Source organism: Ixodes scapularis, unplaced genomic scaffold (genome assembly GCF_016920785.2).
Source record: "Ixodes scapularis isolate PalLabHiFi unplaced genomic scaffold, ASM1692078v2 PGA_scaffold12__126_contigs__length_90152505, whole genome shotgun sequence".
Taxonomy (NCBI): Eukaryota; Metazoa; Arthropoda; class Arachnida; order Ixodida; family Ixodidae; genus Ixodes; species Ixodes scapularis.
The window spans coordinates 16,646,328-16,707,256 of record NW_024609838.1 but is presented as its reverse complement, the minus strand read 5'-3'; the positions used below and the strand labels follow the sequence as shown (position 1 = coordinate 16,707,256).

General features: G+C 45.5%; 3 protein-coding genes and 1 long non-coding RNA gene across 6 annotated transcripts; 2 read left to right on the top strand and 2 right to left on the bottom strand.

The window, feature by feature from the left end:
* Positions 1-554: 554 nt before the first annotated feature.
* Positions 555-17,509, bottom strand: LOC120845802 (probable ATP-dependent RNA helicase DDX52). Of its 2 annotated transcripts, XM_040217352.3 has the most exons (12): positions 17,143-17,509; positions 16,976-17,057; positions 16,829-16,890; positions 16,492-16,698; positions 15,593-15,673; positions 14,797-15,004; positions 11,559-11,625; positions 10,693-10,905; positions 7,821-7,911; positions 6,686-6,962; positions 2,654-2,801; positions 555-912 (listed from the first exon to the last, which is right to left on the bottom strand). In XM_040217352.3, exons 1-12 carry the CDS (start codon positions 17,227-17,229, stop codon positions 786-788), a joined length of 1,650 nt encoding a protein of 549 aa, XP_040073286.2. In that variant the 5' UTR covers positions 17,230-17,509; the 3' UTR covers positions 555-785. The 2 variants fall into 2 exon arrangements, with proteins under 2 accessions (XP_040073286.2, XP_042145376.1); XM_042289442.1 differs by having other exon boundaries at positions 16,829-17,057; positions 17,143-17,369.
* Positions 17,510-17,529: 20 nt separating this feature from the next.
* On the top strand, positions 17,530-21,906 carry LOC115323225. The gene is made up of 3 exons (XR_003919124.4): positions 17,530-17,618; positions 18,693-18,856; positions 19,099-21,906. It is a non-coding gene; the product is annotated as an uncharacterized LOC115323225 (long non-coding RNA).
* A 341-nt stretch (positions 21,907-22,247) lies between these two features.
* Positions 22,248-30,389, bottom strand: LOC120845803 (NSFL1 cofactor p47). The gene is made up of 9 exons (XM_040217354.2): positions 30,253-30,389; positions 29,854-29,996; positions 28,457-28,543; positions 28,274-28,348; positions 25,461-25,730; positions 24,261-24,398; positions 23,909-24,040; positions 23,164-23,223; positions 22,248-22,606 (listed from the first exon to the last, which is right to left on the bottom strand). The coding sequence occupies exons 1-9, from the start codon at positions 30,361-30,363 to the stop codon at positions 22,474-22,476; spliced, it is 1,149 nt and encodes a 382-aa protein (XP_040073288.2). The 5' UTR covers positions 30,364-30,389; the 3' UTR covers positions 22,248-22,473.
* A 286-nt stretch (positions 30,390-30,675) lies between these two features.
* Positions 30,676-47,686, top strand: LOC8051630 (serine palmitoyltransferase 1). Of its 2 annotated transcripts, XM_042289441.1 has the most exons (12): positions 30,676-30,827; positions 31,101-31,157; positions 31,416-31,526; positions 31,647-31,741; positions 34,216-34,382; positions 35,440-35,572; positions 35,973-36,300; positions 41,433-41,528; positions 41,611-41,707; positions 42,427-42,481; positions 44,098-44,212; positions 46,568-47,686. In XM_042289441.1, the coding sequence occupies exons 2-12, from the start codon at positions 31,101-31,103 to the stop codon at positions 46,730-46,732; spliced, it is 1,419 nt and encodes a 472-aa protein (XP_042145375.1). In that variant the 5' UTR covers positions 30,676-30,827; the 3' UTR covers positions 46,733-47,686. The 2 variants fall into 2 exon arrangements, with proteins under 2 accessions (XP_042145375.1, XP_029839458.2); XM_029983598.4 differs by having other exon boundaries at positions 30,677-31,157.
* Positions 47,687-60,929: the final 13,243 nt, after the last annotated feature.

Below are 60,929 nucleotides of genomic sequence, written 5' to 3'. Positions count from 1 at the left end.
ATATCAAACGTGAAAATCGTCCACATAAAAGAAAGGTAGATGAGTGGCAACAAAACAAGACTTCAAACTAAACATTAAGTTACCGTAAAATATTGAGAGATGCCCCACCCCCGAAAAATAGCCCACCCCTATTTTTGGCTAGATTTGCTATAGCTTTTTAAACACCAACAGATAGCCCACTCCTAGTAATAGTAGTGTTGGGATCAATGATAGCCTCGGCATAAATGCGGCTAGTTATCTATGGTGGGATATAAGCGAACGTTGCTGGCTGCAAGGTACAATCACCTTTGCTTCGTTGCCCCTCGCCACCATAACAAGCTTGGAAGGAACAAAACCTAAAACTAGCAGTTTTTTAAAACTTTTCTTGATTGCACACCAAAAGTTAGCCCACTCCACATTATCACTTGATTTTCTCTTGATGTTAGGCGGGCTGTTTAGGGATTTTATGGTAATTCGAAATGCAGGTTAGGTGCTCATACGAAAATATCCTCCGTCATGCCACAAAAAAGAGTACCTTATCTCGACCTTCCAGACTGCAACGACATCACAAAGGCTCCAGCCACTTGTTTTTCTTTTTTTTTATAAAGTGCAACAAACATAACAGTGGAGACACAGTCACCAAAGCATCACCACTTGTTTTAGTTCCATAGCACTTCCACGTTGACCAAGATGGACGAGAGGATCAAGTCTTTAGAACACAAATGGCAGTGAGGTCAACTCAGAACTTGTCTTGCGAGGCACTGCTGCCATGATTGAAGCAGGCGTGGTACATCACGGGAGCGGGCTCATTGAGATGCAGTCTGTTTGCCCGGCGCTCGTTTTGCACGTTTTCTCTTCTTCTGTTTTTCCAGACTGGCATCCGAGATGGGGTCCCTCTGAGCTACGCTCTGCTGACTCTGCCTCTGCCGCCGCCTGCAAGCAACAAACCGAGGGCGAGGTTTTACAAAATGCCAGGCGAAAGTGGTGCAAATTAAACACCCCATGCCGGAGGGCAAAAGTGTCTTGCCGCGCACAGCGGCAAGACACTTTTGCGCGTAACCCTGCCCAAATCAATCAAACAGCAAGCCGGGGTCTCCCCGAATTGAAATTACGGGGGGTGTCTAAATTTTTAGGGGGGGGGGGGGGGGGGGGGGCATTGAGAATTGAGGAGTCGTTGAGAATAAAGGGGGTGCGTTCAGAAATACAAGGGGGGGGGGGGGGGGGGGTGTAGGGAAATTACTCCAACAAACTGCTTAACCAAGTCAGAATAAGTCTGTCGTACTCATTTGCGTCTGGTTGACTACAAATTTGGTTTACATTGTGTCAGATACGCAAGATGTGACTACGTATACGTGTTTATGACAGTTATCAACTTATCATATGTATTTCAATATGTAGGAAACCTTACTAACAGAGTAAGGGAACAAAAAGAAAAGACAAACCAAGTACATGTTTTGTGTGACAGGGCAGAAGCATAGAAGAGGGATGCAATGTTACTGACTGATGCCGGACCAGTACTACATAGATATCGGTCTGGACTCCACGGCGTTTGTTTTCAGTGGAACACCAGTAAACCCAGTTCCATTACATGCCAATGCAGTCAGTGTGTACGTTGGGCTGACATCTGCCTGAGGTGTAAGTTATATATATCGGGCCAGCTTATAACGTTGCTCGGCGCAAGACCAACTAGACCGGTTACTCAAACTAATAAAAACTGAGCACATTGCAGTGGAATCCTACTGCTAACACCTTTCTACTGGCAGTTCAGATCTGTGTGCATGTTAGTACAATATCAACCCTTTTACCATAAAACACAGAGCAAGCCCCCATCCAAAAGTTGAAGATAATCACAAGAAAAAAAAAAGGGTGATGGGGGCTTGTTAGGTTTGAGAACAGAAAAGCAGGAGGGGCACATGGTAGAAGGGGCCCTTGTCCGGTCCGATAGACCGCAATAGCGGTAGAGCGGTCTGGTGGAACCCCCAATTTTCAAAGCAGTCGCAGCAATATACTCTTGTCAAGCCTGCTTCGTGCTGGTGCTTTCACGTAAAGCTTCACCACTTTGCACTAGCTTCTCAGAGAAGCAGCTGATGTGGAGGAACACATCAGTCAGCTGAGTAGACTGAGAAGTTTGCTGAGGTGGGCACTTGATATGTCCTTAGCTGATATTGTCATGGAAGGAAAAGATTCGACCAGCGTAAAACTGAAAATAAAGGTTCAGTCGGCGAACTTGTGCTGAAAACAAAAGAAAGAATGAGCGTCGAGAAAGCAGCAGCAAGTGTCAAAAGCGGCAGCAGCGATCATCGAGGCGTCGGCGTGTGTTGGTTGGCCAACACCAGAGAGCGAAAGTGGGTTTGCGAGGCCACGCTGGGTTCTTTATCTACTATGTACACTCGGTATCTCAAACATTCCCAGAATGGTCTAGCATCAAAACTTTTGGGCTAAGAGTAAATGCGAATCTTTTAGAAATACAAAGAAGGAATTAATAAAGTGATGTCCGGCGCACCTCGGCTTCGCACGCGGCAATATTTAGAATGCTTCAAAAGTAGAAGTGGGCACCTGCTCGGTGTTTTACAGTATATACGTTGCGTGCATCAGGCTGGCTTGCAATACTTTACTCGGTAAGAGACGAAGTGGCTTAGTTAGTCTAACTAACAACGGAGAAAGCGCCGCTTACTTTGGCTTGCTTCCAAGTAAGTAGTCAGGCAGCGGCTGGCCAGATTCCCTCAGCAGCTGCACAATGCTTCGGAGGCGTCCTTCCAAGACGTCGTCTTCGGTGAAGAAGGTGATGGCGCGGCCCCTGTGGCCGGCCCGTCCCGTGCGCCCTGTCGGAGAAATCGGGGTCTCTCAGCGCACTGGGTCTCTATTGGATACATAAATAAGAATAAATACTCGAATAAATTAAAAATAAATATTTCAACTGAGGGGCCAGATGAAAGAATGCAATATCTATGTTTACTACACTACGCCTTGGCATTTCAGGGGGTGGCTTAGACCCCCCTAATGAGCCCCCTGCCTTCGCCACTGTCCAGACCGTTCCAACAAAGACCTTTAGGAAGGCGCCATCTTGAAAGTTTGTGCGTATGGCACGTGTTTTCCTCACTTTCAAAAGACACAAGCCCATGCATGTCTGTGGATTTGTGTACATCAGAATGGTGTATACAAGCCAAAGTTTTATTCAGAAATCGTGCCACCTACCGCTCCGGGCGAGCGCTTTTCCCTTAGCACGTGGATGCACTGCAGCAAAGCACGACAAGCGAAATCGCGATGCCTATTTTATGGTTGCCACTTCTCAGCAGTACACCAGTGCGCGCTGAGAAGTGCACTCAACAAAGCTAACTAACCCGCCTGAATAGACCACAAACATGAGAATTATTGCAAAACTTCTGAGTACTATAAATCTTTGACAAGAAATGCAATCGAATAGTGCATTATTTGAGGCGATATAGAAAAGTTCTGAAAATTCAAATAACCCTATCATAACGATTCGGCCGGGTAGCGAGGCCTGAGCTATTATATCTTCAGTATTAATTAAAGTGAAATTAAGTTTAAGTGCAATGTTGGCACAAATTCCTCACATTATGATAGGATGTAGCAGGGTAACCACTTTGGTGCAGTTTGGTGCAAATGGCGCAGCAATCGTATCACTGCACGTGTGCCGTCTGCTTTCGAAGATATGTTGCACCACCCTTCGATAGCAATATCAAACCCGACTATCGGGCCGATTCGGTCATCTGCATCAGCATCCATCATTCAAATATTTAACCACGCATTCTTAACTTTTTACAAAAATAGAGCTACGCCTTGAAGCTTCACTAAGAAAAACCCAGCACCAAACCTCATTTTTGAAGAAAATTAAATTTCTAATAACACTATAATTATTTCAAACTGAAAGCAACCTCCAAGAAAACAGAAATTTGCCACTATACTTCACCTCAAGTGTTTTATGCGGCATGGCAGTGAGCGACAGGTACAGACATGTATCCTTGGAAAGGATTTTAGCTGTAGAAAGCTCATGTAGACAAAGTATTCAGCAGCACCACACAAAGCTTATGGCATGGCGTCTTATATTTCTGTTGCACAGGAACCACACGGTCAGTACAATGCAATCACTAAGCTGAAACTGCAGGGTAGCAAGCCTGTTAAACCACGCTAGTACATAGTGCATTAATCAACTGAGTTGAAACTGGCATGCGTCAGAATCAATCTCGCAACCTTGGGATCTCAAGCTGAACGTTTACACTGACATCCCAAAACTTATTTTTTATTTTTTGCCAGGCGATTCATTATGGTGTCAGACGACTACCCAGTCAATATTTTGCTACAGCGTCACATATATTTTTAATAAAGCATAAAAATGCAACTGCTCGAAACCCTGGGGAGGAAGAAGAAATATAGAGGAGAAGGGGGTTGGCGGAAGTCACGTAACTGTGCAGCTTTTTTGTCTTCTACCAACATATTTGCAGCTTTTTAGAAGCCACAAAAAATGGGTATCATGTTTCGTTTCTATTCTTAACCCTTTGCAGTCATGTGTCGGGCCAGGCCCAACATCGGAGAAACCCCTTCCGGTCAGGTGTCAGGCGTCGCCCGACAAGTGTTTCCGCGTCCTTTTTGAACATGCTCCTTCGCTCCTTTTGCTGGATTGGTGGCGCCATCTCTTGGAAAACACTTCAATCACATCACTCTTGAAAGGGTTCGAGTTTCTTCTCATAGAGGGCAGGACTAGTCATAAAGAAAAAAACAAAAGACATGTTTTATGTTGTATTTTTTTTTGTGCAACGGAGGAGCGCGCAAATTTCAACTTCGCTGGCACGATGGTTATAGCCACGTTCCAGTCACGCTCGTTTTATGTAACTCTCTGCGTGATGCAATTGAAAGAGACGACGATTTCAGTGAAGAGGACGACTATATCCCTCCATTAGATGATGGAGAGGCGACCTCTGTGATTTGAGTGAAAGTAGTGATGAATATGAAAAGACTGCGCAAGACAGCGGCCGCAAAGCCACTCCGCCACAAATTTCGTTCCGGAGTTTGTACACAAACAATCTCCCGGACTTTCCTGTCCTTACATTCAGTGTGAGACGTTGCCTTTGTACGCTGAAATAATTTTACTTTTCTGGGGCCCATGCATCCAAAATAGTTCCTGACCGGAATGACCATTAAGTTGGTCAGAGTATCTGACCGCAAAGGGTTAATATTGTGTGCGTGCCTTCGATGACCAACGACTTTGATTACATTTGGTAGTTGTGTCTAAACTACAGAAAATGGCTCGTGACCACGGAGAAGAGAGTGAGCGTGACTCAAACTGGCCAATTCTCAATCGGCGGTTTTCGGGCGGAAGGAAAATGAATTTCGAGCCGCGAATAGTTTTCTGGGTAGTTGGGCTCATATATGTCATGTACAAATAAAAACCTTGGCGAGTATAAACACCCTGTCAGTGTCCCTTTAAAAAGATACTACAACGAAATTTCAGTGCTTATTTTTGGTCTATCTGTGTTCAAAGGAGCAGTATCACATTGGACACACCAATTACCTGTTAAAAAAGACACAAAAAAGAAATTTAAAATGAATTAAACGATTAGCGAAGAGCACCTGGTGGATGTTGTTAACGCCTTGTTTGTAATGCCCGTCTGGGAACCTTGACAGGTAGTGACGATAACTGTTTCACCTCCGGCCACCATGAGAGAAGGGGGGAACGAGGAACTCCCCTCTCTCCAGGAATCTCTTTTACGTGTCCCAGAAGTCGTTATTGTCCCTCTACAAGATTATAGAAGATTAACCTACCACTCAAAATTCGCCCAAAAGCAGCCGCTTCGGTGGCTGGAATGACTACGACATCAGCTCGACGTCAGCCTCGCCACGGCTTTGCTCGTCCCGAGACTAACTACGTCATGACTGTGGCAGATGTCACGTGATCTCCGCTGACTGCTTTCCGAGCGCTTGCCAGAGTGGGCCGTTTATAACGAAAAATACAGCCACCAGGTTCAAAATACAAATGTGTGATTGTCATTTACGAATATTGTGGACCATATTCAACCTATTTTTAAACACAACAGTATATTTCAAATTTCGTTGAAGTATCCCTTTAAATGAACTCAAACCACGGAGAGAGCTTGCACTTCAATGGCAGACACTTTCTGCAAAAATTGGATGCATGTGTGCATGCATGCACTGTCAGGATGTATGTTTTATATGAAAATCGCAAAAAAAAGAAAAGAAAAGGGGACAAAAATGAAAACATGCCCAACAGACAAGCACTTAGTTGAAACTGATGGTTTATTAAAACTTCGTACACAACGAAAAAAGAAAAAAATACCACCCCCACTTTGCCTCATACATATTACAATCCCTAGTCCCTAATCCCAGATACGAGCTACTACTTCCCACACTTTGAAAACTTTACCGAATAAACTGTTGTCAAGATCGCTTAACTATGAGCCCCAGTGGCTGTTGACAGACACCCTTTCTTGTGCGTTTTCACGTGGCAAGAAGAATATCGGGCAGACCAGCAGTGAAAAGCTTGGAGACGCTGAACGCTTTTGTCTCCTCCATGCATGTTGTATTGCAAACATGGCCCCTAAACCACGCAAGTCCAACTGAGTAGTTTGAAACCACCTAAACCTAGGTATGCTAGAACACAATAAATCACTTCCGACACCACCTGTGGGAGATGTGAGCAAGCTTGCTCTGGAGAAGGTGGCTCACTCACCGACGCGATGCACGTAGGACACGACGGAGGGCGGCAGGTCGTAGTTGAGCACCAGGCCGACCCCTTGGAAGTCGAGGCCCCTGGCCAGGAGTTCGGTGCAGATGAGCACCCAGATGTGGCCTGCCCGGAACCCCTGGACCACCCGGTCCCGCTGCAGCTGCGGCCGCTCCGAGTGGATGGCGTCGACGTTGATGCCGTCATACACCAGCTCCGCAAAGAGCTCCTTGGCCCGCTGCTTGCTTTGGACAAAGACTAGGACTGGGGGCTGCAACTGGCCCTGCAAGGGTGAGGAGGACATCGAGCTCAAACTCTTGAACCCGAGCTCAACCTCGGTCAAACTTGTAGAAACTCGCCCATTGAAACTTTAGTACTCAAACTCATAGAAACTTACCCATTCAAACTTTTGTACTCAAACTCGCTCAACTTTACACATAGAAACCCTCTCACTGAAAGTTATGGATTTAAACTCCCTCAAAGTCATGAACTCAAACTTATGTACTCAAGCTTGCTCGAATTCACTCTCACCCAGACTCATAAAAACTCGCTCCCTCAAACTCTCTCACTCACTCAGACTTGTAGAAACTCTCACCCACTCATACTTATGTACTCAAACTCGCTCTAACTTATGGACTCGCAAAAATTCATAGAAATGTAACTTAAACTTATAGACATAATAAAATTGAATTTCTGCACGGTCACTAGTGAAAAACAAACTATTAAAGGAAAGTAGGGTAGTCTATTTTTATTCAATAATCAAACATAATCATAAGTAGGTCAAATTTAGTGTGCAACGTCTATGCAGTAGACGCGGGATTCAGCCAGGACAGCACGATTCCTGATCTGGGATTCTGAGTGTGTATCATACACTCAAGTGTGCTAAACAAGTACGATCTCCGTCTATATCAAAGTGGCAATTGAACTCATGATGCATAGTGTCCGCAGCGCGAGTCTCTGCTCCATGTGTTGCCAAGCTGCGATGAGCTAACACGCTTGGTCACCAAAGCATCCCCATTAAACACGGGGGAGCAATGAAAGCCCGAGAGTACTTTAATATGGTTAAAACAAAAAAGGCAAGCTTGTTTTGCAGTATTTCGTTTCGACTAAAATTGAAAGCAGTGTTGGCAATGAAGGTTACCTGCTTGACCAGTGCTCGCAACGCCGGCAGCTTCCCAGACTCGCTGCCCACGAATTGGAGTTCCTGGTCGACCAGATCTGCGGCGGCATTCCTGTAGAAGCAACAAACTGCGGCTTGTACGAAAGCACGAAAACTAGAAGCTTAAAGGGGTCATGAAACGCTTTTCCAACTTTTTCTTGTTTAGCTTTCCTCTTGAACTCATGAATCGCGCATTTCACCAAACAGTTCAAAAAGACGAAAAGAAGGGAAGCCCCTCTCGCTCGGAATCTGGATTGTGTACCCGGACAGAGCCATTGTCCCCCTAGAAGATTAGCCCGTCGCTGAAAATTCAGACGAAAGTTGCTTTCCCCAGCCCGTTCACCCCGATGCTGACACTGCTGTGGAAGCTACGTGCTCGTTGGGCCAGCCACACTTGCCACGTGAGCGTGGCAAATGTGGCTGCAGAGAATGAGGTCAGGTGATGAAAGGGAGGCGGCTGATTGGTCCGGCAAGCGCGTAGCTTCGACCACAATGTCAGCTTAGCGGTGAAGGGAATCAGTGAGGTCCGGTCTCGTGTGACGTCAGTTTGGACCCAATGACGCGCCTGTGGGACTGCGGATGTATCACAGTGAAAAGGCAGAGAGCTTACGAAGGGGAGGAGGTACAAAATAGTCCGCTGTGTTTTAAAATTTTTGCACTGAAAGTCAGGCTTTTGACTCTCTACCTTTTTTCTTTTGGCCCATGGAACGATGTGCTATTAGCAAAATCCCAATCTGAAATTATTTATCCCAACCGAAAAATCGTTTCATGGGCCCTTTAAAAGGGACAGTGACTCAGTGATGATTAAAACGGCCTAAGGAACAAAAGAAGAAAAAAAAAAGAGTCCGCAGGCAGTTTACCACCAATGTGTAAAGATGGTCTCTTATGAGATAAAGCAGGCTATATCCCTCCGAGCAACTTTTGTCCGAACCCTCCTTGACAGTGAGTTCCATCTTCAAGATCCAACACACTATGTTATGAAATTTAAGCCGAGTATGATGTAGCCATGAAATTACTCAAGCAGTCGCTGCGGGTCCTGCGCAAATGATTTTCTACCTTGCATTAATTTCCCCCCTCTCTCTCTCTTTGCCTTTTAACATCTTTCCTGCACAAGTGCTACGAGACCTCTGGGTTAGCCCTCCCTAAATCTTTTAAGTTACGGTGTAGTCAAAGTCGCACCTGAGCAACGAAGCTATTAATTGTTGCTGTCAAGACCGGTTATAACAAAGTCATTGGGAACCGGAAATCACTTCGTTATATCTGAACTCCATAAAATTAACACGGAAAAAAAAAAAAAGACACGGGTTGTCATGGGCACATGTTTACCGTGCCTGCAGAAAGCGGTCAACACTTCCCTTCACGCACTCTCTGCCAAATCGGAGCCTTTTTCTCGCCAACTGCGAGAAGCTCCAATCGAGAAAGATCTTGCGAGCTAAGTACGGACTTATGCGCACTTCATTGAGGTGGCGCGCTTTTGTTTTAAGAAGATTGTCTTCGTCTTCCTTGTCAAGGTGCCGGCAGTGCTGGGACTCTCCATCGTTGAGTGGCGATGATTCGCCGAATCGGTGCTTTAGCGAAGTTAGTCTTTTGCGCAAGAGCGAACACACCGACCAGCGACGCTGACATGGAACACGAAGCAAACAAAATAGCGCACACGAAACCAAGTTCGCGCTCAAGTTTGTGCGTAGTTTCATGTTTCGTCGGTATAGAGAGCCTAGATTTAAGAGAGGGAGCAAGTGCTCAATCAGGGTTACATAGTTTCTGGGCTGCGTTTGCAATACGAGCTGCAGCCTGCAAGGAGTCAAAACTCAAAAGCGTTCACCTTCTGCAAAAAGTGTTCGCCTCACCGCCCAGTTTCCTCACCACACTGGTGACGCAAAAACCAAATGCAGGTGCGCTTGCGCTAATCTGTCCAGGAGGCATCTGCCATTAAATTGCAAATGCTACCTCTTTTAAATCTCGGTTCTTTTTGTTGTCTTCATCAGCATGTTGTCGCTAGCACTCCTAGTGCCCGTATCGGCATGCCACGACGGATCCTAGGCGTGCAACGCGGAAAAGTTGCTTCCCAGATAAGGAGCGGGGAGCAGACGAAGATGCAGAGGCTGCCGCCGGCGGCTTTCGCAACATCGTCTGCGGCCTGTTCTAGGTGGCTGGTCGAACGCGGCGGAAGAGTGCGGCAAACTAAAACTTTAAAAAATTTAAATTTTTTTTAGATCTTACGAATATTCTTTTGCTACATCCACGGGAGCTGCTCAATTTTCTTTGCTAAAAACAGACACAAATGCATTGAAAAAGTGCAAATGGGAATGGGAAATAGTGATCCCTTCGCTGTAGCTGCTATTTCATTATAACCAACTTTGTTATAACTGGTCTCAACAGTACTTCAAACGGGAAGGCATTGTATGAGCTCGAAAATGGCAAGCAGGAAAGAATTGCAGGCCTCTGCCTCCTCTTGCAGGAGGAACGGTGAAAAATAAATAAAGGAGATGGGGCTTTACCTTTCTGCTTGCCGATCGGCTTCAAAAGTGATAACATCCCACCAGTTATCAGTGTTCTACATTAATTACTTACAACACCTACATCACCTCAAGAGGCATTAAAGTGTGTGTGTGGGGGGGGGCACATACATACACAAAAAGGTACACTGTACATAACAATCAGGTGCTGTTTGTGCTCCATGCATAACAACCAACTTATTGGTGTACTACACTATGCAACAACGGCACAAAACGAATGGGGCATCGGCACTCTGCCAGCAAGGACCGCGAGGCCGCGTGCAGAAAGATGGCAGCACCCCACAGCCACTGGCAGGTGAATGAAGATTGGGGGTGCCTCTAGTACAACTCCAACTCACCGTATGCCGACAGTGAGCGTAAGCAGAGCGTCGAGGTGAAGCCGACACCAGTCCTCCACCTGGCGGGTCGCCGTGGCACTGAAGAGGGCTCTGCGCAGCCGGGGACTCCCGCTGCATGCTTGGCACACGCGTGCCAACTGCTCCCGGAAACCGCGAGCACCGCCGGCCGCCTCGAACAGCTTGTCCGATTCGTCCAGTACCAGCCACTCCACCCTGCGTCGCGGGACGACAAACGCGGCGACTGAGTCGGCGAAAGCGTCAATGAGGCCACCGTGCCCAAAACGTGTCTTCTGCCGGTGCGTTTACCTTCCCCTCCCGCCCGTGCGGAATGGGATGATGAAACGATTCAGAGATTTCGTGCAGCCGGTATTAGTTGGTCTCATCGCTGCTGGCATGAAGCCCGTGATTGGTTCCAAGTTCGCACCGAGCACTTACACAGCACTCGTGCGGAATGCGTTTCTATTCGAGTACACTTCGAATGACGACGAAGCGCTCGCGTCTAATGCGCTCGAGACCAGCCTGCTAGAAGTCACCAGCCCATGGCGGCCCCGCGAGAGCCACCGTCCCGAAGACCGCTGCTATGCCTAAAACTCTTCACCCTCTTTACCATCCCATCATCATCATCTCGCCACCCTCGCCCACAAGCTCCATTTAAACATATTCAGCACCATAAGATACCACTGCATCATCATTAGACGCGGTGCCCCAGGCCTTTCTTTGGCACCGCGGCCCTCCTGAGCTAGAATAAATATAGTATCACCATCAATATCAATACCGAATCTGAACGTGAGAATCGAGCGCCTAGCTTCAGTTAGGCAACAACCCTGTCGAGTCAAATCACGGATGCATTATTCCCAGCTACCGACCTGTTTAGCTCCAAGATGCCACCGCGGATAAGACACAGCAAGCGATTGGGTGTGCACACCAGGATGTCTGTAAAAAGAAAGAGGATGTGGTGTCAAGAACAAAATTTTCCAACAATTTCCATGAAGCTTTCGCTAGTTTAAACGGGAGCTACAGCAAGTTTTGGCGGTCGCCTATTTGCCTCGAAATTGGTCCGACGCATGAATAGAAATGCCTCGAAATTGGTCCAACGCATGAATAGAAATGTCTGAACTAGTAACTCAAAATACAAGCCACAATTACGTTTTTTTGTTTTTTTTTTTAAGGTTACTGAAGATTGAAATTTGTTCTAAAAGACCAAGAGGCTCCAATGGTAACACAATAAATGTGATGTCAAATGTGTAATACGGGGGCAGTAAAGCTTGTTCACGACGGTTTACGAGAAGTCTGGTGGTGCAAAATGAATGTTAAAAAAGCTCATGCCAGCTAAACAAAAAAGAAAGAGAAAAAAGTGGCATGCATATACTATATTTTAGACTGTCTGCTTGACTTGCAAGTTATACAGCGTGTCCCATCACCCCACTGGAAAGAGCAGGAAAATTTTAACGCTGGTTTTGGCATCACTTTTAAAGTCAAACGTCATTATATAGAACACGGATATATAGAATTATTGCTTATATTGAATCGTTGTCGAACTATCATAAGAATTACATGCATTTTAAATTTTTTTATAACAAACTCGGTCGGTTAAAAAATGAATACATCGAACTTTGCAGCGCCGGAAAGCCGCGCTCCGGAGACAGGCGGCAGGCTCTCCCGCAGCACATCGGAGGGTACGGCGGGCTTTTCCGCAACACATCGTAGGATAGCGGTGGCACAGCAGGCGTTTGCGACTTTTATTCAAGAGCATGCCCGCATAAAGCTTTATGCCTATGGTGCCGGGAACGCCATCCAGATTCGGCGGCATACGGGCTCAGTCAGTTCAATTGTATAGCCAGCATCGCTCTTTTCATGCCCTGCGCGTGGCCTCCGCAGTATCGTTCCTCCGAGTTCCTTCTTCTGATGTTCCGTCAAACGCATGTGGAGTGCTGATGGCAACAAACGTAAAGAAACATACGTCGCTGACGTTTGTGACGAAGCTTGAAATCATCCGCCGCGTTGAAAAAGGAGCAAAGAAGTCCAGCATTGCCGAAGCGTACAACATACCGCGAAGCACTTTGAGCACGCTGCTGAAGACGAAAAGCGACATCAAATCGAAGGCTGAACGAAGCAAGCACTCGGGCGCACGCTGTGTTCTGACACCAGCCTTCAAAATGGTGAAAAGATCACTTCACATAGGGGACGCAAGGGCTCGGAATGTTACGGCGTCGGGTCTGACGCCTCAACAGAAAGCAAAGAACTTCGCATTCATCCACCAAGCACAAAACGTCGCCGCAAGTAGCGGGTGGCTACAACGTTTCACAGCCTGTTACGACATTGTCGGGAAGACGGTCTCGCTTTTACGCCGCTACTGCAGTGCAATCGACGGTAGTGGTCTGGTGCTGGTGGACTGCTTGAAGACAGTGGAGTGGGCCGTAATTAGGCTAGCGGTCAACTCCATGAAGCAATCTACGCCGCGGTAGTTTTTTTCGCCGGTATGAAGAGTTCACCTTAACACTTCACACGAGTAGTCATTTTTGCCGCTAGCCTTTTTGGGGATGAAATCGCGCTGTACTTTAACGCTTTTTTTTGTGTGATTTTGTACATCGAATTTGGAATATATCGAACTATTTCACGGCCCTCGCACTGTTCAATATAATGAGGTTAGACTGTATTTGCCGTTTTCTCAATGGCTGTTTCGAATGTAGAGATAACAAAAAGCACACCTCCAAATTCCAAAAATATGCTTAGTTTAAGTAGCTAAAAAAAAAAAAAAAAAATCTTTGCCGGTTTTGATACAACCTAACACCTTATAATTTGCTAGACAGCCATGTGCAAAACGAGGTTCCAACTGCCAGTTCAAAGACGCAGAACGTCGCCGACGCTCAATGCCGCCACGAAACTGCCGGTACCTCAACAAGTGCTTCGTTGCCCAACAGTGTGACCTAGATCAGCCTTCGAGGTACACTGGTTAATGCTTCGGATGAGAAATTGAACCAGTGCAGTATGAACAGTGGGGTGTCCCACATGCATTTGCCTAGTGTTAGATAAAGCACATTTAACAAATACTTGAAGTAAAGTATAAGGGAAATGAGAGGTTACATACTTCAAATAAAGCAGTAAGTACACTGGGTGCAATGTACCTGAATTAAAACCTGCCATAAATACAATGAACTTTCCAAGAAAAGTACAAGTACAACACAATCTTTGATGATGCCCTTTCATTCCTGCGGTGTTTCCTAACTGGTATGCATTGCCCCAGGTGTAATCAAGGGTGCATCAGTTATGTTTGGAAATGGCGGCGAATACTGAATAAAGTCAAGTGGCCGGAAATGTTTTACTCTCGTCGACAAACTACATTTAATGCACTCATAAGGCACTTATATGTATTGGTCTCATAGCCGCTATTACTTCACTTGGAGCGATGACCAAATGACGTCTCAAAAGAAGATAGTACGCTTTCACATGATGATACACCGTTTTTTGTAATTGGTTGGTCAACTCTTAGACTAGCCCTTCCAGTATTTCTTCAGAGCTGACGAAGCATCATTTTGCGAAACAAACTCAACGAGACCAAATCTGGGGAACATACTTTGACATCAAGAGTTGTACATTCCTGGGAAGGTACCAGAACTGATACTTCAGGCAAAGAGGAAGTACATACTCGGTCAGTGTATTTCAAGTAAAGTTATTCTAAATCTACTTGAAGCAGTCCTTTAAGTACAATGTACTTAAAGCACTTCTCAACGCTGCATTTTTCGGTAATGATAACATGAGCGTGCACGCCGGTACGACGCCCGTCCGGAAATAATACCGGCAGCAACTCCTTGGGAGCATGTGGAGCAGTGCAAGCTCTTGCTCCCTGTGCCCTGAGCCGCGCTAATGCGCTTGGCTACCGATACCTCTGCGCAAGCCATGCTTACAGGCATCGCCACTCCGTTCAACAATCTTCTTCTGGACGTCGCCATTTTGATGCCTAGTGCACAGCGGGTGCAATTGGCAATAGTAGTTACGATACAGCTCCAGATAACTGGCAACAAGGACTTTAACCATTAAGATGGCTGAACTGTCGTTACACAGAAGCGAAGCCGACTTTGTGGCTCTACGCGTGAGTGTATGTACCGAGCTTGTGCTGAGCCGACGCCAAGCGTGTGCGCGCGGAGGCCAGCTTGCTGAGCAGGTAGACTTTCAGCCCCGTGTCCCGCACCAGCTGCAGGCACTCGCGGTACGTCTGGCGTGCCAGCTCCCGCGTCGGGGACAGCACCAGGGCACGGAAGCCGCCGCCGCCCGCGCTCTGGCCGTCGCCTTTGGTCTTGCCAGACTGTTGTCGCTGCAGTCGAAAAGGAAAGTGCCAAATGTCGCAACAGAACCAACGCTAAACGGACAAGCAAATGAAAGAGACAAAACAAGCGACGCCGAGACGGGAACTTAAGATGCTAATTTAATGAGCACTATGGATTCAACTCTTTTTTTCCCACAAGTAACTGGAAAAGGGAAAGACCTTCAGAGTTCCATTGTAAGTATGGTAGTTGACAGTTCTGATGTATTGTGCACTGAACCATTTATACCTGTTTATGTTGAAAACAAAAATAAAAAATAGGGGATTTTAGAACAGGGCGTTTTATGCAATTGATTTTCGTGTTGGTTTGTTCAACAGGCACTTGAGAAAACACAATTAGATCTCGAAATGATTTTCACTTTGAAATGCTTGTTGCACAAAAAATGGGGAAATTCGCGCTACTAATTCACGTATAAGGAATAGACATGCCGCAAACAGTTTCTTCAAAGAATTCTCTTTTACTATAAAGTCTTTGCTAGAGTGTGGTTCATTCAAGGGAAATTTTGCAGTATAGTTGGGTAAAGAGCAGAATGCTAGCCCGAGATGGCAAGCCAAAATCTTCCAACCATGGCGACTGACCTGCAGTTGTCCGATGATGGGAACAAGAAATGCAGCTGTCTTGCCGGAACCGGTTGGCGCGCAGCAGAGTAGCTCTCTTCGCTGTGGGGCAAGCCACATTGTGACGGCATGAGTGGTACTGACCGCCTCATAAGGAGAATTAAAAAGCAAGTACTACATCTTGGACAGACTTACCCACATCTATTTTGTATTCTCATTAAGTACAAAGGCTGCCAATTCTAAAGCATTGACACAAAGGCCAGTTCAGACATCCGGACTTGAGTGTGACCCACTCCATTGCAACTCCTTGCACTCCACTATGACATGTCACGCGGACTTTGGTTGCAATAGCGATCATCTCGCCACAAGCAGTCGTAGGAACTTGTAGAACTGTTAGTCACACCAAATGCAAATGTCTGAACCATCTTTCAGAATGATTGGATAACAAGGGAGAAATCAAATGAACTGCAGAGTCATATTTGTCCTTTTATCAAGGCAGGGATACATTGGACTACACCATTTCATGATACTCTTATAGCCACCTGATCAATATAATCAAGAAACGTGGCTCAAACGGAATGACGAATAGTTCTTTGAAGCAATCAGGGCTGCTTCTAACATTGCAATGCTTTAGCACTAGACATGCTATCTTTTGCGAGACTGCTCACGGGACAAGAAATGCCTAAGCCTTTTCTTACGACACCTCCAGCACCTGCTCGTTGCTTTCTGTAGGGCTTCAACTGCGCATGCACGTACGAAGCTCCTGAGACGCCAAAGTATTACCGAAGGCAGGAAGTTAGTGCCGATTGCAGAACAACTGAAAGACCTCCCTGCAGTCTTCATCCCCTCTTCGACTATAAAAACCCAACAACTGTGTAACAAAAACAAAAAAACAAAAAAATCAGGAGCATGCAGACTACCTCAAGCATGGCGGGAATGGCTTGACGCTGCACGGCCGTTGGTTCCTTGTATCCTAGCGAAGCAATGTTCCTCAACAGCGTCTGCGACAGCTTGTAACGTGGAGCCAGCTCCTCGAAGGACGACAGCAGCTCCGGGACGTCTGTGCCCTTTGCCCTGATTCGTTGTCGCTTGCATGCTCTCGTCGGGTTCGCCTGGTTAGACGTTGTCTAGTTGGTCATGGGCAAAATGTTTACTAATTAACACGGTGAGCGATCAAAAGTGTCGTTGCAGTCGATCGAACCAGAGACTGCTGCGATGTTATGAAAGGAATGTCTCGTGTCAGTTTTGTTTGCTTACCTCGTTCGCGTTGATGTCGGCGAACCCAGGTTTTTTGCGCTTCACCCCTGATTTGGAAACACCTGCTCGAGAAAACCAACGAAAATAAATGGGAGGAACAGCCACCCACGACGGTAGAATTGACACAGTTGCAGCGAGATCGCTTACCAGGTCCGTTCGCATGATCCTTCGAGGAGTCAGGAGATCCATCGCGAGGTTCGGAACTCTTATCTTCGGTTTTTTTAACCAGCTGCGAGTAAAAGTTACTGATAGAACCAAACATACGACGGATTTGACCAACACTGTACGCTTTCCCAAGAAAAGCAACAGCTAACCTTAAACCTCTCTGCATCGGGTCGAAACTTGGACACGTTGAAATTGACACCGACGCAGAGCTTCTTGAAGAAATCGGACGTGTTCATGCTAACTCAGATGACACGAACAAGATTGTGAAAGTTAACGCTAGAAATCAAGAACACATGGCCATTCGGTGCTTACCGCTCACCACCGCGTGTTCCCGTTCGCCGGCATAATCACAAGAGTTTAAATAACTCACTCGAGACCAACCGAAATTTACGGTTACGTCACAACGGTCGACTTCGACCACTGATCTCTCTTCGACAATACTTCGACATAAGTGACAGAAGCAACAGAAGTAGAAAAGAGTTACTCTTTGACAGTTTTGAAAGGAATGAATAAACGAACGCACGTAGCGACCACGGCGCCTCTGGTGGCGAATGAACGCGCGCCATTTTTAAGTAAAATCGTCGAAGCTTCACAAGCTGGGAGAAAGCTTCACAGTCGTTGGGAGGTAAGTCAGCTGTGTTATGATTAATTGTTAGACGGCTAATTTTACAAGACTTGTAAACGCCGCCGACCACTGTTCAGTGTCACCGGTGCCAGCAACACGATGGCAACAACGAGCCTGTTCACACGGAAAGAATAAAAACACAGAAAATATACGAAGTACAGACACACACAGTTCTTTCCACGAGTCTCGCTGCCCGCTTCGACACGAAGGTGGTATTCACATGTCGGATGAAGCTAAAACAAAACGTGCCAAAGGGTGAATAACGAAAGTCATCCACCAGAATGCACCATCAAACACGTCAACAAATACGTCAAATGCCAAGAGGAGCCAGTTTATTCCATTCCGCTCAGTTGTGGCAGCCAATGCATCGGCCAGACTGTAGCCAGACGGGACGATGCCTGGACGTTCGCCTTAGGGAACACTTTCTCGAAGTCAACAAGGCGTCATCCGACTCCTACCATCCGATTGTTGTCCATGCCCGTACTTGCCAAGATTGCTCTCCTAGCTATGAAAACACTACCGTGCTAGGCTCACACAAGGACAAGTATGGCCGAGAAATAATGGAAGCATTTAAGATCAAAACTGCCACAGGCAATGTTTTCGAGCCCTCGCAGTCGTTATCGACATCAGAGATGGATTTCTTAGCGCCGGAGTTGTCATAGAAAACATCTTTTCCAGTTTCTTCTTCCTTTTCAGTAAGTTAAATCAGCTATCTTTACTTTTATCGTTTTTAGTATCTTCTAGTATTTTCGTCTTCACTTAAGTTTCTCTGTGAACAAAGTGGTTCATCATAGTGTAATGGGCATCATTTAAATGTTGCTGCTCGTTGAAAGAGCTGTGTGTGTCTGTTCCTCGTATATTTTGTGTTTTTATTCTTTCCGTGTGAACTGTACTCCATTCAACGTGCTCTGCTACGTGTACCTTACTCCGAGCCTCTTTGATCTTTCATGTTTGCGCGAATAAACAAACCGAAAGCACCGAGGAAGGCAACGAGCACGTGCTCTAATTCTCTCAGTCACAATAGTAGTAATGTAATGATAATACTATAATAAGAGATCTCTCCATCCCTACTAGAGTCACCAGTTTGGACGATGAAGCCAACGCAGCCATCATTGAAGACCACGAATGCGTGGCGCGCCACATCAAGCTTCCGCCTCAAATTTCGAGCTTGGACATCGTAAAGAACCAAGTCTACATATTTTATGGAGTCATCACACCGCTCCACGATGGTAGTCAAGGTATAATACCCCCCCCCCCCCCCTCCCTTTTGCAGCATCTCATCACGACTATTATCATTGCTGTTACCTTCCTGGGCATTTCTTTTCTATGTGTCCCAGCGTGACTGACTGGTTCTTTCCACTATAAAACCATATCAAACTAAAGTTCCGGCATGTTTGGGAATCAAAGTTTTGAAGGGATACTTTATAGACTGAGTCACCAAGTGTCTGAAAGCTTTGCTAATGACTGCATTTGTTTCTAGATGAGTGCCTCGAAGTGACTCGCTTCACTTCTGTCAAGGATGTGGACCTGCCTCTCTATGGATCATGTGCCAAGGTCCGCCGGCAAATCGTCAAGGAAATGGATGAAGTAGTTGGTAACACGTTGGACGAAATCCTGAGCCAGCTTGATCAGGAATGCCAAGTTTTCGGGGATTGGAAGGCCGGCGTCCGGCGATTGGTCGCCAACGAGCAACAGAGTGATGCGCCGGAGACATATCAAAGCCCGGACTGTCCCACACTAGATCCCGGGATCTTTGTGTGCGGCAGTGATCCAGACGACCGCAACGTAAAGAAGAAGGTGTCGTTGGAACGGCTCGCCATGGACATCGTCAAAAAAGTTTACGAAGAAGATTGCGCCCGAGGCCAGGACGAAAAGGTTCACTGCCCAACAAAGCCACCGTAGCCAAGCTGTCGAAAGAATGTAGCTATGGTTTTGCCTTTGCACAACATCAAATGCTAGCAGAGTGCTTTCCTTGTTAATGTTAAGTCCCTGAATGCAAGTTCCCATCCCTTTTCTTCAGTGCCTTCAACTCTTAAAACAACAAGCAGTGAAACAGAAGTCCGTGCTTCACAGCACCATCTTGAAAGAAGACATTTAAAGCTGAAGGTATGCCAGGTAGGCTGCTTCGACAGATCCGAGGCAAAGCACCGGCCTACGGCTCCCCAGTTGGTGGGTTTTGATCTCGCCAAGATGCCTGCAATCAGACGGAAGCTTATTGTAGAGAAGCCCCCGTGAAGCTGAAATTTCGGTTACATGTTAAAAGATCCCAGGCTAACCGAAATTGACCCACAGTCATCTGCTGGGACATTGCAACACCCTTTGGTTTTGCACAAAACCCCCCCAAAATTTACTCTGTACCTATCAGTCGAAGACGACATGGAAACATATAGCAAAGGGATGCATGGATGGATGAATGGATATTGGGGACCTTGGTTGTGGCACATGTTGCCAGTTGGGATTGTGGTCAATGCCGAGAAGCTATGACACGGCTATGTCATTGGAGGTTGTCCAGATTTTATTGCCTGCCACAGGCCATCCTGTGCAAGAGTTGAGTAAAGGTATCCAGGGACAAATATTCTGGGCTTCTTTTCCCACAACTTTGACACAGAATACCGAATACAAACAATTGCCTGCCCAACTTTCACTTCTGGGTGTGAAGCTCGGCCAAAACCTTTGTAATTAATGTCAGTCTCCAAATCGTGGTGTACAAATATGGTTTTTGTGCAAAATATAGTAGAAACTAACTACCCCAATGTCACCTTGAAAACGTAGCAAAATTAACACCAGGAACAGAAAATAGTGCAAGGGATGGTGAATATTAACCATGCTGAATTAACCCGACGGCTAGAAAGGAAACATCAAAACATAGAAATTTATTTTGTTTCCCGACAGCCGGTTCGGTTTTTCTTAATTTTTATCCATTTAAAAAAAAAGGGGGGGGGGAGGGGGGGGCTGGGGAAGGTTATTAGGTGCAGGGTGTGCTTTTTGTATCAGAAGTGTGTAGAATGGAAGGGGAGAATGATCCTTTTTTTCCAGTTTGAACGAGGATGGGTGTTGCCTTAGCCCGTCGTCCTGTAAGGTTCTTCCCATTCTTACATCGTGTGATGGAGACTGGCATTTGGGCTGTATAGACTTCATCCTTTCTTTGTGTTTGTGATCATATGACCTTAAAGGCCGACGTACACTTCGCGCTTTCCATTTTTGCCTGCCCCCTCCTTTCCTATATCCTCTCCACTTTTAAGCTTGCCCAACTTGGCTTTCCTCGCAGATTAGGAGAGGGGAGCGCTAACAGGATTATCTTCCCTGCAGAAAACCGAGGTTGGTACGTCGGCCTTTAAAGGGGCGATGCAACCATTTTTGCACTTTGCGCAAATACCGCTTAGAATGGATCCCTGACGTTAATGACTTATGAAACAAGCATTCGTTTTTCACCCCACACAATAGAAGCTCCAGAAAAAATTAAAGAAAAACGAGCAGCGTTCACCCCCTCAACTCGCAGCCAGAACAAGCGACCACGTGATATGGAGCCGATTAAATGCCGCCAATGTTGATCACAGCCACGCGCTGGGGTTGGCGAAGCACAGGACATGTGCCGAGTTCCTGACATTGTTAGGGCTCGGATATTGTCGTCATTGCAGCGATTGGACACGGGCCACTACCCGAATGCTTCTCGAGCTAGTAATTTTCACGAGCCAAAATCGAGTGCCCACGCAATGCTGGGGTCCAATCTATGAACCGCATTCAAATATCGTCATTGGGGTGTACTGCCCCCACATTACGTCATCAAATTTTGCAAAGGAGAGATTGAATGAAAATGATCGCTTTTGTCCTTGAAATTACACGGCAGCAAAGGAGTTTCTTGGCCAGTGGCGTTGCGTGCGAGTATCCTTGAGTCCTACTAGTGCCAGTAAGCTCGTGTAAAGTGAAAAAAAACATCTGAATTGAATATCGCTGCACTGTATAAGGAGATGAACTAAATAAACGAGTTAGCACAGTTCGAGATGTTGTCTTGTCTATTTTCTGTCCCTTCTACATTTTGATGTTTCCTTCCTACCCCTGTCTCAGGATAATTACACATGACCAAAAACATATGTATCCAACACCCCTTGGGAAGTGCCATTTTCAAGAGCAAACTACAGCTTAAACTTCGTCAACTACTCTTAATCAGCAGTGTTGACAAGAGATTGCGTCTTACGGGAACTGATCAAACTAAATTGCCTACAATAAATGCATGTTTTTTGAGCCGGTTTCTTTTGTTAGTATTTCAAGCATTGATCGTGTGGGTTTCATTCTGCCAATGCTTTAGTTTTTTTCGTGCGGTAGTTTATTTGCTTTGGATTTACTTCGGTACCTGCTTCACGATTGCTGGTTTGGGTGGCTAAGGGCTAGTCAAGCCGTTTCCGCACTTTTTTTTTCCTAGTCACCTTTTAAAATTTGTTTTATGGAAATGTCAAGGAACTCTAATTCTGCACCTCTATTGGCATTCCGCAGCAGTTGGGGTGCTGTCACAATTCTCACCTTCGCAGCTAAACATGCTTTTCGCACATCGTTTCTGTTTTGTCATCGTTCTTGAAGAATCCTAGCTTCAAAGTCCAAGGGGGCAATCGCCAGTCAGTCAGAAGCCACACAGACAACGTGCCAACTTCCAAAGTTTATTTACACTGGACCGGCAACCGTAAACAAAATGGCAGCCACAAAAAAAAAGACGATGTGCAGGCACAAGCGGCGACCATCCTGGCTTGCGGTCGCACGGCACTTTCCAAACGTATTTTAATCGTTCCACAGCCCCACCAACAACCTCATTAAGTTAGGGTTAGTAGAGACTCAAAAGCAAGGATAGTAATGTACGGAACTCTCATTTTATACGCTGCACAATGACGGCATTCAGCAGGTTGGCGTCCTTCAGCGATGCCTTGTCGTCTGTCAGCTCTTTGTTGGGGAAGGTCATGAGGAGGGTGAATGTCGATGCTTCGTACTCCGGACGAGCTCTGAAGCAAAGGAAGTCAAGGACCATCCATCTTTTTTTATAGACAGTATTGCATATGTGACTATTGAAAAACAGTATCATAAATGACAGACGTTCCTGAAAACAAATTGAAAGAATACATTTCTCATACTCCAGCTGTATGGAATCTAATATCTGAGAAAAATGAAATGTAAACAGTACTGCCATATTGAGGCTTTACGGCAAAACACACAGACAGAGAGGAAACACGGGACAAGGCATTGTCCAGCATTGCCTCTCACTCTGAGTTTTTTTGGCATGAAACCTCACTGTGAATTGGAACCAACTAGCCCAACTCGTGGTCTTAATTCAGTAGTGCCTTTCTTCTGCTGCTATTAGAGATGAATTTTTTTTTTTTTATTCCCAATAATGTTCTGTGTATTCAAAGTATGTTTTGTCGTGCTGAACAATGCTGTTATGTTCGTCACGCAACTAACAAAACTGTTGTAAACATTTTCCTTGTACGACCAAAGCACACGTGTCGTTCCCCGGGTTCGTCACTTGACGACGCAACCCGGTAAGCGTTGCTCAAAAGGATACGCCACAATGTACTTGCGTATGTCCCCCACGGTGTGGCTGTGATTCAGCCGTGCCATCAACCTGCAAGCAGAGACACATAGATGCGATGCCGTTTCCTGTGCCCACTCTAATAGACTAAAGGCAGCCCAATTTCGCCACCGAGGAGAATTTAACTTCCTGAAATCAAACGACTGCTATGGCATACTTCGACGACGGGCAGAAAATATCTAATTGAGATGTGCCACATAAGGCAGACGTTTGAAAGTTAGTATAGTTCAGTTCATTAATTTGCCAATTACCTCAAATTTTGCCGATAAACTAGAACTGAACACCGGAGCATGAAGGCACAAAAACTTTACGCTTGCACTCTGGCATGCGCTGCAGATAAGATAATTCCAAAGGAATCACTTTTGTACTTCAAGTGCCCTCTTTCAAAAATCAAGATGAGTTTATAGAATGGAAAAAAAAAAGCCGACCTTCTGTTCGTGCTTTGTCCATAATTTAAACCCCTAAGCTTGCTCCTCAGAATTATGAGGACACGACTAAAGTGAATCCAATTTAGGTTTGGTGGCTAAAGGACTGAAGGTTAACTCTGAGACCAAACCAAGAAAGGGCGCCCCACGAAAAAGTGTCATCAGATTGGCTGTGGCCCTACCAAGACCAGAAAAGCCACTTTGCGAAAAAGCGCCGTCGTATTGGCTCCAGCCATGCCGAAGCTAGAAAAGCCGCTGTGCAAAAAAGTGTCGTCAGATTGGCTCCGACGTACCTTGAGCCGTCCGACAGCCGGATCTGGATCGTAGTGCTGGGCTGGGACTCGTCCACGAAGATCGCTTGCTGCGCCGTCTGCTCTGCATTTTCCTGGACACTCGCCGAGGGCCGGATGACGTTCGGCGTCATGCTGCAAATGAGACAACTGTCACCACTTTTCCAGACACCTAAGCAAACAAAGCGTAATGGCCGCTTCGTGGCAGGGACAGCTAACCAAAAGACATGGCCTTCCTTGGAATCCTCTCTGAAATGTCGAAACAGTTGCCATGCGTTCCGCGTTCAGTCACGTCGTCGGCAAAGCTGGTCGCGCGCCACAAAACAATGCAGGACATGCTTGTTAGTGCACCCACCTTCCGAGGCGGTGTCCCTCGCCGACGAACGCCATCTTGCCTCGCCGTGGTGCCACAAACTGCTCGTGGCGATGGTCCTCCATGTTGAGGCTCACCTCAGCTCCACGCGCCTGCTGCACCAGCTCGCGCGGGATTTCCCTGCAACCGAAGGGCAACATCCATTCGAGAAGAAAAGCACTTTGTCTTCCCCGGGAGAAACTTTGTTTAGTTATTTTTCTGAATTGCACTTTTCAGGAAGGGAAATTGGTACTACCGTAGAATACCGCACATCTGCCCATTCCACATTAAGCGCCCATTCCCAAATTTGTAAGATCTGAGAAAATGCGCACAGTACATTTATATGTAAAATTGATGACCGGACAAGCGCCCGTCTCCCATTTTCTTGTGATTATCTCCAAAGTCCAAAGTTTGGGTGGGCACTTGCCCGGTATTTTACAGTATCTGTTCACAAAAACGTAAAACAAAAGGTCCCCCTAAAATTTTTTTATTTCAAAATCTTAAAGTCTGAAGAAAACCAGGCATCTTTTATGATCCATTCTGCTATAGCTCATGGTTACGGAAAGAAACGAGTCGAAAAGGAAAACAGAACCCAAGTGCAGTAGAACCTCTGTATGGTAAAGACTAACAAAGAAACAATTTGCAAAAACTGCGTCTTTTACGAATCTTTGACCCATGCTCCACACCTCATGCATGTGAAGGCTTTATTCTGATCATCGTCTATTCTGTCTTCACAAAGGGCAAAGGCTTGGACCATCCCAATACAATCAGCTGTATAGAGCAAAGCAGATGAGAGCTTTTCACGTGAGGTATGCACCCCAAAATCCCGAATGGCTTGCTTGGGTTGCAGGTTTTACTGATTGCCAAGTTATGTTAAAACGAAGTATAGTGTTTTCTTCAGTTAGTCAGCTCACTAATTAACTCATTTTACCTCTTTTCATGAGATCGACATGGCAAGCAACTTGGCTTAGGGCCAAAAGTACCCTAATGCAAGTTCCCCTTTTAACCTGAAACATTCTTTGGCTAGGTGTTTGGCATTTTGTCAAGCCCGAAAGCAAAGCCCAGATAAAAGTGTGGTTGTGAGGCTCGACACTGATTGGTTAACGGGTGGGAGAGGAGCAGTGAAGTGCTCAATGCCGATTGGTTAACGGTGATGTCATGTGATCAGGGATCACTGGCCTAAAGGACCAGCGAGGCACTCACCCCTGCCGAATGGCCATGAGGAACTCCCGGCTGCCTGGATCGTCATACGCCTGCAGGGGCCCGTCGTCCATGCTGAAACCGTCCTGCCACATCTTCAGCACCCGCACCACGGGTGCCGGCGCCGTGGCACCAGCCGCTGCTGGTCCTGACGCCACCACCTCTGTGTCGTTCTCCGTACAGCCCAGGCGGTAGCCGGCACCGTGGAACCAGTTGCGCGATGACCGCTGCTCGGCAGGCTCGGCGGTTGCGTCGAGCACTTGAGCCCCGTGCCTGCAGGGATGCGCGAGCCGAGCGTTGACAGCGTGCTCGCGGTAGACCCTTTTCAAAATTCAGTCTGGCAACTTTGATCACCATCATCATTTCGGTGTATGGCGTCTGCGCCAAACTAAGGGGTGGCCTTCTTCAGACTGATGAAGGAAGAAGTCGAAGGTATTATCAAGCAGAGAATATAGACCGTTCCATTAGGTCATAGCCGAGAGGGCAATAGAGAGGAAAAATGCCCTTCCCCTCTCACCCCGAATGTCGTCTGCTCCGCCGAGTGGGCTGTACCTAGCATCCGGTTGGCGTGCAAACTCTGTTCAAAATTGCGTCATTTTGGAAATTTGAAGCGCAGATGCGCAGATTTTGGTATGCCAGTTATCGTGTAATACTATGCTAGATAAAAAGACTTACAGGGTCTAATTGCACTGTTATTTGAGTGCTAATAAAAAAAAAAAAAAAATAGGGAAAACTGTGTCAGATTGGCCGGTCTCTCCGGCGAAAAGTAAATCCGGTTGCTGTACCGTTTTACTATACAAAGTTTGTACTGGTGTAGGCCTTTAGCTACCATGAGTGGAAGTCTGAAATAATAAATAAAAATGTGCTCTCCTGCCGCAATACACGCAGTAGTTGACTGACTCAACTGCTATTTAAGTAACGGAAAAATAGATATGCTAGTTGATCATTTACCGAAATAAAAGAACAGAGAGCTATAGGCTGATTTTGGAGTAGCCATAACTATTTTAAGAACGCGAACCACACTTCAAAATGGCAGCCACGAGCGAGAGTTCGATGTTCCGTACAGCCCGCCGGTACAGCCCAAAGATGGAGAATGGCAACCTCCCAATTCGTCGTCTGCTAGTGGAGTCGGGCGCGTGCCCCCTTTCTCGTTTTACCTCGCCGAACCCGCTGAATTTCCCGGATGTATGGAGAGGGTGCTGCTGTCAAACAAAATGGTGCCGCCCAGAGAGCGCTAAATGGAATGGTCTATACGAGGTTTGTACGTCCTTGAACGTCGTACCGACGTTCGAGACGTCGGTATGACACAATGCATGAATTGGATACGATGGCTGTGTACACATTTCTTTCAGAGTGCAATCCAAAATAATCCTTTGGCACAAGTTTGGCTCTAAAGCCTTTTGACGGCGGAACTTTAATCAAGGGGCTTATGGATTAACGCTTTGTACCGCTCAGTTCCCACGTTCCCGCCGTCGAAACCGAAACAAATCGAGAAAGAATTAAGAGGCGATCGAAGAAGCGGTTCTTGTTTGCCACTGGAGCGTAAAAGTGATGGTGCCCGATGAAATATGGTTTCACGACCGTCGTCAGTTTGTCGAAAGTAAAACCGCTTCTTGGGTTGCCAGATGGTACTGAATTTCTAAAAGGGTCTATTGCCGAACACTCTAATCACCAAGAGGAAAGGCAGAGAGTAGTTTCGGATGTCCCATCCTTAGCGCAAGCTTCCTACCTTCGACAATGCTCGGGCATCTCAAATAATTTTAAGCTTGGAAACTACATCTTTGTAAAGAGAAAAAACAAATTCTATAAGCCAAATTTGTAGCTCCTGCGCTGCAGTGACGTCAAGACCACGGCCATGCTCTCCTAGTTTTTTGTCCTGTCTCGAAACAGATGTATTGTATTCTTCACCCTACCCATAATCCTCTCGAAGATCACACGCGAGCGCCTTTTTTGCACCGAGTTGATCGCGCTTTAGAGTAGTTGTTGTGCGCCGCCACGCTGCGAGAAAGCGGCAATGACTGATGTCATTGACACTTCCGGGCTCAGCTTTTTGTATTTTGAAAGGGTGTAATGCATTCGTAATTGTGTCAAAAAATTTGTTTCACGAGTGCTGTACTAAATGCTATAAAAATGTAGCTTACAAAGCCTCTAAATTTCTGTGCCCATTACGTCATTGGCAAAGAAGCAGCGAGGAGATTCTAGTGGGAGAAGAAAACGGCAAAACTTAAACGTCACGTGAGCGTGCCAAAAATGTTTTTTTGTTGCAAAGCATTTTTTGGGGGGTACATGAAAACTTTGTGAATCGTTGTAGACCACAAAGAAGTTACAAATTTTGAGGTGTCGGAGCCCCTTAACGCAAGACGAGCAGGCTGATCGTCGTCTTGGCAGTTTTCGTAAAAAAATATAGGGCAGGGATGCTATTTTGTTAGTGATCGAAGAAAAGATGTATGACGTGGGCAAAACGACGTTTTGGGAAGGCCTTCGCTATACTGAAACTGCAGCCTTTTGGCTTATTGCATTCTTCGTTTCATTAATGATCAGAGAAAAATAGGTAGGTTTTTTTCCATTTGGTAGGAAGCCGCCTATTTACCCATTTAAATGAGGTGTCCAATTTTAGGGATTTACGACACTAGGGAAGTTTTTCTTTTTTTTTTTTTTGCAATCACATAAAAAGTTTTACTTGAGATCTGGGACTTTACATCACTGCCTTCCTAAACATAAAGGTTTCTTTAGATTTTACAATCTGCGTCGCCATCGATGTCGAGGAAGAGAGATGAACGCGAAGGCTGTCTTGCAGTGGCACACTCTAAACTCACTTCTTGGCTGCCTTGAAGACCTCTACAACAAAGTTGTCCTTCTGCTTCTTCCCCGGCCCAAGCACCTGCTGGCCACTGAAAAACGAGAAAACATGCCAGTCAAACAATGGCTACACGACGGCTTCAAGTTGGCTGTATGTCGGCAGTGAAACCGGGCACGGGCTGGAATGTGCAGTGTCGTACCTGCGCTCGGAGCCGCCTGCATAGAACGCCTGGCCTTCTTCCTCATTGCCGCTCTCATCTTTGGTTAAGTCTGCGAGGCCAGCAATCCTGGAAGATGTAACCAGAGCCAAGAAAAGATGGAAGCCGCTGAAAATTTCTGCGCCAAGGTGCCAGGTTTTCCGAGACATTAGTCAAGAACAGGGCGCCTGTGTTCTTAGGGCGGTGCCACTCGTTGCAATACCTGATACCAACAGTATGCAATCACACACAAATATACAAAAACTGAAAACCAACCTGTTGCAATTCCACAGCAAGAATGTCCTTTCACATGCACCAAAGCAAAGAAATGAAAAAGCAGTGGTTCTCAACCATTGATGATTCACGGACCCCTTGTGGATTGGCAAAGATGATGGAGTACCCCGTTCGTGGTGAGGGGAAGAGAGATGTGTAGGTTAATTATGATAATGATTTAATAAATTGGTATAACTGAGGGCTAGTGAGAAGTAGACTTCTCTCATTGACATACAGATGGGAAAACTCGTTTGAAAATAGAAATGTTTCTTCTCAACCTGAAAAAAGACAACTTCTATTGCTGGGTTTAACTGATGATGCAGGGCTCCGCGGACCCCTAGAATGCCTTCGCAGACCCCAAAGGGTCCACGGGCCTTCATTTCAGAAGCACTGTGCTAAAGAAAGGATTTGATGTCACCATTCGATGACATTATGGCACCTTGGATGGGAGGCATGTTGCTTATGGCTTTCTTGCGAGTCTCTTCATTAAAATTTGGAGAATTTAATAACCTTGAATGTCACAATCAAATGATTCCAATTAGTCACGTGTAAGAGACTAGTATGCAAAAATTAACCAAACAAAAATAAAAGAGTGACTATTTTTTTTTTTTTTTATTAGATAACCCACATGTGATGAAATTTCAGTGCTGGTGACTAGTGAAAGGAGAGCATCTGTTGGTTCAGTGGTACCGTACAGTAGGATCAGTGCTCAACTTAGTCAGTGGGTGGAACCAGGGGTGCTATGTTGCACTTTTTGGACTCCCAGGAGACTAGGGAGAAGGAAATGACGTCAACGACACAGCAAACACAGATTGGGTGTTGATTTCGTTTTCTTCTGTCAACATCCAATATGTGCTTGCTGTGTCGTTGACGTCACTTTCGTCTCCCTAGTCTCCTGGAAGTCCAAAAAGCGCAACATAGCACCCCTGTGGCATAGCCAGAAATATTTTTCGTGGGGAGGGGCGGGGGGGGGCTGAAGTCCTATAAGTTCTCTCTCTCTCTCCTCCCCTTCTGGCTACGCCACTGTGTGGTAAACACCCAGTGACTAGATTTAGTAAGGAGAACAGGAGATATCGCTAGAAGGACAACTGTCAAGCGAATTTTATTATTTTTAATAGTTGTGTTACCTGCTAGACCTCGGCGGAGCTTTGGGCCTTTCAGGCGTAGGACTTGAACGCGTCGGCGCTTGGAGGTTCACTGGCGAGGGATCTCGCGAGCTTGGGCGCTCCAGCGACTCATCCGTTTCTTCGTAGAAGGAAGCCAGGGCGAGCTGGCAGACGAGAAACAACGGGTCACCGTCGGCTCCACCGTTAAAATCACTCAAACTCAACGGAGATCACCAGAAAGCACGAAAAACGCCACGTTTTTGACGCTTAATACCCGAAGCCTCGACACCGAAACGAACACCAAAACATCAGCGAACGGAGAAGCCGTGTAGCTCTAGGACGCTTTTCGGAGGATTGTCTGGAGAGATCGCCAGAAAACAAAACATTGGCGATCGATGTAGAATTTGAAAATCGGCCTACCTGAAGGTCCCATGCCGCCGACTCCAGGTAAAGCTTGGCCCTGGCACTTTCGACGCCGGTGACACCGCAGAATTGGGCGATTTGGTCCGAATGTTCCTCGCAGTCCGCCATGACAGTTTCTACTGGCTAGGAGCTTTGATGATTCATTGTTCAGTGGATCCACTCCTAGCGAGGAGAGTGGTCCAACAAAAATGTTAAACAAAACTTAATTAGCAGGTCATTTAAATTTAAATTAGATATATAAAGTTTAATATTTTGTACTTAAAATAATGTTTTTTTATTTAAAAAAAATATTGAGTCATTGTCAGACCTAAAAAGAAAAAAAGCATGGGCGCGCTGCCATAGCATCCGACACCGATCAGTATTATCATCATCGCAAACTAAAAAGAAAACTATATTTTTTAAATTTTTATTTGTTCTTAAGTTTATTTTTAGTTTTTTGTGGATGAACTTGTTGTCTTAAATTGTTTACGTGATACAACTTGCAAATTGGAACGTATGAATTATCAGACCATGGCGATTCTGAAACAATCGAGCACCGGTCAGGCGACCCATCATCATGACCGACAAGAGAGGTTATTTCCCTTGCTCATTGCACTTTCTCTTCTCAGACCATGGGAAGAGGGAGAGAAGGGGGGTTTCTTTGGGAGGGGACGAGGCACGACGCCGAGTGTATCCCACGTTGCCGTTAGCTGCCATGTCCTAACAGTAGCTCGTAATCCTAACCCCTCGTTAGTATTATTACTACTTCAACTTGTAACAACAATTTAAGCCGATCTCCGATCTCATTCCTATCCCCTCATCCAAACTTCTACGCTGCCGTGCCGCCGAGTCCACCGACTGCGAAGATGGCTGTTACCGCTGTATCCTGGGAGCTGTACGAAATGTTCGAGGCCTTTCTAAAGGTAAGTTAACATTCCATTCACGATTTCCAGACCTTACACATATCAAAGATTGAGTCCATCATGAGTTTGATCGAACGTTTCTGCAATTTTGTTTTTAAATATAAAATCAGGAAAAAAGTTAGCGTTTTTCTGAGCCGGAGAAAGTTTCGTGCTCAAAGCCGTGGTTGCCGACGGTCAGAGCAACGTTCGCAGCGTCGAAGATTGCGAACCTAGCTTCTGTTCTTTCGCTGAAACTTGATTCAAACTTTTCGTTCGCAGGCCCCCGTCTATCACCTCGCTTTAGAAGCTCTCCTTTTCGTCTGGGTGCTGTGGCTGTTGCTTAGAAAAAGTGCGCCGCTCGACGCGGGCGCCTCAAAGCTGACAGAAAAAGTGAGTACATGAACCTTCTTTTTCTTTCTTTTTTAACGTCGCTTGTGTCGTGGAAACCTCAAACTTTACCGCCTAGAAAATACTGCGGTGAAAGTCAGACGCGGGGCTCGTATCTCGCAGGAAAAAGATGAGCTGATTGCGGAGTGGACACCCGAGCCACTGGTACCCGACACCCCTCCAGATCACCACGCGCTCCATCCTCGAGTGATTACGAGGTTGGTGATGCGCTCACTGACTCGAGAGTGACTCTTTGTTGCCCGAGATAGGGTGGGCTGGAAGGGGAGTTGTGCTCATGGCCTGGTTCGACATGGAGGGCTGGAAGTGACGGTGTGGGTGTTCTTTGCTTCTCCGCATTGTGTCAGAAACGCCAGATGGTCATGGTCCGCACGGCGACGCTGATGCTATCATTAAAGTCACGCTTGGTACAAGGCACCTTGTTCTAGCTAATTAGGAAATTTGTTGTCTAAGATGAATAAGAAAAGAAGAGATTGAAGTAATTTTGATAGCAGCCTTTACGAAGGTGAGTTCCATCTGTTAAGTCTTCAGCTCCCGTGTGTACTGTCAAAGCTTTTATGCGCAGCGCAAGTTCGCTTGCTTCTTTTGCAGGGGTTGTGTTGGCATCAGATTGCCGAGCTCTGATTGGCTCTGATTGAAGGATAGTGCATAGAGCTCAAGGCACTTGCTTTGAGGTCAGCCCACTATCCTTTCAATCAAAGCCAATCAGAGATCGGCGTCCTTCTGACATCACCGCAACTCCTGCACAAGAAGCAGACGACTTGCTCTTCGCATAGACATCTCGACTTGGTTGCATGAGCATGAGGACCCTTTCAATCCTGTTGCATGAAGCCCATCACATTGGATCAATCTGGCTTATCATGAATTGACTGACGAACCCTTACCCAGCTATGACCGCACATTTCTACTGAGCCTAAAGTAATTTCAGCGCATAAAGGCAACTAATCCATGGATTCAGGACAAGTGGGGGGGAAGAGCACTGGGATTGAATCTTGTGCAAAACTTAGTTCTGCTCAGCCAATCATCTACCTGAGCCGCACCACTAATTGTTTTCAGATGGACAGGCATCGTACAGGCATGTGGTCATGTAATCACATTAGTTGGAACGGGGAAGTTAAAAAATGAAAAATATAGAACTTTCGATTGGTACCACCTGGTAGGCCCAACCAGTATTAAAGCCAATTTAATTTAAAGTAATTAGATCTTTGGATCAAATGGAAATTTTATTAAAAAGCCAATTGGGAATTGAACTAAGAAAGAACTGGGCCTTGCCAAAAGAATGACCCAGGAGGAGCCGACAGGTAGAAAGGACCCCTAAGAGCCCGACGCTAGCCAATCCAGCCCAACTTTGCAAAGGAGCACAAAAGAGCACCACAAGTGAGTCGACTATGGCCGAGGATAATAAGTGAGCGGAACAACCACTGCCGTAATAATTTTTGCTTTTCCCCTCCTCTCAAGGAGGAACCCCAAAAACGGGGTTCGCCCCCCCCCCCCCCCCCCCCCCTCCCCCCCCTAGTCATCTAATCACAGCAGTGTAGAGCAGATTTCAATCCTCGGAGCAACAGTCAGCCAGACTGTACTCGACAAGTTACTGCTCCACAGCGTTGAACCATGCCGCCAAATCTCTGAGGCGGATTGACTTCTCGCTGTTTAAGCGTTCACAAAGCCCGGTTTTCCTTCCCTCAATACCAAAGTAGAAGACTAAGAAAATTACAAAAGGCTCTGTAGGAGCGTATGTGTTGATAAGAATTACAACATAGGCTGAGTGAGGACGTCTGAACGGGGGAAATTCTATTTAACGTCGCCACTCTGCGCCAGAAAGAGAGCCCGGCCACATAATCTTGCGGGTAAATTTCTTCTCTACACCAAAAGACGAACTTCTGCTCCAAATCTGGAACACAAATATGCTCAGATAGCGGTCTGGAGAGCAGGTCAGTATTGTACGAGCTCTATTTTTGAAAGCCATTTTAGCCAGAGTGTGCCGGTACATTTATGTTAATAGTCGAGACGCCACAATATTTAATGAAGTCATCATACTGTCACGAGAAGGACAGCACCATGTAACCCGTCAACCCGCAGTCAAACTGCAAGTTTTTTTCTGTAATTTATTGTTTGCCAGCTACGATTCTCATGAAGGCTCGAGTTCATTCTCGTAGCGGGAGATAGTTACAGGAAACGAGGTAAAGTGCATTGAGTGGAAAAGCGTTTTTTTACAGCATAGAACTAAGTACTGCTGAGCACTACAATACCAGGCAATCCGAGCACATGTTGAGCTCCAGGGCTAGAAAAGAAGTAAAAAAAACTAACAAAAGGTCATATTGATAATTTTATTCCTGTTTTTACAGGCATTGTTCAACCGTAAATGGGAGCATGGCCCCTTATATGTTTCCTTAGTTTTCTGCTTGCTCCATTTTATTTAGAGCCCAACTTCCACAGTATCACCTGGTTTTTAGTAGCAATGCAGCCAGCTTACAGATGGTATCATGACGATAGGCAGACATGAGGCTTTACTTGTCGAACCACTTTCGGCGGCCAGGAGAAGTGAGTGATCACCACACCTCCCCTTCTAGGCCTCTGTGCATGAGAGGGAAAACTTCAGACAAGGTATCTGTATAGGTTTCATCTTTTCTGTTGCCCTTTTTGTGACTTTTATTCCGGCTCGTGCACCCTGCAGCAAGGTGGGCAAGACCATGGTGGTGGATGGTCGGTCGTGCCTCAACCTGGCAAGTCACAACTACCTCAGTCTGGCCGAGGAAAGCCAGGCTCAGGAGGCTTCTTTGGCGGGTCTTCGCAAGTATGGCGTCGGATCCTGCGGCCCACGGGGCTTCTTCGGCACTGTGGGTGAGTCATTGCGTAGCTGGATGGACATCAACGGCTGTATCCTCTGTAACGGGCAGTAGCTTGTGCCACCCAGCCAGTTCTGGTGCGCGCTGGAGTCGCTAGACTGCTGTGGGAGGGCTGTGTGTTACTGTTCCCTGCGATGTCTAAAGTGGGCTTTGATTGGTTGCCACCGCTCGGCTTTTTTAATAGACTGGTTGAGGTGTTTGTTGATACATACATAGCTTGCACACGGCATCAGTCCGCTGTTTCTGGTGGCCAGAAGCGCCTCGTTAATGTGGCGGAGGCTACTCTCTCACGCGCCCTTTCCTCATTATGGCTGACCAAGTGACGGTGCAAGCTATGTATGGTATGTTGTGGTAAAAGCTGTGGGAAGAGAACAAAGCTCGCTTTTAGTGTGCAACGTTGATGCTGGTTCGTTTCAGCATTTCCTCTGACTCTCGGTGCTTTGCTTTACTTTGTTGTTCAAGTATGTGTTGCATACTTGAACGTCCATTTTGGATATATGACATGTTCATATTTGATGAATTGTGATGTTTCATTTCTTTCATTTCTTAAGCCAACTAAAACCCACCTGTGTAAAGAGCAAGTGCTTGTTGGAACTTCTGGTGATCTTACTTCAAGTATGAACATACACCACGTCTATCAGAGTTGTACCTTGTACGAAGTTGCATAATTAGAACTTGTGCATAGTTGATATGCGATGGGGCACATCAGGCCTGGAAAGGACACAATGCATCAAAACAAGATGTCGCATCATTCCCAACTTTATGAGTGATTCCCTTATGGCAAAAAATCAAGGGCATTAAGGAAGTTTAAGCCAACAGGACACTTGCAACACTCTCAAATTCCAAGATTTGCTTGCGTCACTTGTTATTCCCTGTTCTGTTGGTTTATTTCTTCTTGGTACTGTTAACTATCCCCATTAATTACAGTTGTTTCCAGTTACGTATAGCGTAGCGCTCTGCTGGACGGAGGGTTCATTTGGGCGACAATTTACGGTGGCTATCGATGGACGTCTTCGACGTTTGACGCCATTTTTCGTCTTTCGGCTGTGCAGACATTCATCTGGAGCTCGAGAGTCGCCTGGCCGAGTTCATGGACGTTGAAGAGGCCTGTCTCTACTCTTATGGGTTTTCCACTATGTCCAGTGCCATTCCATCTTACGCCAAGCAGGGAGACATCATTTTTGTGTGGGTACTCGTCTTCGTACGATTTGACCCCTTTTCATATAGTATAAACTATCATTTCGGGTCACGTGAACAGAGACATATTATTGATGCCCCCCACCCCCAATCAAAAATATGGCTGAATGGGGGGGGGGGGGGGGGGGGGCAAATGGTTACCTGTGAAAGCTTGTCTGCATTTTGAGAGAAGGGGTTGCAGAGCAGGGGGTCAACAGGTCAGATTGCACGAAGAACGTAATGGATAGACATCGGTACTTCATGCATTGCATTACACGCCCCAACTTAACAGTTGTATTGCGGCGTGCTGGAATTGCCCCTCCACCAGCGTAGTACCGATTGCAGACGTCACGTGCTACTGGCCTCGATAAGTGACCCGTACAATGTTGTTTCCGCTCCCACCTCGCAGGGACGAGGAGGTCTGCTGCGCGGTGCAGATGGGGCTGAAGGCGTCGCGCAGCACGGTGCGCTACTTCCGCCACAACGACACGGAGGACCTGGAGCGTCTGCTCCTGGAGCAGCAGGAGCGGGACCAGGCGGACCCCCGCAAGGCGAGCGTGACGCGGCGCTTCCTGATCGTGGAGGGGGTCTATGCCAGCACCGGGGACCTGTGTCCCCTGCCCAAGCTGGTGGAGCTGCGGGCACGTTTCCAGCTGCGACTGTTCATCGAGGAGTCCTGCTCGTTCGGCGTGCTCGGCAAGACCGGGCGTGGCGTGCGGGAACACTTCAACGTGCCTGTGAGTTTTCGCTCGAATAACATACCATGCGTCGCTACGGCGAGAGAAAGAACGACTTACGGAAGCCATTGACACCTTACCAACAGATATTTGCTGTTGCATTTTCATCTATTGATCAAACCGTTGTATGCATAATTGCATTTTATGAGGAGCGCAGCGAATGCTAACTCCAATCTCGGTATTCCAGGCATACTGCACCGTGTCTAACGTTTCCACAGCCTCTTTTTCTACATTTCTATTTGTTTTTTTTGTTGTTTTCAAAGTTTTTTGGAAGTCTTCTCCAAGTGTGTCAAAGTTCCTTGTGTTGCCTCCTCTGTTTTTTTTTGCCTTTGTTGTTGTTTTCTGTCTTTTGCACTTGCATTGCACGGCACGAGAAATTAGCAGTGCAGGTGCTTGGCAGCCGGCGAATTCCCTTCGGCCTTGGCCGTTGTTGAATTCTTAGAGGCCGCAGTAGCATGCCTCACTACGAGATCAGCGTTAACTTCAGTGACAACGGATTCTGCATTAATATAGAACGGGGGTCTCCAAACCTGATGGCTAGGCGTCTTCACGGCCTCGGGGACCATAAAATAAAGGAGTAAATATTAATTAGAAAATTATTTTCAGATAAATAAACCTAGATAGGCATTTCAGTATAAAAATTCAAAGTTCAGTAAAATAAAAAAAAATAATCCAAGGTGCATTATTAGAAAACCTGCGTGCAAACAATGAGACTTGCGCATCTTTGACTTAACTTTTCCCGATCCATTGTTTTTATTTTTACCTTCACCTATAAATATACAGGGTGTTTCAGAGAACGCAGGCCAAATCGCTCCTGCGAAAACTACTTATTGCAACGAAAAAAGGCTTGTGGCATTGTGGTCTTGGGCCAGGGGCCCATTTAAGCAAATTATTAATGTCCGGGATAATTAACTTGTTAATAATTTTTGCATAATGAACTTTTTTAATATTGTGTTTAAGGGCATGGTTTAAATTAGAAAATTGCTCAGCATCATTGAAGACCACTAAACCAACAAATTGCAGAACAATAGAAGGCACGCGAAGCATTTTGCGGCTTTCTGAAAAACTGCACGAATTCGACGGGTTTTTAAGTTTCGGTTTGTTATCGGAGCGTATCTCGGCCCCGGCAGCACTGCGCCCCGTGGAGAGATAGTGCAACCACACTCTGCTGCGTTGCGCGATGACAGCACAGCAGAGGTTGGTTGCACTATCACTTCGTGGGGCACGGTGCCGTCGGGGCGGAGATGCGCTCCGATAACAAACCGAAACTTAAACACCCGTCGAATTTGTGCGGTTTTTCAGAAAGCCGTAAAATGCTTCGCGTGCCTTCTATCGTTCTGCAATTTGTTGATTTTGTGGTTTTCGATGATGCTGAGCAATTTTCTCATTTAAACCATGCCCTTAAACTCAATATTAAAAAAGTTAATTATGCAAAAATAATTAACAAGTTAATTATCCGGTACTTTAATAATTTTCTTAAATGGGCCCCTGGCCCAGGACCAAAACGCCACAAGCCGTTATTCGTTGTGATAAGTAGTTTTTGCAGGAGCGATTTGGCCTGCGTTCTCTGAAACACCCTCTTTATATATATATATATGTATATATATATATATATATATATATATATATATATATATATATATATATATATATATATATATATATATATATATATATATATAAAAATGAACATATGCAGATGAATGAACCATACTTAATCCAATTTATCAAAGAAAGTTTTACGAGCCCGCCGAGAGCCAAAATAAACAACGGAGCCAGGATATGAACTCTGGGCCTCCCAATGTCTGGTCGGGTGTGCTAACCACTCTACTACTCCACCTTGGCTTTCTGGCATTTCCTATCTGTCTTATTAATGCACAAGAAACGAAATATGTCCAATCAGAGGTGTTCTGGAAGCACTCGCCACCGCGTGTAACGCAGTATGACGCTTGTTATCACGTGGTACGTGCTCCAGAAATCCTCCCACTGTTTGTCTTGTCACGTGTACATGTATTATTATTTTTGTTTACGAGCTTTAGAGACACGGTATCGTCATCACCTGTGAGAATCTCTCTCTCTCTCTATATATATATATATATGTATGTATATATATATGGGTGATTTCATCTCAAATCGGGCAGGCTGAAAGTGTCTAATTTTAAATTTTCACGAAAAAAATATATGTTTTGGGGGTATTTCTCAAATGAAGGAGGGCGCAAACCGCATGTTCTCCCGATTTTTTGTTCTCGAGTTACGAGCCGTAGGAGCCGCAGTGGCAGAAACTAGTGTTTTTGCCTGCCGTCGCAGGTCGCGTGTTTGACACCCTCTGCTGACGCTATTGTTTTCTCTACACCCTTTTAACTTTCCCCCCTCATGTAATAGGTATTATAAAGATACCTTGATGTATCCAAATATTTTTAGGAATTTGATTGTTTCTTAAAACACATGTCAAACTCGTCACTCCGGTCGCTTTTCGGTCAAATTTGACAGGTCATTACTTTGTCTGTACTTAAGGTAAATTTTCTTTCTTTGGCTCTACAGAAAGCCCAAAGCAAGCCCATTATGGATATAATAATATCATTATGATCTGTCGACTAGCCGCTCCGCTACCTTCACGTAAACGTTGTAAGAAATAACAAATGTTGAAAGTTTGAGGTCGATTTTCTCAAAAACCCCATTTTTGTAAATTTTTATTTTTTTAATTCTTTTAGACATATTAGTCGACTACAATAAAAAACAGTCTAGAAATGTAATATTTTGGTTGTATGTCCTCTGTTTGAGCCGCAATCGCGTGAAATGTGTGAACATTTGTTATTTTTCACGTTTACTTAAAAGTAGCGGAGCGGCTACTTGGCAGATAATAATGATATTATTATATCTATAATGGGCTTGCTTTGGGCTTTCTGTAGAGACAAATAAAGAAAATTTACCTTAAGTACAGACAAAGTAATGGCCTGTCAAATTTGACCGAAAAGCGACCGGAGTGACGAGTTTGACATGTTTTTTAGAAAACAATCAAACTCCTAAAACTATTTGAATACATCAAGGTATCTTTATAATACCTATTAAATGAGGGGGGAAAGTTAGAAAGGTGTAGAGAAAACAATGGCGCCAGCAGAGGGTGTCAAACACGCGACCTCCGACGGCAGGCAAAAACTCTAGTTTCTGCCACTGCGGCTTCTACGCTTCGTAACTGAAGAACAAGAAATCTGGAGAACATGTGGTTTGCGCCCTCATTTATTTGATAAATGCCCCCAAAACATATATTTTTTTCGTGAAAATTAAAATGCATACTTTTTTATTCTGCCCGATTTGAGATGAAATTTCCCATATCGGGCAGGCTGAAAGGGTCCAGCTTTTAATTTTCGCGAAAAAAATATATGTTTTAGGGGCATTTCCCAAATGAATGAGAGCGCAAACCGCAAGTTCCCCAAATTTTTTGTTCTCGAGTTACGAAGCGTAGAAGCCGCAGTGGCAGAAACTAGTGTTTTTGCCTGCCGTCGCGTGTTTGACACCCTGTGCTGGCACTATTGCTTTCTCTACACCCTTTTAACTTTTCCCCCTCATTTAATAGGTATTATAAAGATACCTTGATGTATTCAAATAGTTTTAGGAATTTGATTGTTTTCTAAAAAACACGTCAAACTCGTCACTCCGGTCGCTTTTCGGTCAAATTTGACAGTTCATTACTTTGTCTGTACTTAAGGTAAAATTTCTTTATTTGGCTCTACAGAAAGCCCAAAGCAAGCCCATTATAGATATAATAATATCATTATTATCTGCCGAGTAGCCGCTCTGCTACCTTCACGTAAACGTTGTGAAAAATAACAAATGTTCACACATTTCACGCGATTGCGGCTCAAACAGAGGACATACAACCAAAATATTACATTTCTAGACTGTTTTTTATTGTAGTCGACTAATATGTCTAAAAGAATTTAAAAAATAAAAATTTACAAAAATGGGGTTTTTGAGAAAATCGACCTCAAACTTTCAACATTTGTTATTTCTTACAACGTTTACGTGAAGGTAGCGGAGCGGCTAGTCGACAGATCATGATGATATTATTATATCCATAATGGGCTTGCTTTGGGCTTTCTGTAGAGCCAAAGAAAGAAAATTTACCTTAAGTACAGACAAAGTAATGACCTGTCAAATTTGACCGAAAAGCGACCGGAGTGACGAGTTTGACATGTGTTTTAAGAAACAATCAAATTCCTAAAAATATTTGGATACATCAAGGTATCTTTATAATACCTATTACATGAGGGGGGAAAGTTAAAAGGGTGTAGAGAAAACAATAGCGTCAGCAGAGGGTGTCAAACACGCGACCTGCGACGGCAGGCAAAAACACTAGTTTCTGCCACTGCGGCTCCTACGGCTCGTAACTCGAGAACAAAAAATCGGGAGAACATGCGGTTTGCGCCCTCCTTCATTTGAGAAATACCCCCAAAACATATATTTTTTTCGTGAAAATTTAAAATTAGACACTTTCTGCCTGCCCGATTTGAGATGAAATCACCTATATATATATATATATATATATGTATGTATGTATGTATATGTATGTATGTATGTACGTATGTATGTATGTAGAGAAAGAGAGAGTATAAATCAATATTTAGTTAATTACGACACAATACAATAATTGTAGCCCTAAAAATTCTCCAGGCATCAATTGGAGCGAATTTGAACATTGCAATATTTGCACAGAGCGGAAGGCCAATGAGAATGGCAATACGTATCACGCAGGTCACTAAGGTATACTTGAGAGCGCAAATTACTTTTAAGGCAGCTATGTAGACACGAAACAGGGAGCAAAGAATGGAGGTGCAGGTGGTGACAATGTGCAATAAATATGGCACACATTTGCGGGAAAAGAATCGGCACGGATACGGAACGTTTGGCGAGCGATGCCATTCCTTTACGCCCTCTTATTTTTGCTCCAGTAGAAGCGGCCCTGCTAAAATCAGGTCGTAGGCCACTGCAAGGACTGCAGTCAGCCGCGGGCTGAGCTTTGGAGACCCCGGTTAGAGAAGATACATTACATTGCAAGAATTTTTAAATACTCATTCCGAAGTTCCGCAGTGAAAGACAAAAGGTCAGTAATTTCCGTTTCACTTTTTCGACAGAGCAAAGAGATTGACCTGATGTGCGCCACCCTCGAGAACGCCATCGGGTCTTTCGGCGGCTTCTGCTGCGGCACCAGCTTTGTGGTGGATCACCAGGTGGGGACCGACGGTGCAGGCCGTTTTTGTTTTGTCGTCTCGTTTTCCTCCGTCACGTGATGCCTACGCTTCCTTTTTGCAGCGCCTCTCGGGACTGGGTTACTGCTTTTCGGCATCACTTCCTCCGCTTCAGGCATCCGTTTCCATGTGGGCTATAGACCACCTGACCAACCATCCAGGTGGGTTTGCCTCTTGTGCCAGAAGTTCGTTCGGTGCCGTCGTGGTCGGCGTCGGTTCCCAACACGCAAGTTTTGTGACTTGCTAAACGGGCGTCCAGTAATCTGGGTGGGAACAAAAGTTACACAATAATCCCCAGAGAAGGGGACAAAGGACAAACATAAATTTCTAAAGCCAACTAAGTGACTGGTACGCAACTAAAATATGTCCACCTTGTCTTGGTGTCGAACCAGGGACCTCTTCATTTCCAGCGGAGCGCTCAATCAACGGAGCTAACCAGTAGTTGGACGTTGGTAGAGCAAACTTGTTTTAGCACGGTTAGACGGTGGAAGGTGCAGTCACTGCCAATGTAAGAAGGGAGGAGCTTCCCTTGTCCTGCTACCGGCACTGGCTTCCTACACTCGACAGTGCTCGGACGCCTCGAGAGTGCGTGTAGGCCAAAGCGCCAAAGAAGACGTGGAATGCGAGCTGGATGTTGGGCGTTGGAAAGGCACACCCTGCCCTTCTCATTCTGCCAGTGAATAGAGTTGACTTGGTTCTCGCGGTAGCTTGTTCGGTTATTGAGAAGCGACTAATCTAGACGAGCTTTTAATAAACTGGGTGAGAACAAAACTTCACTGTGACGCTTCTTCACGGTTAGACGTTGAAAGGTTGTCTGACGTCTGTTGCTTGTAGTCGAGGGGGGTTCCGCTTATGTGTCTTTCACTGCCTTGTCTTGCAGAAATCTTGGTGACACTGCGCCGGAACTGCCTCCTAATGCACGAGAAGCTTAAAGGGTATGTTTCGAGGACCTCCGTGGACGCCATCTTTCTTTCTTTGTGAGATATGGGCAGAGTACAAGTTCGCAAACTGTGTTCTCGTGAACCCAGGTGTTCCCCAATGTGCCCTCATTAGCTCCCCGAGCTCATAAATTTTCTCAACCGTTCCTTCCACAACGTAAGGTGTCTTCCAAGCTTTAGCACAGTTTTAGAAGATATAAACCATCCTGCAATTCGTAACTAAGGTGCCAAGCCCTCCCTGGTATGTACATTGATTAAAAGCTGTGTTGGCTTCTGCACTGGTTTGTTGCATCAGTAAGCTCGTTAGATTTACCTGTACTTTCTGCACCGGTGTAGGGCAGTGTACTTCCGGTATGTGCATTGAGATACGACCGGAAGCACACCGCCCTACTGTTTCCTGCGCCAGGGCAGGAGATGCAGATAAATCGAACGAGTCTACTGCCTCGGCCGTCAATCAAGAGCGGTGGGGGCTCCTCAAGATAGAAGTTTGAGAACCTCTGTGGTGGAGAAACCATTGCACCCTGGGGGCCACAAATGAAGCAGGCTCGCGATAATTCGGACTTGGATATTTTATACCTCTGGTTATAATTCAAACAAATTTCAAAACTTTGGTTGTCCCGCTACGTTTTTAATCTATTCATGGGCCGCTTAATACGCACGGCGTTTTCGTGCAATTCATACTTTGAAGGTGAACATTTCGGCAGACGTCTGCCTGGTTGGGTTAAATGTTCCTGCGGCACCTTTGAGTGCGCTTCTCACTGGGCACCTGTGCACTGCAGACAAGCAACACCCGCTAAGCTTGCTTCTGCGCATGTTGCTTCCCCCCAGTGCACCGGTGCTCAGTGCGAAGTGCACTCAACGGGGCTCAAGCAGGGCAGAGTCGTACATGTAGAGAGCTTGGACATTAATATTTAAGAACAGGGCAAAAGTCTGGCTACCGCCAACTCCTTCCATTGACCAGACTCTCTCTATACACTGCTCTGAAGCAGGGCATGCCTGAGCTATGCAAACGGGCACCAAATTTACACAGCAGCTTGCGCGGACGCTCTGACGTGGTGGCATGGCATAGGTCCACGACACAGCGTCCGCGCCAGTTGCTACGAAAACTGCCGCGCGGTACCCATTTTCATCGCTCATGTTTCCCCCGCTTAATAGACAACTTCTTGGCCTGATCAGCCAACTTTATTTTGTTTTGAGTTGTCATCTGCTGTGTAAACAGTCCACAATTAACAACATTTCTGAGGGATAAATAAACTTGTCATACATTTCAGAAATGTTTCATGTGTGGCATACCTGCTTGTGATCAGTAAGCTAGAGGATATCATTAAATATCTGCTTTGTATGTGTAGCCATTCATATGGCAAATCATAATTTTATCTTGCATCATATTTAGATGACTTTATGTTAATTAAAAATTTCGATAATTTAAACAAAATTTGTGGCTTTCTGGAGTTTGAATGACGCCATCTGCTCTGCCCAATTTGTGAGAAACTGGGCCTTCCTAAACCCCATCAATTTAGGGGCATTTTCTGAGGACTCCAAAGTGTTTAGATAAACTGAACATTTGTGTCATTGTCCTGTGTGTGTAATAACGCTTGGAACCACCCGGACAGCGTGCCGCAACTGCGTCTGGGAGGGGACGATGTCTCGGCCATCAAGCACCTCTACGTGGCCGGTGAACGGCCGCGCGATGTGTGTGACCGCCTCCTAGATCAGCTGGTGCAAAAGGTAATAATGATAATAATAACAGTAATAATATTCCTCATTGGCTCACAAAGGCCGCAGCACCACATGTAGTCCATAGCGTGCACCTGAACAACTTAGACAGCCAAGGACGCACATAGAGGGTGTCGTAAATCCTGAGGCTGGCTCAAAATTCGGCCAGAAAAGTCTGCGCCTGCATGTGGCCATCTCAAATTGTCGTCAAAAACGCATATTAGGAGTGCATTTTACCTCGTGTAATTTCAAGGTGTGGCTCTCTTTCTGTGCAAAATGAGACCAACAAACTTGCCAGGGTCAACAGCAGATGTTGACACAGAGAGCAGAGTTGGGAAGCAGTTGGCTTGTGGCGCCATCTCTCAATGGGCACAGCAAGTAGAAGACACTCAGTCGAAAGCGAACGGCCTGGACGTCTGCTCACTGTATCCATAGGAAGATGGCATTACCATACTTCGTTTCACGAGCAAAGCACATAACAACGCTCCATGGTTGGGACCACGGAGGCCTCATTACTGCAACAGTGCCGTCCGCGACAAGAAGTTGTTCTAGGCTTCTTTTATTTTACGACAAATGTACTCGCGCAATTGCCTCTCTATCGCCACTGCGCTACACGACCCGGAAGAAATACAAAGACATGTTACTTTTTAACTATACTTACTTCGGATGAACCCTTTTCCGAGAAAAACGTGACTTTTGAACGGTGTTTGAACAATCGCAGGCCTGTAATCGATCGCTGCCGCTCATAACACCCAAGCCTTAGCACCCGCCTCAGATTCGTGGGTAAATTGAGCGTAGGGTTGTCTTGCTAGCTGTTCTCGAAGAACTCGCTACTCTTGCGGATGGCAATGCTGCAGTCGGTGAACGGTTCACTCCCCGCGTAGTAGACGCAATTCATAGGCCTCAACGACCGTGGTGCCACCTGGTGGAGTGCATTAGAACCAGGGACAGAAGTTGGATGCCTCTGGAGATGGCATTACTCCACTTGAGCCTTCTTAAACCGTGCTGCAGACAGTGTTTAGAACTTGGATTGACTTGATATTGAAAGGAGTCATGGTGCCGGGGTTGTCTCTTGGCATTGTGTTGTTATGCGTGAAATCTGAGGTCCAGACGAGTTTAGGGACCTGGCAGAGGAGCATGGGCAGACTGGAACTATGGTTGAAGGAGTCCAGGGAAACACAGGCTGGGCATCTTTCGGGGTTAGAGTGGCGATCAGTACGTTGAAATTTGAACAAAGACTAGACACAATGGAGGAGACACGATGGGCAAGAAAGGTACATTAGCACCTATCTATGAAACGTTTGAACACTAAATGGACAAACCAAACCCGTTTGGCCATTTAGTCAAGTGTTCCCACCAACAGCCTAGCACTTGACTGTTGGTATGTACCAGCAGTCAAGTGCTGGGGCAGAGCTGGCTACCTCTGTGGAAAAGGAAGTCGAAGAAGCCGAGAGCAAAATGTGGGAGGAAAGAATGCAGGGAAAATCAGCTTTATCTATGTATAGGGGACAAAAATAGGAAGTAAACAAGGACCATTGTTATGGTAATCCTCAAGGGAGCTTGTTGACTTGTTGTTATTTAAGGCTAGAAGAGGAGTGTTGAGGGTTAGGACATATAGGACAAAGTATGAGGAAATGGATATGCGGTGTGCCGTATGCCAAGAGGAAGACGAGACAGTAGAACATGCGGTGTTGAGGTATGCAAAGCTTGCTCCCGCCGTCCTGGAGGGGGTGACTGATTTAGCTGAAGTGCTGGGGTTTGCAGGCGAGAATGGATAAAAAGTGCATTTTAATCACAAAGAGGAGGTTGGAAGAATGGTGGAAATCATCTAGGGAGCATTGAATGGCATACAACTAACTAACGAAGCTGGGGACAGGCGGGACAGAGGAAAATTGGGACTCCCACCCGCATGGCTCCGGCCCAATGTCGCAATCCTGTCTCCCAGTGGGTCCGGTGTTGGGGTAATGCCGACTAGATTTGATCAGAATGAAAATTGGCGACTCCCTTACTGGGGGGGGGGGGGGGAGGAGGAGGAGGAGGAGGAGGAGGAGGAGGAGGAGGAGGAGGAGGAGGAGGAGGAGGGAGGAGGGAGGGGAGGGAGGAAGGAGAGGGGGAGGGGAGGGGAGGGAGGGGGGAGGGAGAGATGGGGAGTGATGTTTTTAGTTTTTTTGCCCTATCCCCGAAAGATCAATCTGGTGATATCCCACAGCTATTGGTAATAGTTATAAAATTACAGAGGGAGAGCAAATTGGCTTAGAAGGGTGAAATCATACTTTTGTATTTTAGTTTCTAGGCTAGGTGGTGCTAGTTACCGCCCATTATAAAGGGTACAGCCATTAGCATCCATCCATTTATCCATCCATCCAGGCCTGGGAGGAAGGCGTGGTGCTCACTCGCAGCCGGTACCTGGAACCACCCGAACACCTGACCAGAGAACCGAGCATACGGATTGCCGTCTGTGCGGCGCTCACGGAACAAGACATCGACCACGCCTGCAGCGTGATTGGTCAAGCTGCCCAGGCGATCCTATGATCGGATCAAATTGCTTGTGCTCTCGTGTGAGGCTCACGTGGGCCACGTGCCTCTATCCCCGTGTGCCGTCCACGCCTAGGGGGGATGCGTTATTCGAAGCCTTTGAGCGGCGTAATCGTTTGAGTCGCGTACCAAGCATTTGGTATGACGGGTTATGATGAACGTTGAACGGACCAGTTCTTGTTGTCCAGTTTTTATTTCCCGAGGAGTCGTTGTAGTTCGCAATTCGAAAAACATCGCGGTAGCTCTCGTTCTACGTCCGTGGTGGCAGTGAATCTAAAGACGAGCCAGCCGAAGGCCTGTTCTGTATGTTTAAAATAAAATAAAAAAAAACATATTTTTTTATGCCATTTTTCTTCTGTCACTATTTTTAGTGCCTGTGCCAGCATTACAAGCTTTCTGCAGCTAACCATTTCTCTAGAGAACAGTTGTGGTAAGCTTTTAATGCCAGTATAAGCTCTTGAGGCTCTCATGTAATCAAGATTCACACGTGGAAAATATTGTGAATAGTACCTAGTTTGTATTGGTCGAATGCTGTGCCACAGGTGCTATTTAACTGCTATGTCCCATCTTGATGGTTCCTCGAATTTTTCATGTTAGTTACCTTGAATCAGCTGGCGGTTGCAAGAAGAGGCTTTGTCCGGTGTTTGTGAGAGGGGTTGAGGACATATTGTTTGTGTGCGAGATTCAAAAGCTTCCTGTCGTCGTGGAAGTGATGATGCTTCCAGGAAAAGTCTGGTCGTACAGTTGGAACAAAGGGACCTGGCTCGAGCTGCGGAGAGTAGTGCTGGAGTTGTACATATTGGGGATGCCTTCCCAAAGAACACCAAAGATTGTTTCATTCCACAGGAACAACGGCAGCCATGAATATTCATTAGTTTTTTTAGTAACTGGATTTGTTTGTTTTTTATTTTTTCAGCCTTTGTTGTCTGCAAATAAACTTGCTTCTCAAAATTACTGTTTCTTCGTTTGTTTGTTTAACTTGGGAGAGTGAGGTTGGTTTGAAACAGGTGTTACACTCATATTGAATGAAAGAATGAAAGACTAATATTTTGGAGATCGTTGCAGCTGAAGAAGTGTGAGCGATTGACCGTGCTGGAAGACGTAGAGGGGCTAATTCAGAGTGGGTCATGAATTAGCGTCGCAATATGGCGGGGGAAATATTTGGTTGCCAGATTTCTGGTCGTGGTTGCTAGACTTTTTTCATCCTCAAAAGAATGCCACGCTCTCCCAGTGTAGATAGCTCTGCCATGTGTTCGATGGCTCTGTCTGCTGCCAATTTCCATCGAAAATATTAGACAATCGCAACTTTTGAATGAGATAACGGTTAGTTCTGAAAATCTGGCTCGGGCTACAGTTGGGCGGAAAATAAGCGTACGGTGATGCATAATTTTTGTAATAAAAAAAATACCCTTGTAGCTTTTTTTTTTATTATTATTATTAAGGGGGGGGGGGGGGTGTGGGGGGGAGACATTGCAATAAACTTCCTAGATAGATCTTACAGTACACATCATTTCATATTGTGAGCACTTTCATTCTCATACGAGGTCTCGAAAGAGGAAATAATCTAAAGTATGCAGATGAATGAACCGTATACTTTATAGAATGAATCAAAGTTTACGAAGACGCCAAAAGACAAAGTATTTGGCGGAGCCGGGACTTCGATTTACTCGATCAAGTATGTTCATTTATCTGCTTATTTTCGATTACTTTTCATATGCTGGGTTTTTGTTATACAGCCAGAAGGTAGCATATTTCAGTCAGTGTATTTCATGCAGTAGTAAAAGTAGCAAGTACACCCGCCGGCAATATGAAGGTGAACACCTTACCTGGTTTCTTGCCTGTTTTACGGCTCCCTAACGCTATATTAACTCTCAACGTCCCAAATGGTATGTTGCTTGGGGGGGGGTCTAAACTTCGTGTTCTAGCCCTCTTCTGAAACGGAGCTTGTTCCAAAACTTGCAGGAGCGTCAAAAACGAGGGCTGCTCACCTTCATATCGCTCACGGGTGTACACTGGGCGTATTGTATTTCAAGTAAAGTACTATAAATACAATGTACTTTCGAGTTGAAGTAGTAATTTTTAACACAATATTTCATATTGGGAGGAAACATGACTAAGAGTATGACGTCGGATGATTGCTTGCTTCCGCAAGCAATCATCTTGTGGATGTGTGTCTCCTCCTGGTAGCAATCATCTTGTGGAGGAGTGTCCTCTCCTGATATTTTGAATCTCTTCGCTTGCACTGACTGAGCGAGCAGTAGCGGGAGCTCAAAATGCTGCGGTAATGCCACACCTAGTATACACGAATTCAACCATGTTACGTCATGGCGCGGTGGTAGCACATCAAGCGCACTTCCGGTCTTGGGTTGTGGGCGGAAGTCACCATGTGGGACGTACATTTCTGCGTTGTTTTGAAGGAAACCAGACAAACACCTGCCTTTTCAAAACGCCGTGACTGGGGCTGTACCAGGAGAACGGAGAAAGATTTGAAGGTCAGTTTCAATGCGCTCGGTTCGTCCGGGAACGTGGATAAAAGCCGTGAAAAGGGAAATCCAGACGCCGTCGGACCACAATTGCTTGGGCGCCGAAAGGAGCTTGAAAACGAGCGACTGAAAACTTTGTATCAGGATGCTTTGCCAACCCTGAGGCCACTTGACTTTAACATTTGTCACCATTTACGTGTACTTTGAAAGTACATTGTATTTACAGTAGCTTCCTTCAAGTACTTTGGACCAGGTGTACTACTACGGTACTTTACTTAAAGTACATTACCTGCCATTTATCTTGCACTTCAAGTACTTTTTAGGAGTACTTTGCGACTGACACTTGTGCTGATGCAAGGATCAGCTGTTTCATATGGGGGAATTGCACGTGTCAAAAGCCCCCAGCTTTTGACATGCGCGGCTATTAGCGGCGAGAAGTTTTAGTGGCGCCCTCCTACGGTTCCCTCTTGTGACGTCATTACCTTGCAAACAACAAGTTCGATGATATTTGTAAATAGCATGGTGGAAGCTTGAAATCATTGCGCTCTCAAAGGAACACTGCCAACACCGTCAAAATTAAAGCTCTTTCATTCCTCTTATTTCCGTCGATGGTAAATCCTTTTCCGACGTCATAGTCAGTGTTCGGCCAATCGTGGAAGGCCGACCACAGCGACGCTTTTGGTCGCGCACGTCGTCAATATTACGAGAAGGACGTAATATATCTTTCATTCGCCTCCTGAAATCCTAGAATAGTTCCTTGAGGCTTGTAATGCGCGTGAAGGTCGCAGGCCTTCATTATAAGCTGTTTCCAGGGGAAACCGAAAGTTCACCAAAATGTGCCTTAAAACACCCGGAAAGGGCGAATCGGCCTTATCGTCTCGGTACAAGCTCACATTATCATTGGCATTGAATCCTGGCTGGATGATAGTGTCAGTGATGCTGAAGTTTTCCCTTCCACATTTCAAGTTTACAGACACGACCGAGACACCCATGGCGGTGGCGTTTTCTACTCGTTAATAAATCCTTCCCAAGCGCACCTGCGGAAACTAATGATGATTGTGAGGCTGTGTGGTGCAAGGTCATGTTTCACAATGGTGAACTTATCTCATTTGGTGCTTTTTATCGTATAGCCCCAGTGGGGGCACGGGCAACCTTTCTACCTTCAAATCGCTTTCTCATACAATGTTGAGTTTAAATTCGAATTTTTTATTGGGCGATGATTTCAAATGTTCCTAATATACAGACGACTAACAATTCACCCGTGCTTACTTGCCACTCTGCACTTTCCCGTGAATTTAGTACTATATATGATCGCCACTGTGCAGGTGAGTGTACATCAACGCTTGCTTTGCTTTTTTCCAATTCCACCAGTTTAGTCCAATCAGTCTTACCGATTCCAGGTATAAGTGACCATGACGGTATCCTAGCTAAAGTTTCTTTTGTACGACCAATGGTCGTGCTTTCCCCTTCTCGAAAGCTGTACATTTTCGATAAAGGTAATAACGGCGTGATTACGCGTAATCTGGAAGATAAATTTGAGGAGTTTGTGGCGATCAGTGCCACGTCCAGTGATCTTTGGAATCTATTTAAAAACAGCTTACTATCGCTTATTGATTGCCACATACTGTCAAAAATCGTTTCGGGTAAAAAAGGACACAGCAAGCCGTGGTTTACCAACGAGATCAAGCGCTTAGTGAATCGAAGATGTCGCCTCTTTCGGAGGTACCTAAGCCAGAAGACGGATGAAATATTTAACAGGCTAGGTATTCTGGGGAAGGAAATTAAGCTGAAAATAAAAAAGTGCCAAGGATCACTTTTATTCCTCCCTAGGGGAAAAGCTTAGGCGTAGTCCAAAGGAGATCTGGAAGTTCGTAAACTCCAGACTTGTGCCTATCTCAAATCACGACCAACTCTATACATGCCTTGCACCTACGTCATTAAAATTGCATGCTGGGAGGGCCGTCGCCATTGCGCCGTACCAAATCGTCATCGCTGCATAGGAAGTTCCCTGGAGTTGCCGTCAGTTTGCCTCGCTGAGCGAAAGTTTCGCTACGTAGATGGTTGCATGTGCGGTTATTAATTGTGCAAACAGAACTAAGAGCAACAAGCGTCGTGATCGTAACACCGTCAGTGATGCGAGATTTTTCAAACTACCGAAGGTGATCTCCGCTCAGTGTCGGCGGACACACGAACTGTCAAAGAAGCGAAGGAGCATGTGGTTTGCGAAGATTAACAGGGCCGACCTGGTCGCGAACGTGAACACACAGGTGTGCAGCGAGCACTTTGTTACAGGGAAGAAATGCTTCTTGTCGTTCTCCGTTTTCGGGAGGCGTTCACCCGGTTGCTGTCGCAAAATTGAATGTAAAACTCGGCGCAGCATTGTCTGCTGCGCCGAGTTTCGCGACCGTGAGCGCGTCAGCGAATGGCGTTTTTTTCTTTGTTTTACAGGAGCTCCTTCTAAGTTATTCGATGACACGAACCCTGACTGGGCGCTGAGTTTGAAGCACGGTTAGACGGAAGAAGGAAATCGCTCAGCCTCGAGTCGCAGCGCTCGAGGCTCAGCGAGTTGCGTTAGGGAAAAAGGCGGCGTCGAATGTCGTGTCCACGCCGACGCGAAGTTTGTAGGGATCCTCGCCGTCGCAAAGTTCCACCTTCTTCGCATATCTCGCTCTCGTAGGCCCAACGAGCTCGTCGAAGAAATCTCCGCAGAGCGGCAACGTCCGCTCCTCCGGCGACGGCATATTTAGCCCGTAGGCGCTGGTAGAAATAGATTAAAACAATTTGTTTACAAATTGTGCAAAAAACAACAAACACAAAAAAAAAAAAAAAAAAAACGCTACGCTCTCAAACTGCGTAAACACGTCACGGTCGGACGAAACACGCCGTCGACTACGCCAACTACGCCACTACGCTCTGTAGGTTCTCCGGTCCTCCGGTGGTACGGAGCAATGGCGACCGGGGGCGGGGCATCGCGGCGTGACGTCAGGCGCAAGGCATGTATAAAGGGCGACCAGGTCAGCTCTCCCGGCTCTCCCCTCTCTACGGGAGCGCGTGTACCGGAAAATACCACGTGACCACGGCTGGGGACAGCGAAATCCGCCAGGCGCCGCCGCGTATCATCTCCAATCTCCAAACAGCGCACTAGGAAATTAAGAGGAAAGTTTTTGGGCTATAGCGAAGATACGGAAGAGCAAGTCTCAGTTAAGAAGAAAGTAAAGGCCACAGAAAGAGATTGGTGGCTAGAGGGAATGCAGACAAAGACGGCTCTGGAAAGCTATAGATTAAACAAAAGAGTTATTGCCAAAGAAAGCATTTATGACAATTCTAGGGGAAGCTCATTGCTGTTTGAGGCAAGAACGGGTGTTCTGCGAACCAGAACATACAGAGTGAAGTACCAGGAAATTGATACAGTGTGCACTGCTTGTGGAGAGGAGGACGAGACGGCTGAACACTTGATACTCTACTGTAAAGGGCTTCACCCTATGCCTACCGAAGACAACATAGATTTAATAAAGTCATTGGGTTTTAGAGACAGCGAAGGGAGAGTGGATTTCAAATCTGTAGAGATTACCAAGCAAAGATTAAGTGAATGGTGGCAGAAATCGAGAGAAAACTAGGTATTTTCTTATCCACTGATGGCAAGGGGGTTTCATAGCCTCACTTTCTTTGCACTGCGGTGTGAATATAGATTTCACATTTAAATATTCTAAGCTTAAATGGTAAAACAAAATGGCTAGGTGGCGTAAGCTACCGCCCGATCCAAAGGGCTCAGCCGTATTCATCCATCCATCCATCCAAATGCGCGCGCGGTCATACGCGACGGGCGGCGGTTGTGTTGATAAAACCCACGAGTTTGATTGTAACCTTTTCTGTCGACAACCGCATAGCTTTCTTGACATGTTCTGTAAACAGAGTAAAGCGACAGCGCTTTCTATTGCCAGTCTATTAATTAAGTTATTTATTTTTTTGCCCCCTTTGAGAAGAGCTAAAAAAATTACGTGAAGCCAACGTAGACCAAAGGGAGTGTTTGTTTATCAGTAAAGCTTCGACCGGCTTCAGTTTGATACCTCTTGTAAAGAATGCACACCCACAAATACTCAAAATTTCAATAAAAAGATATTAGTATGGCTCTTTTCCACTCATAAATTTTTTTTTTTTTTTTTTTGCCAGGCCACTAATGAACATATTTTTGTATACCTGAAGAAAACATATACTCAATCTCTTGAAATAATGCTGTAGGTAAGGCAAAAGCGTAAAATGTTTAAGATATACCATTAAAACAGGCAGACTCATAACAATGGTTAAAATAGGACATACAGAGACAAGCTGTATGTTTACTATTCTTTCATTTTCACTAGGACACAGACAACTAACTTCTTTATTAGTGACGCACTAAATCGAAAACAGTAACGAATACAGTAAACAGTATCAGATAAACAAACGACGTCTAACATGCTCATAATTAAAATATACACCCTGTCAGCAAGTTCCGCGTCATCTGAAATTCGCGAGCTCGCAACATTAACACGTGAACATCATTCCTTCCGATCAATGACGGCTGATCCGGTACGGAGGTGTATCAGCATCACTGCATATTTAACTAAACGCTCAAAATGAGGAAGGTTATATACAGCGTCCAACATTCGCAACACGGCGTGTAAGACCACGATCTATTTTGTGTTATCAACATGAACAGAACCTATTTTCTCTTTATGCTAAATAGTTTGGTGGGCAACTGATTCGCCTTCTGCTTGGCAAGAGATTTTCTTCAGCCAGTCGTTCCGGATCTCCGTCACCGGGAACTCGTGGAAAGCGACCCCCGTCGAAGTCCGCGTGCTCGACTTGCACAGCGGCACACAGCAGAAGACCATCACAGCCCGTCGTTGAGCTCCACTTAACTATTAACGTTCAGCTATTTTAGAGCAGAAAAACCACCCGTCCACGCGCGCACGTGCCAAAAGACAGCTTGTACTAGCCTCCCCAGGCTTCCCGAGCGTACTAAGCAGCGGGGAAAGTGGAGATTCTAAGCAGCGCCAGCGGGAGCGGCGGGAACTAGGCGAACTAAAAAGAACCAAACAAGCAAAACAAAAAGCGGCGCGCTGGGGCAGGAGGAGGTGAGCTGGTCGGCCATTATAGAGTTGGTCGTGTCTCAAATCCTCTACTCAAGATGCTGTATTTCAAAAACTCTTTCAAGTATCTTGGTATCTTGCAAATACCTTTGATCGAGAGTATTTGATACTCTATTTTAATTACAATTCTGAGTATCTTGTGTACTCATTATCTCAAATACATTTTTGGCCTTCCGCCATTTTCAGAGTTTTTTGGTATGAAGTGGCGTGGGCGTGGCACGAGCAAACGTAAACATTCTTTCGAGCAACCAAATCCTCTTGCTAGCTCCGATGGGTGTAGCCCGAATCAACCCATTCCCGTTTGAACCCATCCCGTTTTGACCCATTCCCGAAACGAGCTTCCCGTTTGAACCCGTCCCGTTTCGACCCATTCCCGAAACAACCTTCCCGTTTGAACCTTTCCCGCTTTGACCCGTTCCCGAAACAACCTTCTTATTTGAACCCGTACCCGAAACGCCCTTTACGTTTTTTTTTTTTTTTTTTTTTTCTCTCTTTATTTGTTTGGCGGGTTTTTCCGCCCAGGGCCCGTCCCGTTTGAACCCATTGGTATAAAGCCCCGCACATCTCAACCTCTTCGTGAAAAGTCCCCATCGTTCTAACCCTGGCATTCTCCCCCTTTCTGCTTAAGAATATATGTCCCGAAATTATGTTAATGCAATTAATGCAGAGGTGCAGGCGAGCTATTCAGTTACGTTGTGAAATATTTTTGTAGTCAACGTACTCTTAAAATATACAACACTTTCGTCAAGCTCCAACGAAATATATTTCTGCTTGAACCACTTAGAATGTTTCTTTCACAATGGTCCCCAAAACGTGCAAGCGAGAAACGGACTATTTACACCGCGCAACAACATTACGGAGTTTTAGTAGACCGTGTTTTCTCCCCCGCTAAGGCCTCCGCAACGAAGAAACCGCTACTGCGCCTGCGTGCCGATGGCCTTGGGTGTAGAGTTCCGGGTAGCGGAGGGGGAAGCACGGTCTACTAAAACTCCCTATTACCACGAACACGATGTTGACGATTTGTCAAATTTTATTTTGAAACGGTATTAGAAGGTACCAAATTTTACCGCTTAGGTTAGTTGCCCAGATGAGCACTTTCAAAGACATTAATAATATTGATGGCAGTCTTTTGATTCTTTGAGACAAACAGCGAAAACCAAAACTCGCATGTTCCCTCCCGCTAACAGTGTCGCGCTCTGTACAATATTGAAGTCTAGTCTTAGAATAACGTATACAGGCGAGCACTTTGAGTCAGCAAAAGTTAGCGTTGTCTTAGGTTTAATATCGCGACACTATTTTCAGGTTACCCAAAGCGCTCGCGTACGATATTCTAAAGCTCCTTTGTAGTGAACGGGATATTTTGAAGAGCGGTAAATCAGACAGGTTGACAGGCATATGACTGCGACTTTGTTTTCTCACGAGTTCAAACACAGAACCCTCGCACACACAGGAAAAAACCCTAACCCCAAAATGCTATCGCCTTGGTTGAGGAAGTCAAGCAGGAAAGTCGCGCCATCAGAAAGGTGACACTCCAATTTTGATATACAGGGTGTCACAAAAGAAAATTTACACGGTCTTTTTTACCGCACAAATAAACTAGGCATCGCCGAACGCTCATTCTCCGCCCAAAGGTAGCTCTAGAGGTCACAACCAGATGCCAAAGTTTCAGCCCAATCCGATAACTTAATCAAAAGTTATGATTTTCTGAAAATTTCAATGGGAAAATGGTGGCCGACGGAGTTTTCGAACAGATGGGGCTCTATGGCACCAGAAACCGAAAACAGGCAAAAATGGGCTCCATTTTCTTATTGAACTTTTCAGAAAATCACTTATAACTTTTGATTAATTTATCGGATCGGGCTGAAACTTTGGCACCTGGTTGTGACCTCTAGCTCTACCTTTGGGCGGAGAATGAGCGTTCGGCGATGCCTAGTTTATTTTTGCGGTAAAAAAGACCGTGTAAATTTTCTTTTGTGACACCCTGTAGTTCGCGGCTGTCTTCTGGACCGCACGGCACCACCAAAGCTGCTGCAGACATATCCTTGTCAAGGCCTCATCCCGTTTGATCAGATCGATGGAGCTGTAAATGTTCGGGTGAGCCCTCCCTGACACCGTGTTTATCTTACGGTGCCATGTCTCCAAGATTGTTTCGGGTGAGGGAGAAGTTAGGTCAGCAAGGAAAATAAACAATGGACACTTGAACCGAATCAACTGTTAACAAATATTACAAACGAACCGACCTAACTGATAACTAGGCTGTATACTTTCCGGTTCTAACCAAAAAACACCGATAAACATCCGCCGGTGTCGAAAATACAAAATCGGTTAAAACCGAAAAACACCGTTTTTTTCATATTTTCGAACAAGCGCTGTTTTTTTTTTTTTTTACCGAAAAAGTTTTGTATAGTTTTAAGTTTTAACCATAAAACACCAATAAACATCCGTAGGTGACGAAAATGAAAATCGTTCAAGACAAAACAAAAACACCGATTTCTCAATATTTATATATTTATTTATTTATTTATTTATATCATAATACTATCAGTCCACCAGCGGGGACTATGATAGGAGTGAGTACAAAAAACGATAGACAATGTAATAAACATGCCCTAGCAATCTGTTTAACGTAAATTTGCGTATAATATTTTCAGTGAAAAAAAAAAGAAAAACTTTCTTTTTTCGCTGAAAATATTTTACGCAAACTTCCGTCAAACACATTATCGTACCCGGAATCATGTACTTTTCCCGTCTTTCTTTTGTGACCTATGTTGTCTTGGATTCTTGCAGGACAGCAGCTTTGTTTCACTCTTCTTTCCACAATTCAACCCTGCGGCCTTGTTGGTTTTATTATTTTTTTTTTATGACTTAGTATTTTATAAACTCCGGAGGGCTGGCATGTACGCCTGCGTCAAGGACGAACGCTATTCGACTCCGTTATTTTTCGGTCGCATTTTCGACAGCCACCCGCGTTTAAATTTAGTCTCTTTTGTTCGCGTCCGCTCATCGAAGCGTGCGGTCTGTATGATAATGTCCCACCAGTCTGCAAAAAATCCTTCCCTAAAGGTTTTTTTTTTTTTTTTTTTTTTTTTTTTTTTTTTTTTACGAGCAAGCGTTATATTGCATTTTTATGTTGTTGCGTTTAGCGTAGGGATGCATACGTTCGGGGACAGAACTTCTGAAGTTTTGGCGTTACCTTACGTGACGACTTGTCACCTTTCTCTCCAAGTTTGACGGGGTAGTTTTCGGCTAAGTTTGGCACGGAAGGTCAACCGACGAAGTCCGTTGGAATCGGTGCAAACGTATGCACCAATTAAATTGGGGCAGGATTTTCAGCAGCGCACTGACCACAGAGCTACCGAACCGGCTGTCTCATGCTCACTCTCAAACAGCGTATATATATATATATATATATATATATATATATATATATATATATATATATATATATATATATATATATATATATATATATATATATATATTATGTACGTATTCTACAATCCAGTGTCTCTACCCGGCGGTATGGGCCAAGGGGACATGATATATATTTTTAATGTGTTCGAGAAGTTATGCATATTACTGAAAATTGGCGCAAAGCTTATGGAGAACCAAACGTTAACTTGTCAACTTTCCAAAGCACTAACTAATCCGTCATCCGTAAAAATCAATTAGTGTTTAACCAACATCGACAGCCATAACTTAAAAAAAAAAAGAGGAAAATATTACTTTTTTAGTATATAATCGCCCGAACTGGAAAAAAAAAAAAGCTGTCATCTGTGACGTCCTGATACTTAGTATTGTCCCCTATTTTGACCTGTTGGATTAGTTCTCAAATTCTGTTAACTGTTGTTCTTGATCTAAGCATTCATGCATTCTTTCAAAAATGCATGAATTCACGGTGATCTCGTGAATGAAGTACTTTGGCCCATATGTCAGATACGCGCAATAAACGTTTTTGCTCCAACCTCTTTTTTTGTTGGGCATAAAACTTGAGCTTCCAAGGCCACCGAAGGACCGGTTAACACCCCTCCTGTGGTTTTGGCCCAGGTCGAACACCGGCCGAAGTGATCAGCTTTTGCTCAGAGTGATGGTATTTGCGAAACCAACGCAAAACCCTTGCGCACAATATATGAAAAGTCCTCATGTTCAGTCACAACCCCCGTGCACGGTAGGACTGAAGGAAGCAGCTGTTTTTACATTCCGGATTCGATCGTAATACATGAAAAGACCGAAAGATTCAAAGAAATTTAAGTACATTAATGAAAGAATGGTCGTCCGTTCTAAATGTGTGTTTTATTCTTTCAGAGCTAGTTATCAAGACAATGTTCCTTGTTTTTGGCCTACGCAACTGCACTAGACACCCCTTGCCATGAGCCTCGGTTGGGTTCTTTCATTTTGCACGAGGTTGCTATGATCCGTGTGGATTAAGCTTTCTTTTCGGCTACAGAGTTGTTAACTTTATTGCTGTTTCATTGTGGAAAAATATACAAATATTATGCAGAATTGTTAGATATTTTGTAAAACCCACACTGGCAAATCACTCACTTCGTTTGATTATCTCAGAAAAGAAGAAGTTATGATGTAACCGATCTAACGGCTATAATAGCACGGCAGACGTCCAAAACACAAAAATTCACGTTACCATATTACACATTTTTACTGAGCCGGAGCTCAAGTGTACGGTTTCAGCTGAAATGATTACTCGAATAACAAGAAATCCTACGGACTATGCTTGTTTCTCTCATTTTTTTTTTCTGTTCTATTATCAGATCTAGACTGGATTTTGGCTTGGTAGTGTGGAATTCGCCTACTGTACATGATGCAGTCAAAATAGAGTCAGTTCAAAGACGCCTAGTACGTACAATCTATGACAAATTCCTTGGCCGAAGGCATTTTTACAACTATGAACTCCCGCTTGATACATTTGGCCGACAGTGTCTCTCCCTCAGAAGATTATCGCGTGATATTGCCTTTTTACATAGAATAGCTCACGGGGCATTGACTCGACACTTCTATGCACAGTGAATCACTGTACATAAAAGCTCAAATGGGGGAGCTCTCATTTTGTGTCCCCACCCACAGTCAAAACATGGGGGTCCATATCACAAGAGCGAATGACATTTTAGCGAACGGCGACATTTGAGCGAATGGTCGTTTTAGCGAAAAACGGGGGCGCGCGTTAACCCATCCGTCGCGCTGCGCTTTACGCCGCTTCGCGGCGACAGTCTGCGGCAACTCATTACAAAAATATGAACTCACTTGGCCCACCCGAAAACGCCGCTTCGCGGCGTCCGACTATTCGCTAAAGTGTCATTCGATGAAACGTGGGCGTTCGCTAAAACGTCATTCGATCAAGTGAGTGCCTCCCCAAAACATGGTATCACCAATAACAGGATTGCAGATATGGGTAAACAATCTTAGGTATGGAAATCTTGACATTTTTTAGAGCTACGTAAATCTCAAAAGGCAATTAGGTGAAATTATTTTCCGTTGTTAGCAATGCACTGTCCTGTTTTGTTGCATGCTAGCTTTATTGTTATTTGCATTTTTAAATAAGCATAGCTGAGCACGTTTTACAGCTGCATAACGTTTTCGCTGCGCCACATTGCAAACCAATATTGTTTGTTTTTTGGCACAAATAAAGGCTTTATGATTATCATGATGTATCATCGAGAGCTGCATTTTTGCTCTTGCGCCAGTCACGGCTGCGAAAACCTGACGTGGTCGTTTGAATAATTCAGCAGACGCATCCAACTCGCGTGAAACATGCAGACTGAATAATGATAAGTAATCGCTCCCTTATCGGCTCCTTCGAGTTTATTTCACATGTGGGCGTGTTCGGGGCTGCCAGTCACTGTCAACGCCACCACAGCGCCACCGCGGGGTTATTAAAACTGCTCCGTTCAGCCGTGTACGATTCCAGTTGATTTCAGGCGACCTACTCGCACACACGATGGAGCCAAACGCAACGTTTAGGCTGACGGGATTTTCCAGGGAGGTGAACTGCAGGCCGCTTGAGTTCCAGGACACCGCCCCAGCACCGCCCATCTGCGCCCTGTGTGGCCTGGTCCCTGCGGAAACCTATACGCTGACCTGCACGCACATTTTCTGCCCGGCTTGCTTCGCTGGAGTCGTGCAGAAGACGAAGAGTTCCCTTCACTGCCTGGTAGACAACAAATCATTCCGCCCCAAGAAAGCACTACAGCCGAGTTCCAAGGCAAAGGAGTATGTCCTTGGGCTCATCGTGTTTTGCTTCAACAAAACTAATGGATGCTCGTTCTTCGGAACTGTCGAGGCCATGTTGAACCACTTTGGCGGCTGTGTCTACTGGGACCTAATTTGCCAGCTGTGTCGAGCCCCCGTGTTACGGTCGAATCTTGTCTCGCACGTGAAGACCGCACACGCGAAACCAAAGAGGAACGTGGCGCCAAGGTCAACATCTCCTGCCATGGTGCACGCCTCTGCGACGGTGGTAGCTTCTGCGTCTTCTCCTGTGACAGCAGCGCTTGGCGTAGCGTCTTTGGGGGCGCAACCGTCCCTGCCATCGCAAGACCTCCTCAAGACCATCGGTGAGTTGATCTC

What these genes read in the sequence shown, in the direction of transcription:
- LOC120845802 (XM_042289442.1), bottom strand. An exon ending in GGCATCTTGGAGCTAAACAG is followed by an intron (nt 10,906 to 11,558) that starts GTCGGTAGCTGG and finishes CCCGCGACGCAG; the next exon opens with GGTGGAGTGGCTGGTACTGG. An exon ending in GTCCTACGTGCATCGCGTCG is followed by an intron (nt 2,802 to 6,685) that starts GTGAGTGAGCCA and finishes TTTCTCCGACAG; the next exon opens with GGCGCACGGGACGGGCCGGC.
- LOC120845803 (XM_040217354.2), bottom strand. Translation starts at nt 30,363, where the DNA reads ATGGCGGACTGCGAGGAACATTCGGACCAAATCGCCCAATTCTGCGGT. An exon ending in CGGCGGCATGGGACCTTCAG is followed by an intron (nt 29,997 to 30,252) that starts GTAGGCCGATTT and finishes CTCGTCTGCCAG; the next exon opens with CTCGCCCTGGCTTCCTTCTA. An exon ending in ATACGCAAGTACATTGTGGC is followed by an intron (nt 22,607 to 23,163) that starts GTATCCTTTTGA and finishes CCTTTGCTTCAG; the next exon opens with AGCTCGTCCGGAGTACGAAG.
- LOC8051630 (XM_042289441.1), top strand. Translation starts at nt 31,101, where the DNA reads ATGGCTGTTACCGCTGTATCCTGGGAGCTGTACGAAATGTTCGAGGCC. An exon ending in TGTTCGAGGCCTTTCTAAAG is followed by an intron (nt 31,158 to 31,415) that starts GTAAGTTAACAT and finishes TTTCGTTCGCAG; the next exon opens with GCCCCCGTCTATCACCTCGC. An exon ending in CCACCTGACCAACCATCCAG is followed by an intron (nt 41,708 to 42,426) that starts GTGGGTTTGCCT and finishes CTTGTCTTGCAG; the next exon opens with AAATCTTGGTGACACTGCGC.